Raw genomic sequence first — 67,547 nt, forward strand, 5'->3', positions numbered from 1 at the left:
GGCAACGTCCAGAAGGAATGGATTCGCAAATACAACCTTGCAGCTGTTATACCTAAGGAATGGATTCCTAGGTTTAAAGTTTCATGAACGCATCCTCAGGCCAGCTGTGGCCTGCTGGACAGCAGCTTGCTGCTTCTACACACCCGATAACCTTGACTGGCTGGGGGGACCGTGTGCACCCCACAGACCTGGGCAGGCCCTGCCAGGGCCCACATCTGTAGGGGGCGTGGCTCTACGGGAACCAGGTCGTTGGGCGGAAAGGGGTGGCTGGGTGGGGCGGGGAGGGACCCGCGCGGGCGGGGAGGCAATGAGTGGGTGCAGACCCAGACGCGGGTTCCGTGTTCTGTTTACTGAGCACGTCTTGGGCACCAGGCCCCAAGAGGGCCGGCTCGTACCCATGCGACCGATGGCAGGCCTCACGACAACCCCGCGAGGCAGCCGTTCTGCACCTGCCTCCGCGCCGAGGGCCGAGGTGAAGGCGGCGGGGGCGGGGGGACGGGGTGCAGCGCGCACAGGCTACTCCGCACTGTGGACGCGCTGGTGCTGGATGAGTTTCGTGCTCTGGTGGAAGCGGCGGCCGCAGTCCTGGCAGGCGAAGGGCTTCTCGCGCCGGTGGGTGCGCAGGTGCTGCGTGAGCGTGGGCCGCTGGCGGAAGGCCTTGCCGCACTCGGGGCAGGAGTAGGGCCGCTCGCCCGTGTGGATGCGCCGGTGCTGCGTGAGGTTGGCGTGCTGCCGGAAGCTCTGGCCGCACTCGGGGCAGGTGAAGGGCCGCTCGCCCGTGTGGATGCGCTGGTGCTCCGTGAGCCGCGAGACCTGCGTGAAGCCCAGGCCGCACTCCCCGCAGTGGTAAGGCTTCTCGCCCGTGTGCGTCCGCTGGTGGCGAGTGAGCTTCAGCCGCTGGCTGAAGCGCTGGCCGCACTCGGGGCAGGCGAAGGGCTTCTCGCCCGTGTGCACGCGCAGGTGCTGCGTGAGCGTGGGCCGCTGGCGGAAGGCCTTGCCGCACTCGGCGCAGGAGAAGGGCCGCTCGCCCGTGTGGATGCGCCGGTGCTGCGTCAGGTTGGAGCGTTGCCGGAAGCTCTGGCCGCACTCGGCGCAGGCAAAGGGCCGCTCGCCGCTGTGCACCCGGCGGTGCTGCAGAAGCACCGAGCGCCGGCCGAAGCGCTCGCCGCACTCCACGCAGCCGAAGGACTTGTCGCCGGTGTGCACCGCCTGGTGCTCCAGCAGCACGGCACGCCGTGCGAAGCTCTCGCGGCACTCGCTGCACGGGAAGGGGCCTGGGGGCTCGGGCGCGCCGGGGGGCGCGGGGGGCGCGGCGCCTGGGCCCGGGGGGTCGCCGTGGATGCGCTGGTGCTGCAGCAGGTTGGAGCGCTGCCGGAAGCGTTGGCCGCACTCGGAGCAGTGGAAGGGCTGCTCGCCCGTGTGCACGCGCCGGTGCTCCTCCAGGCGCGCGCTGCGCGCGAAGCCCTGGCCACAGTCACCGCACACGAACGGGCGCTCCTCGGTGTGCGTGAGCTGGTGGCGCAGCAGGTGCGAACTGCGGCTGAAGCTGCGGCCGCACTCCCCGCACACAAACGGTCGCTCCCCAGTGTGTATTTTCTGGTGCCTCAGCAGGTTGCTGCGTTGGCTGAATACCTTCCCGCACACATCGCAGCGGCCGCCTCGTACGGCTCCGGTGCCCGTGCTGGGGCGACCTCGGCCCCGGCCCCTGGGGGCGCACCAGCGAGCAGCGGCCAGCCCCCGGCCTGCACCCTGGCAGGGATCGTCTCTGGGGTCCTGCTCACCTCCTGGGTCGCTGCGGAGCACCACCGCCTGTGAAAGGCCACCTTCGCAGGAGGGCGACTCCAGTTGGCCGGTGAGGCTGGCCATGCCGAGGTCCCAGGGGATGTGGAGGTGGGGGCTCACTGTGCCTTGGCCAACAGAGACACTGCCCATCCGAAGCGTAAACCCTGCATTGCACAAGGGATCCGCTAATTCACGACAGAGAAGCCACTTGTGCCTGGAGCCACTCTCGTCCTAGGGTGTGAACTAGAGCGGCCTGAAACGGACCCAGGGGGCAGGCAAAAGTGACATGGGCGTGGCAAGGGTTCTATCTAGGTAGGCTTCCCTCAGGAGGTGACAGCAGGACACAATTAGCCAGGAGGGGGGAGACCCAAAAGCTAGGGACAAGCTTTCCAGGTTTGACTTAAGTTTGTAAAAAAGTTGCCTTTCTAGAGTTCCCACTGTAGCTCAATGGTAAGGAACCTGACTAGTATCCATGAGGATGCAGGTTCGATCCCTGGCCTCACTCAGTGGGTTAAGGAGCTTGCGTTGCTGCCAGCTGTGGTGTAGGTTGAAGACACGGCTCGGATCCCGTGTTGCTGTAGCTGTGGTGTAGGCCTGCAGCCACAGCTCCAGATTGACTGCTAGCTTGGGAACCTCCATATGCTGTGGGTGTGGCCTTAAAAAGTTGAAAAAAAGAAAAAAGCTGCCTTTCTGGGAGAGCTGTAGGGCAAAGCTGGGGCAGGTAGCCCTTGCACTAGCCGGATGGGTCATGGGGGCTTCCACAAATGCAGAGAAGTGGGTGGGCCTGGGGAAGTGAAGCCAGCAGGCAGGGAACGCAGGCGCCAGGACTTCTGTCTGCTGTGTCCGGCTTGCGATGCTCCCAGGACCCCAGAGGGACTGGGACTAAATGCAGGCTGTGGGGCACAGGAGTCGGGCCCAGTCTGCAGGGAAGTGTGAACATGGGTGCTGAGCATATACTCGGCACATGGAGCCCTGGGCTTGCTTGTCATCAGACAGGGCTGGGTGTCTAAGGAGAAAAGGAGCATGTCCCAGCCATGCTGTGAGCGCGCCATCCTTAGATGCTGGCTGAGCAGAGGCCGTGGAGAAGGAGGAAGCCTGGAGGAAGTTAAATCATGCAGACTGAGGGTAGCAAGGGCTTCATGGTGACAGAAAACCTATATAAGCTGTCGAAGAAACTCCGATAAATTATTCTGCATCAGAGGAAGAAATCTGCACGGCAAAAACCTCAGAGTCAAAAAACGAATGACACTCTCCAGAGGCAAAGGGCTAATTGAGCAAAGGGCACCAACCTATCAACCAGACCAACGACCTGACACCCACACGCAAAGGAAAGGGAAAGGAAAGGAGATCTAACTGATGCCTAAATCCCGTCAAAAGGCTTGGTCCCCTCTTACTAAGAAGACTGCCATGACAGCTGTACCCATCTACCAGTTCCAAACCCTTGCTCCAGGAACCCAGGCCCTGGTGTGCATTGCTAGGGAGCAGAGGCAGAAGCCAGTTCGGCAAAACATAGCAACGTAACAAATTTCCGACCCTTTGATCCAACAGTTCTTCGTCAGTTGTGTGTCCCCCTCTGTGTGAGGTGACCTGTGTAGATTTTTCAGTTCTCAGCGAAAAATGACCCAAAGGGATGTCAGGAGGAGCCGGAACGGATAAAGAGTGTGTCCGCAGTGAGCCCCATGGGGCTCGCAGCTGTCCAAGGGGAGGAGGCTTGCTGTTGCGTGTTGAAGTGAGAAGAGGCACAGAACACGTCGGGGTGGAATGGGGGTGAAGGTTAAGTATCCACGTGTGTTTTAAAGACAGGCACTGAGCATGCATCTGAATTTGTTTGCTCTCCTGTGCACAGAATCCTTCTGGAAGGACACGCAGAGAGCTAGTCGTACTGGCTCTGGGGGGCAGGATGGTGACATTCCACTGTATACCCCCTGTGCTTTTCGAATTTTCTAACACAAGAAGGTAGTAGCTGTTCAGTATGTTCTCATGATTAGAACATGGGTGCACAGACATGGTTCAGCTGAGGGCAAGGGGAGCAGCCAGGAGCCCTGCGGGGGGAGACCAAGCTGGGTGGGAGCTGTGCTTGTCTGGGAGGGCAGCCTGGGGAAAGGATGGGGCTGCAGAGGAAGAACCTACCCAGGAGCCCGAGATGGAACTGCCTGGAGAGTGGTCGGCCACACAGCAGGAGCCAAGCCTGCCAGCCGGCTGAAGACTGATACGGCAGGAGGGGCCCGTCCCAGCTCCTCCTCCTTCAGCTTCAACATGGGGGAATGACAGAAAACAAGAAAAGGACTTTAGAAATACCTTGGGCAGCTGCAAAGAAAGAAAGGGATTAGGTTCTGGAATCCAGAGGCTGGGCCCCTGTGCTCCAACCCTCTTTGGCTGTGGAGACTGGGGGCTAAAGCCAGGCTCCGTCCCGCAGGGGACGGTGGAGAACACGAGCTGGGGGCACCCACCCCACCTGCAGACGGTTTAGTCTTGGCGCGGCTGCAGAGGTCTCTCCATTGAGTGGCTGGGGGCCCAGCGAATCCTTCCACTCCAGAGCTGTGGGGGACCCTGAAGCAGCCCCCTCGCCCAGGAGGACGCTCAGGGCAGCGACAGACAAGAAGTTCCCAGAGCCGTGAAGGGCAGGCTGTCAAGAGTGCAGCTGTGGGAGCACGCACACCCAGGGAAACCAAGCTAACGAACAAATCTGGAAAGAACATATACAATTTCCACATTCTCAAAGGATGGAGCAGCATCCACAAAATGAGGACATTATGACAAAAGGATGAGTTCAGACCCTTAGAGAGAAAGAACAGCAAATCGGTGCTTCTGGGTAACAGTCCATCGGTTTAAATTTGCTTCCTCTTGGAACAGCATTAAAGACAGCAGTGAGGTTTGTTTTGTTTTGTTTTGTTTGTTTTTCTCAAGGCATAACATCTACAAAGATGAAGAGAAGAGGGAAGGAAACAGAGTCCTGGTGTTTCCCACTGTGGGAAGCAGTACAGACGGCCTGTGGGGACAGGGCAGGAGCCCAGAGAAGGTGGACAGCAAGTCAGCCATGGGGAAAGATGAAAAAAGTTAACCTGTTTCACCCCAAAGCCTTGAAAAGTCCAGAGCTGGAGGTACTAGGTGCCTCTGGCTGGGCAGGGGCACCGAGCAGGCTGGGGAAGCTGTTACAGACGCTGAAGCCAGAACAGCCCTGGGCTCTGCTGCAGAGAAGTCTAAGGAAACGTGGGCACTGCTGCAGCTCTGCCTTCTGGATCTCTTCTGCCATCCGGGCACAGGGCTGGGCTGAAAGTGGGACACGATGCCGAGGGCGTAACTGAAGTCCCAGTGGGCTGAGCTGCCAGCCTCTCTCCTGGGATGCGGGCAAGAGGCCAGAAGTGCCTTCGCAGAGCACTCAGAAGAAAGAACGGAAGACACAGCAAAGGTGGCTCCAGGCAGCCCAGCCAGACCGCCCTAGGGAGCCTTCAGGGGCAGCACTCAGGCGCCATCCACCCACACATGTCCCTCCAGAAGCGGGGCTCCTTGGGAAGTGACCCCTCACACACACACCCCGGCCCTGGTTTGTGGTCCTGGCCCATGAGGCCCTCACACACCTGCTCGGAGCCGCCAGGTTTGTGGTCCCCTGTCTTTACACATAAGCAGACAACTTGGAGGGATCCGAGACCACATGGAGAGGAAAACTTAAAAAACAAGCTGTTATCCTCAGAGAAAAAGGGAAGGATGTTACAACGGAGAACGGAAAGTGGTTTAGACACTGAATGCTCAGGGAATGAAAACACGCTTGGAAATGAGACCTGTGCTGGCAGATACCAAAATCTCAAAGAAGGGTCTGGAGAATGTAATTGGAGAAAATTTCTGGAAAATAGAGAAGAAAAGGACGGGAAATCACAGTGAAGAGAACCTTGGAGGATCTGTCCTATAGGCCAGGAAGCAAGTAACAGGCATTCCAGAAAGAAGAGAACAGAGCATGGAGGGGACGGCCACTCGGTGTGGCCGGCTGCGCAATCCAGGTTCCCGCAGTGGAGACATGAGAACTGCAGACGAAAGGGCTCACCGAGCAGGAGGTGACAAAGGTCCAAGACTGAGTTCACGGCAAGAATTCCTCAGCCAGCAGAACCCCGTGAAATGTGGCGCATTAGACAAGTGTGTTTCAGGTGGGTGACGCATCTCAGAACGTCACCTCGCTCGCCGGGGTCACAGCAAGGTCCCCCAGAACGAAGGAGTGAGCCAGGGCAGCCAAGGGTCCAGGGGACAGGGAGCCTGGGGCTGGTCACCTGGCCTGAGCTGCTTGGACAACTGGGCAGGATGTGGCTTTGTCTTGTCCAGTCCCCACCCCTGCCAAGGTCCCTTCTGCCCCCCAACCCTGACTACTAACCTGCTGTCCTCGCCAGACCCTCCCTCCCTGCCCTGCCACCCAATCAGTGGGGTGCAAGCCTAAAACCTGGGGACCACCCAGGACGCGAGGGCTGGGAAGGGCTCGGGTGCGGGGAACAGAAGTCCAGCTTTCAGTGGGGAGCAGCAGCTGGAGGGGCCGTGAAGTTTGTGGAAAGTCTGGCTTTTTTTTTTTTTTTTTTTTTTTTTTTTGGTCTCTTTAGGGCTGCACTCGGGGCATGTGGAGGCTCCCAGGGCAGGAGTCCAATCAGACCTGTAGCTGCCGACCTACACCAGAGCCACAGCAACGCCAGATCTGAGCCTCGTCTGTGAGCTACACCACAGCTCATGGCAACACCGGATCCTTAACCCACTGAGCGAGGCCAGGGATCAAACCTGCGTCCTCATGGATGCTAGTTGGCTTTGTTAACCACTGAGCCACGACGGGAACTCCGAGAGGGTGGGAGATGCTAAAGCAGGCTGAAGAGGACAGGGGACGCCCAGGGATGGAGAAGTGTAGGGGGGACTTGAGCAGGGCCAGGAGTGGGATGGGCAGATGTGGTGCTGCCCGTGCACAGGGCCTGGTATGACTCACCTGGGGAGAAGATGCGTCCGGCTTCCTCCTGCCACAGGGCCCTGGGGTGCTCCCTCCATGAGGGCCCCTCAGGCCCAGTCTCACTTTGGGGAGAAGCCTGGTCCGGTGCCATGTCACAGCCCTGAAACCACAGTGGTCCCTGCTCTTCCGTGTCTGGCCAGGCCCGGGGAGGGACTTACCCAGCCCCCACCCACTGAGGCTCCTGGAGCAGGGGCTCACCTGGGCCTCCTTGGGTAGGAACGTGGAGGTGGCCTCCTGGGGTTTGGGTAGAGTCCCAGAATCCAGAAGCTCTGGAGAGGAAGGGTGAGGTCAGACAGCCCCAGGGCACCCTGGCTGGCTGCCTTCCTCAGTAGTGTGCCGGGTGCTGGGATCCACGTAGGGCGGTGAGACCTTGGCTGAGACTTGGGGCCAGGTGTGGCAGGGTGGCCCTCTAAGGAGCCACGCAGGCATGGCAGTGTGGGGTCAGGTCTGGCACCAGCCTGGGAGGTGCACAGGAGGGGCCGTGCCCCCAGCACTTCGGGGTCCTCCCTCAGCTCTACCCACCCACACTCCAGCCTGCCGTCTGCTCCCCAGGACTAGCCTGTTGTCCCCCAACAGATCTCCTCGGGATTGAACCTTACACACCTCCCACACGTGAACCCCCATCAGCCACCTCTGTGCCGTAGAGCGAGGGAAAGGAACCACCGCTGTGATGAGCTTGGCGTGCAAGGGGTACGGATGGCCACGGGCTGGGCGGGATGTAGGGGCCACCAGTGCGTGGGAGGAGTGCCACTGCGCAGGTGACTGGCCCCTCGGGCCTCAGCCAGGCCCCTCAGGCCCTCCAACCAGACCTTGGGCCCTCCCCACTGTGCCTGCCCTTACCTGGGTCCTCTGTGACCTCAGGCTCCTCCTTCACCCGAAGGCCCAGCAGTGACTCCGGTGTGGCCCTAGGGGGCATCTCAAGCCCAGGGTCTGGAGTTGGAGGCGTGGTCTGAGGGAGGGGCTGGAAGTCGGAGGGCTCCACCTTCTCCGATAGCACCTCCTGGCCTTGCACCTGGACTGTGACCTGGGGAGGTGCCCCCACCATCAGGGCTCGGGGGGCGGGGGGAGTTGGGCCAAGCGTGAGCCTCGGGCTCGTGGGCATCCACCCTGTCTCGGGGCCTCAGCCGTCCTGGCTGCCTAGACTCCAAAGGACCCACGCCCACCAGGGGCTGAGCAAGCAGGGAAGGGTCCACCTGCCATTGCTGTCCTGCTGGCGACACCCAAGGCTGCCCGGTGCTCTCCCTCTGTCCCCATCCTGCATCCCTCCCACATCCATGACTGGGTGATGCAGGGATGGGCCTGTGAGGCTGGCCCTGAAAGACTGTCCACTCTCGGGCAGGGTCTGCGGCAGGTTAGCACTTTAAAGCCACGGGGGACCAGTGTCTGGCTGAGCCTGGCACCCGCAGGATGAGGAAGAGATGGATACTCTTCCAGTCCCGACCCCAGGGCCACTGACTCACCCATCTCCGGGGCCCTCCTGGCTCCCGGCGCAGCCCCTCCACCAGGGCAGCGGCCTCCTCAGGGCTGCCTGGCTGCTGTCTCTGCACGCGGGCCTGGATCTCAGGCGGCAGCACGCCCAGGAACTGCTCCAGCACCAGCAGCTCCAGCATCTGCTCCTTGGAGTGCACCTCGGGCCGTAGCCACTGGCGGCACAGCTCCCGCAGCCGGGCCAGGGCCTCGCAGGGCCCCACTGCCTCCTCGTAGCGGAAGTGCCGGAAGTGCCGTCGTGCAGCCTCTGGGCCGGGATCCCATGGAGCAGCCTCGCCCTCCTCCTCAGAGTCCTCCAGCTTCACCGTGACAGGTCCCTCATCCTCTGGGGGCGCGTGGCCTGGGGAGCCCAGGGCTGCGGGCCTCATCGCAGAGTCCAGGCTGGGGCTCTGAGGCCGGTGTCCACCCTGCAGGAGGAATGGGATGAGGCTGCTGTGACTGTAAGAGAGCAGCCGGGAGTGAGAAAGCTTAGCGATCCTGCTCAGCCACCGGCCAGCCCTGTCCTGAGCTAGTGAGTGACCGTCGGCTCCTCCCTCCCCCTTTCTCTGTATAAAAGGAGCCTGAGTTCTGAGGATGGAAGATGGCTTTTTGAGACACTAGTCTGCCACCTTCTCGGTCTGCTGGCTTTCCGATTAAAGCCTTCATTCCTTGCCTCAACAACTTGTTTCCGAATTTACTGGCCTCTTGTGCAGTCAGCAAAGCGAACTTGGGTTTGGTATCACGATGAGGACAAACAATGGTGGTGGATATGCTTATGGAGAGTCTCCCGCGCGCTGTGCTGTTCCCGTGGTGGCAGGCAGGTGAGGAAACTGAGGCACAGGGAGGCGGTCACGGGCCAAGGACCAGCGGGGCTGCGGAGCCCTCTGTGAGTCCCAGTGTGGCCTCTCTAGCTGGGCCTGGGCAGTCTCTAGCAGCTTCTTGCTCCAAACACAGGCTGCTGCTTAGGCCTAGACAGCACCTCCTCTCTCCCTAAATCCCACCCTTCCACATACACCAGCTAACCCCTGCCCTGCTGCCCTCTCGCTGGCAGGTGGATGACACCTCCAGCACCCACTGCCTGGTTACTACCCCTCCCAAAGTAGTGCCAAAGAGCAGCCTCCCTCCACCTGTCCCAGCCATATCTGTGCAAGGTCACCTGCATGGCCCAGCCCCCAGAAAGCATCCCCCCCATTCATCCCCATTCTCACAACTTACCACAACACTAAATGCCCCATTATCTCCTCAGTTTCCCGATTTAGGCGGGGCTGAGGTAATAGGGGTTTGGGCGTGGGTGGGGGTTGGCTACAAAGGCTTAGAGACCCCTGGACTCATAGCCTGCAAGCAAAGTCGGAGAGTCCTAACCTTGGCATGTCGCTGTCTCTCTGGGAACCTCAGTTTCCCCATCTGCAAAGGGGGACGGTCCCCCAACTTCCCCTCCACTCGCGCTGCTCCTTCTGCAGCAGGAGGTAAAGTGCAAGATTTGTGAAGAAATCTGAGTTTATTGATGGTGTGAATTCGGGTTCGAAGGCCGTCTGATCCTGGGAGTCTATCCTTCACTCCTCAAGATTCCAAGTCAACCGAAACCTCAGGAGAAAGCTGGGCCTTAGCGATCGAGCCGGCCCTTCGGAGCTCGATAAACTACATTTACCAGAAGTCTTGGCTGGCCATGTCTGCTTTAGGAAGCCGGGGCAGGTCCGGGTGCCGCCATGGCAACTGGGGGCGGGGTTTCCAGATTCCGTCGCCGTGGCAACGGCCAGGGATTGGCGAGCTTCGCACAACAGCACTGAGCCGGTCCACAGGGAGCGCCCAGGCCCCTGCTCCGCGCTCCTGGTCCCGCTGGGCCGCCGCCCGGGTCCCTGCCCGCACCTTCCCGATCGAGGGGCGCCCGCCCTCACCTCCGCACTCAGCGGGCCGCTCCGTGCTCCTGAGCATGCGCGCTCCCGACTTCCCCCGCCCCGACGGACTTTGTCTCCCAGAATGCTCCACGCACCAGCCCGGGCGCCGCCTCGCCCTTCCCGCAAGCTCGTCTCAGTTTCCGCCCTCCTCCCGCTGTCCCCCGGGGCAGCGTCGTTCGCCACGATCGGATCACACTCCGGGCCGCGCCTTCCTGCGCTCCCAGCCTCACATCCAAGCGTCAGGGGCCCGTCGACGCGCGCAAGCTTCCCAGGGGGCAACAGGAGGCAGCACCGCCTGCCCAACAGCGCATGCCCTCCACAACGTCTTCCTCCATTCTCTACGCGGCTCCTAGGGATTAGCAGGACCCTGAACCAATCACGGCCCTCGCTTGGATTCCGTCAGCCCCTTTCTCCATGGCAACCCCCTGCAGAGACTGGGCCACCCGTGCCGTCGCCCACAGGACCGCAAGCGAGCCTCTCGCGCTTTCGCCCGGGAGAGGGGCTTAGCCCAGCCGTTTCTGGGAGGCGTGGCGGCCGGCCCTCTGCGCGCGTGCGCGCAACGCGAAGATGCTCTTTTGTGCCAGCGGACCGTAGGCGGCCCGGGCGTCTCCATGGTAACCGCGCGGGTGGTGCCGGCGCTTTCCAGTGCAACCATGGGTACCCGCAGGCGTCTGCAGGAGGATGGGAGAGATGGGAGGAGGTGATGCCGAGCGAGAGAGACTGCGAGGACTGACAGACAGACACTGAGGAGCGGGGGCGGGGCAGGCTGTGACTAGAGACAGTGAAAGTAAGTGAACAGCCCCCGGGACAGAGACACGGGCAGGACAGAAAGAACGAAGATTTCTGCTCTCAGAGTCCTAAACTGTGCGATAAGAAGACAGGGAGGCAGGGCTGGGTAGACTTGTGTCAGGACCGTTAACAAGAGGGAGAGAGATCGGGGCGGGATGGAGAGGAAAGGAGAGACAGGAGAGGGAGAATTCGTTTACGGCGACAAGACGTGCAGATCGAGTTTCAAGGGATAGAGATCAGGAGTACAGAAGCAAGAGGCGAGAAAGGGACAGAAATTAGAGGTACAGTAAAATAGATCGAGAGTTTCAAAGACTCGGGGAAAGGTGACAGCAAGAAGAGAGACGGAGCGGGAGGGACGCTTGTGAAGAAAACTTACACAAAACTTGACAATAAGACAAGAAAGATGTCTGGAAGCCTTCGCACCATCTCTGCCAAGTCTCCTTCAGGTCATCTGATTTCCTAACCAGAGCAACGACTTCTCACTTCACTGCTTTTGATCAGAGTCCAGATACTGTGAAGTTAGATGCTAACTTGTAGAAGGTTGATAGACTGTAGTGCTTTCTGTTCAGTAGAAAAGGGTACCCCAAGTTTTTTGTTTTTATCACACTGTAGGACACTAAGCAGGATACTAAGTGCTGGGCCTCTCCACTGCCTTGTGAAGCGCTACTAATCCCACTTTGCTATTTTCTTTCTTTGCTTTTTAGAGCCGCACCCGCGGCAACATGGAGGTTCCCAGGCTAGGGGTGGAATCAGAGCTTCAGCCGCTGGCCTACACCACAGCTCACGGCAACGCGGGATCTTTAACCCGCTGAGCAAGGCCAGGGATCGAACCCGCATCCTCATGGGTCCTAGTCGGGTTCGTTAACCGCTGAGCCACGAAGGGAGCTCCCACACTTTTATTTCATTATTCCTTCTTTCTTCTTTCACCCCCTCTGCTGTTCCTTCTCTCTCATATTCCCAGAACCACCTGTGTCACCTTGCTAGTTCCCACCGAGGTAGATAAGTCTTTGACGCGTATGTTTTTTGCTCTTTCGAAATTATGTTTTGACAGTCTGAAAGGGCACAGTTCCCCGGAATGAGGAAACAGTGAGACACCGCCGGGAAGGGAGGGAGATTAGGGAGGACGATGGAGAGAGAGAGAGACTGAAAGTAGAACTCGGGGAAAGACAGGAGAGGTCTTAATGGGCGAGAAAGCCAGCCTTGGGCAGAGGTGGCCTCTGGCGCCCCAGCCTGGACCCCGCGCTCGGCCACCTCGTCGCCGAACTACGTTCCCATATCCCGGCGGGCCCGGGGGACCGCGCAGCGCCGGAGCGCCGTCGGGCGGGCCCCAAGCGGCCCCCTCCAATCCCGGCCGTCGCCTGGCAACCTCCGCTTCCGCCGATAAGATGGAGGCTGGGATCGGCGGCCACCGGGAAGCGGTGCCTGGGGCAGGAGATGGGTTGGGGCCGCAGCCCCGCCGGCCTAGTTGAGGCAGCCGGCCCGCGTCGTGGTCCGGAGATGAGGGCGGTCGGCCGCGGGGGACCCGGGGGCTCCGGCCAAGGGGCTTAGGCGCAGGTACTCTCGGTTCCGGTGGGGGGAAGGGAACGGAGACCTCGGGCCGGCCAATCGGAGCCTTCGGCGGCCCCGCGGCCTTCTGGGAAATGTAGTCTCACGCCTCCCCTGGAGGCGGGCTTGGGGACTTTATATAGAGTAGGAGGGAGAGGATGAAGGATCGAGTGAATGTAACTGAAGTTTGTGGGGAGTTCCTGCTGTGGTGCAGCGGGTTGCCGCAGCCACGGCTTGGATTCGATTCCTGGCCCGGGAACTCCATATGCCACGGGTGCGTCCAAGAAAGAAAGAAAAGGAGTTCCCTTCGTGGCTCAGCGGTCAACCTACCCGACTACGATCCATGAGGCTGCGGGTTCGATCCCGGCCTCGCTCAGCGGCTTAAGGACCCGGCGTTGCCGTGACCTGTGGTGTGGGTCGCAGTCGCGGCTCAGATCTGGCGTGGCTGTGGCTGTGATGTAGGCCGGCAGTTGTAGCTCTGTTTTGACCCCTAGCCTGGGAATCTCCATATGCCACAGATGCTGCAGCCCTAAAAAGCAAGCAAGGGAAAAAAAAAAAAAAAAAAAAAGAAAATTGGAAAATTAGAAAATCATGGGTGAGCAAGCGAAGGCATGAATGTGGAGACGGCGGAATGGGAGCCTGAGCGGTTTGGAATTCAGGGCCCCCACTCGGGGCAGGAAGCCTTTTCTAGACCTGCTTAGACTTTAAGCAAGGCGCAGCCTGTTTCCCTGAAGGTACTCCCCGGTACCGTATCCATTCCCCAAATACAGATTTGTGAGGCATTTGTCCCTGTTTTTCACCCACATTCCTTCAAGAAATTTTCACTGTTTTTATCAAATACTACTTTCACATGATTTGCAGTGCAGAAGGGACAAAGTGAGAAGCCTGCTTCCCACCACTATTTTTTTTTTTTGTCTTTTTGCCTTCTTCTCGGGCCACACCCGTGGCATATGAAGGTTCCCAGGCTAGGGGTCTACTCGAGCTGTAGCCGCCGGCCTACGCCAGAGCTATAGCACACGGCAACGCCAGATCCTTAACCCTGAGCAAGGCCAGGGATCGAACCCGCAACCTCATGGTTCCTAGTTGGATTCATCAACAACTGAGCCACGACAGGAACTCCTCCACTATTTTTGATTTAGTGACTTAGTTGGCAAATGACTACTGGATGTCTCCAAAGTGCCAGGCTCTCTTCCTGGGCCTAGGGACCCAACAGAGTGCTCAGCAGGTACAAGTCCTGCCTTCAAGGTGTGACACAATGCACAATAAAATATAAGTGAAGAGGCTGTTTTGGTCAGGTTACCTCTTTTTTTTTTTTTTTTTTCCTTTTTAGGGCCGTACCTGCAGCATATGGAGGTTCCCAGGCTAGGGGTCAAATCAGAGCTACAGCCATTGGCCCACTCCACAGCAATGCAGGATCTGAGTCGCGTCTGCGAGCTACACCACAGCTCATGGCAATGCTGGATCCTTAACCCACTGAGCAAGGCCTGGGATCAAACCCTCAACCTCATAGTTCCTAGTTGGATTTGTTTCCCGCTGTGCCACGATGGGAACTTTTTTTTGGGGGGGGCTGTGTTTGCAGCATGTAGAAGATCTCAGGCCAGGGATCACACCTGTGTTACAGCAGCAACCCAAGCTGCTGCAGGGACAATGCTGGATCCTTAATCCACTGTGCCGCAAGGGAACTCCTGATTGGGTTACATTTGAGCAGAGACCTGCAAAAGAGGGAATAAGCCATGCAGGTTACGGGAAAATGCCCCCACTATGGGCCTGAGCAGCCAGAAAGCAAAGGTCCTGGGTTGGGAGAGCCTTTCGTCTGGCCAAGGATGTGTTCGGGGGTAAGCAGGTGAGGACGGTGGCTTTTACTCAGAGAGAGGTGGAGGCCTGAGAGGGTTCTAAGCAGAGGAGACTGGATCTGGTTTGGTTCTTCCTGAATCATTCTGGCTGCTGTGAAGAGAGCCACCTCCCCCCCACCCCCGCCCGGTACTCCACGGGACTGGCATGAAATAAGGAGGTTCCTTTCTGTGTGTGTTAGCTTCCTGTGACTGCTGTAATGTATCACTACAGACTTAGTGCGCTAAAACCACACAAACTTATCGTCTTAGAGTCTTGGAGGTCAGAAATCTGAAATGGGCCTTCCGAGCTTAAAATCAAGGTATTGGCAGGGCTGGTTCCTTCTGGAGGTTCTAGGCTTCATTTGTGACGTTGCCTTCTGAGTGAAATCTTTTCCTTCCTCTTACAGGGACCTCTCTGATTCCATTTAGGGCCTTCCCAGACGAGCTCTGCTTCTCATGAGCGTTACCACAGTCACGGCTGCAGTGTCCCTTTGCTGTGTAAGGTGATTGATTCATAAGCTCCTGGGATTAGGATGCGGATATGAGTGGGAGCCATTATTCAGTCTCTGACACTGATACTTGATGTCTCTGAGTGAGAAGCATGGTGATGCTTCTGTTCATCCGTGTCTGGGATGGGTCAGGATTTCTAGAGGCTCTTGGCGTCCCCTTGTGGTCGTGAGAGCTTTTCTGGGGGAGGAGCAGTCTCCCAGAAGACTTTCTTTTGATCGCATGAGCTAAAACTAAGCAAAAAGGTCCTCTAGATGCAAAAAATGCTCGGAAGTGTGCACGCAGAATTTCAGTCTAGGGGGAGAAGGGACTGGGCATGCCTCTGAGCAGTGGTCAGCAGGGCCGGGTGCTCGAGGTCAGAGCCTTGGTCCAGACTCCCATGTACTCGCACAGTAATGCCCATGTGTTCCCCTTTTCAGGCAGAGGCAGGCATGACAGGAGAGGCCAAGAGGCTGTCAGTGTGGGCACGGCGGTAGCTCCTGGGGCCGGTCAGCGGGGAGAGAGCTTCTTGAGGGGCATGGCTCGGCGCGGTGGCATGAAGACAACCCCCCACCGGGAGGCGTTGGGGAAGGCGCCCCTCGGGCTTGGCCTTCGCCCTGGTGCCAAGCGGGACCGGAAGTCTATCACCCTGCACCTGAAGCTGGAGGTGCTTCGGAGGTTTGAGGAGGGCGAGAAGCTGACCCAGATTGCCTGCGCCCTGGGGCTGGCGACCTCCACTGTCGCCTCGATCCGTGTCAACAAGGACAAGATCCGGGCCAGTTCCCAGGCAGCCACGCCGGTGAGCGCCACGCAGCTGACCCGCTGCCGGGGTGTGTTGATGGGCCACATGGAACGCCTGCTGAGCCTGTGGATAGAGGAGCAGAGGCGGCAGAACCTGCCGGTCAGCACGCTGCGCATCCAGGACAAGGCGCGCCGGCTCTTTGCGCAGCTGCAGCACGAGCAGGGCGGCGGCACCTGGGCTGCGAGTTTCGGGGCCAGCAACGGCTGGTTTGCCCGGTTCAAGGCGCGCCACAAGGTGTTGTTGACGGCAGAGCCCGCGGCAGCGGACGCCCGGGCCGCTGCCCGCTACCCGCCCCCCCGCCCCGTGCTGCGCGCCCTCCTGGAGGCTGGCCGCTACTCCGCTCGCCAGGTCTTCAACGTGGACGAGACGGGCCTGTTCTGGAAGCGGCTGCCGGAGCGCATGCTCCTGGCGCTGGAGGGCACAGCGGGGCCTGGGCCCAAGGCCTCCAAGGACCACCTGACGCTGCTGCTCGGAGGCAATGCCGCTGGGGACTTTAAGCTGAAGCCTCTGCTGGTCTACCCCTCGGAGAACCCACGCGCCCTCAGGGGCTGCTGCAAGGCCAGCCTGCCTGTGGTCTGGCGCTCCAACCGCAATGACTGGGTGACACCCAGCATCTTCCAGGAGTGGTTTACAGGCTGCTTCTGCCCAGCCGTGGAGAGCTACTGTGCCAGCCATGGCCTCCCGCACCGCGCCCTGCTGCTACTGGACAGCGCGCCCTGCCACCCCGCCCACTTGGTGGGCCTCTCAGCCCATGTGCGTGTGGAGTTCCTGCCGAAGAACACATCCGCCCTGATCCAGCCCATGAACCAGGGCATCATCGCCACCTTCAAGGCCCATTATCTGCGCCGCACGCTCGGGCAGCTGGTCCAGGAGACGGCTGGTGCAGACCCGCCCTCTGTGAGGGTGTTCTGGTGCCGCTACACAGTCGTGACTGCCGTGGACAACATCGCCGAGGCCTGAGCAGACCTGCAGCCTGCCACCATGAATAGCGCCTGGCGGAAGCTCTGGCCCGAGTGCGTGCCTGCTGGTGCCCCCGAGCCCGGCACCGCACCCAAGCTCTACCGCAGCATTGTGGTGCTAGCCAGTCATGCAGGCCTTGGGGACGTGGCCAAGGCCGATGTCCATCTGCTGCAGGCCCAGGTGGAGACCTCAGCCCAGAGTGCCCTCCAGGATGTGGAGGATGGGGACGTCCGTGGCTCGGGACTGTCCTGGGAGGCAGGGAAAGGCCTGGCCTCCAGGAGACCAGAGTCAGGTCTCACGGAGGCCGCGGTGGGTATGGAGACCAGAGGAGCCGCTGTGGGTGCACTGAGCCCTGAGCACCTGGCCCAGGCCCTGTCCCACTTTGCTGCCGGACTGAGGGTCCTCATGGAGAACGACCCCAACCGCGAACGCAGCCTGCAGGTGTCCCGGCGTGTCCACTGTGTCCTCGCCTGCCTCCGGGAGCTGCACTGGGAGAGGAGGCGACAGGCTCGGGCAGCTGCATCCTCAAGGGTCCCCACAATGGTGGCAACAAGGGAGTTAGCAGGGAGCCTGCTCTCGCCTCAGGTGGTCCCACAGAGGGTGGGCAAGTGGCTCAGGGCACAGACCCTGAAGGACAGACCTCTTTGGCTGTTCCGTGTGATTTGGGGCTTGGGCCCAACCTCTCATGAGCTTTGTCGGATGCCGTTTTGTTTCTGGAGGGTGGACACTGCCATTTCTCCCTGACGGCTCTCATACGTCTTGCACTGCCACCTTTGATCCAGTGACACATAGAGCACCGAGCTTGGGGAACAAAAAGGTGGTGATCTCTGATTGGCAGATAAGCTGTGGGCCCCAAAACTGCCCATCATGTCAGAGATGCACCCTGTAGCACCGTAGCTGCCAAACACATCCCACCAGGTGGTGAGGGGCCAGACTGAGGCACGTCTCTCCTATTTGCCAACCTGATGTTTCCCTGGGCCACTGGGACCCTTCCTAGCCAACTCTGGATGAGGGTTCCCTACTCTCCTTCCTCCCTTTCCGTGTCGTCCTCTGCCCTTCTGGCTTCCGTGGCCTCTGCTGTCCCAGGTCTCCGGTACCCTCCCCGGGCGTGTGTGGGTTTTGATACCAGGGCCCATCCCTTGCTTTGGAGATGTTTCCTTCGCTGGGTTTCTGGGCCATGGTTGTCTTGGCTTCCCTCCAGCCTCCGAGGCTGAGGCTTTTGTCACTTTGATGCCCTCCCAGGTCTAGTGCTCTTGGGAAAATCTCAGCAACTCTTGAGGGCTCAGTGGCCACCTCAGGGTCACTTCCCAGCACACTGGCTGCAGCCCAGCCTTCGCCTGGGTAACCTATAGCTCTGATTCTGATGGACTGACCTGGACCGTCTTAGCATCTTCCCTCGTTCCAGCTTGTTCTGTTTCCCAGACTGTAGCAAGCACCCTGAGGTGTGTGCTGGAGTCTGCAGACACACCGTATGGGCCACCAAACCACAGGGAGTCAGCAAGGGAAGGTGGTGGTGGTGGTTTTTTTGGCTGCATCAGTGGCAAGCAAAAGTTCTTGGTCCAGGGACTGAACCAGGGAACTCCTAGGATGTTCCTGTGTCCCATCTAGACCCCCCTTCTGCCTGGTATGCCAGGAATAAAGTTGGGAGGAAGGATTTCTGCCATCTGTCCCACCTAACACTTGTAGTGATGTGCCTGCTGTCAACACATAATGGGTTGGAGGCTGGGGAGGGGCCGGAGGGTCCAGCCTTACAGGGAGACAGGTCAGATGACGCCCCTTGCTAGCTTTCCTGGTAAGACTGGCATAGGGGATGGCAAGGGGAAGGGAAGGAGCTTTTCTTAGGAGCCTGGTGACTGAATGGATTAATAAATTGCACAAATTATGAGAACTTGTAATGTGCTAGGTGTTGGGAGACCATGGTGGGAGAGACTGCCTTCTAGAATTGCCAGTCCAGGGAGTTCCCAGTGTGGTGCAGCAGAAACGAAATCTGAATAGGAACCATGAGGTTGCAGGTTCTATCTGTGGCCTTGCTCAGTGAGTTAAGGATCTGGTGTTGCCATGAGCTGTGGTAGAGGTCGCAGACTCGGCTCGGATCTGGCGTTGCTGTAGCTCTGGCATAGGGGCAGCAGCTGTAGCTCCGATTGGACCCCTAGCCTGGGAACCTCCATATGCCGCGGGTGTGGCCCTTAAAAAAAAAAAAAAAAAAAAAAGAATACCAGTTCAGGAGTTCCCGTTATGGCCCAGCGGTTAAGGAACCCGACTAACATCCATGAGGACGCAGGTTAGATCCCTGGCCTTGCTCAGTGGGTTAAAGGATCTGGTCTTGCGGTGGACTCTGGTGAAGGTCGCAGACTTGGCTGGGATCCAGCGTTGCTGTGGCTCTGGCATAGGCTGGTGGTTACAGCTCTGATTGGACCCCTAGCCTGGGAACCAACATGTGCTGCGGGTGCGGTCCTAAAAAGACAAAAAAACAAAAAACAAAAAACAAAAAAAAACCAGGAGTTCCCGTCGTGGCGCAGTGGTTAACGAATCCGACTAGGAACCATGAGGTTGCGGGTTCGGTCCCTGCCCTTGCTCAGTGGGTTAACGATCTGGCGTTGCAGTGAGCTGTGGTGTAGGTTGCAGACGCGGCTCGGATCCTGCGTTGCTGTGGCTCTGGCGTAGGCCGGTTGCTACAGCTCCAATTAGACCCCTAGCCTGGGAACCTCCATATGCCGCGGAAGCGGCCCAAAGAAATAGCAAAAAGACAAAAAAAAAAAAAAAAAGAATTGCCAGTCCAGAAGTTGTTACATTCTTTGTGACAATGGCTATATTGACGACTTCTGAGGGACCCAAACCTAGTGGGGGGGCGGGGTGTGTGTGTGTGTGTGTTGAGGGGGTGAGGATATGGAGGGCTTTCTGGGGAGGTGATGCCCTGGCTTTGGGGGACGTTGCCAACAAAAAAAGAAGCTGGCCATGCGGCCCAGCATGCTGTATTTAGTGAAGGCCTGAGGAGGGAAAGGCAGGAACAGTCCCGTTGGAGGCCAAGTGCGGTGCAGCAGCTCAAGAAGGCAGGTAACCAGGTGGGAGGAGTAGCGGCGGCTGAAAGGCAACTTGGCACAGTACAGCACGGGAAAGCCACAGGTCTGCGGTCTCGCGGCGCGCGCGGGCTCGTCTGGCTCCAGGGCTCGTTTCCTTGAAATCGGGGACACCGCTAACACCCCCTCACAGGCCCCTGAAAAACTCCATTTCCCGGCAGCTCCGCGCGCTGGTGCCCGCCGCCTCCTGGGAAAGGCACTGTCCACAGCTCGACGGTCTGGCCTCACAGTCCAGGGACTACATTTCCCAGAGAGCCTTGCGGACAGAGCCGGTCTTGCGCACTTTTCACTTCCGGACGCGGAAGGTTGTCGTGGAAACGCAGACGCTGCCGCGACCTCTTTCTTACCTTCTTGCGCGTGAGCATGCACTATGGTAAGGAGGGGGGGTGGGGGTGGCGACAAGGAACGGGAAGTAATCCTTGGGCAACCGGAGGCTCCCGGGTCAGGGTCCCAGGGGTAGTTGCTTTTGGTTCCTGCGTGGCGTTGTTCCGCGCTGGCCCGCGTGGCTCCCGGAGGCGGTGAGTCCGGGCGCAACGCGGCAGAGGCGTCGGAAATGCCGGGGGTAGGGTGTGCTGCTGGCCAGAGGACGGCAGGAGAGGTGGGGCGGAGCAGCAGCGCCTCTTTCGGCCGAGCCCGGACGAATTCGCGGGGAACGTGGCGCGGGTGCTGCTGGGCCTTGGAGTCCGCGGGACTCTGGCCATGCCTCCGGGGGTGTGGCCACGGACCCGCACTGGTCCCTTCCGCGGTGGGGTTTCTGCGCCTGTCTCTGGCGGTTCCCAGTTCTGTGCGGACTCGCCGTCTTTTCCACCCAGCTCCCCTAAACCATTCTCACTTGCCCTGGGAAGTCTTTGAGGATTTCCGCAGCTGAGGCCTCCTCTTTGCCCGCTCTGTACCTTCGCTCTCCTCTCCCGAAAGTGAGAGTATGGACGCACCCGGGGATAAAATCAGATCCTTAACCCTTCCAAAGGCTCTGCAAGATCGCCCTGGCCACACAGCCTTCGCATTTGCCGATTCCGCTGCCTAGACTGCCCTCCCCTCTAAGTATCATCTCAGAGCACCTGGGGGTGAGAAGCCCAGCGGTGGGGGCTGTTCGATGGGGCAACCTGGTTCTGGAGAGCCCTGACCAACCCTTTGAAGACATGCTTTGGCGTTGAAAACGCAATGATAGCAAATGAAAACGCCATTGGAGGAAAAAAATTCAGCAGTATGCAGACCTTACAAAAGAAAAAGGAGACGTCCTCCACCTCCAGTTCTTTTCCCCAGAATTGCCAGCCTAGGGGTTGGTGGTTTTCAAGATCCTCTTCTGAACATTTGTAGCAGTGGCCCTTTTTTGTCGTTTAAGTTTTTTTTTATTTTAGTATTTTTTTATTACTCAAATGAATTTATCACATCTGTAGTTGTATAATGATCATAACAATCCAGTTTCACAGGATTTCCATCCCACAGCCCAAGCACATCCCCCCACCCCCAAACTGTCTCCTCCAGAGACCATAAGTTTTTCAATGTCTGTGAGTCAGCAGCTGTTCTGCAAAGAAGTTCCGTCTGTCCTTTTTTCAGATTCCACATGTCAGTGAAAGCATTTGATGTTGGTGTCTCATTGTATGGCTGGCTTCGCTTAGCATAATTTCTAGGTCCATCCATGTTGCTAAAAATGCTGGTATTTCATTCCTTTTAATGGCGGAGTAATATTCCATTGTGTCTGTGTACCACATCTTCTTGATCCACTCCTCTGTCGATGGACATTTAGGTTGCTTCCATGTCTTGGCTATTGAAAATAGTGCTGCAGTGAACATCGGAGTACATGTGTCTTTGTGAGTTGTGGTTTTCTCTGGATAGATGCCCAGGAGTGGGATTGCTGGATCAATTGGTCGTTCTATGTTTAGCTTTCTGAGGACTCTCCATCCTGTTTTCCACAGTGGTTGCACCAATTTACAATCCCACCAACAGTGTACTAGGGTTCCTTTTTCTCCACACCCTCTCCAGCACTTATTGTTTGTAGACTTTTGGATGATGGCCATTCTGGCTGATGTAAGGTGGTACCTCATCGTGGTTTTGATTTGCATCTCTCTAATAATGAGTGATGTTGAACATCTTGTCATGTGTTTCTTGGCCATCTGTATGTCTTCTTTGGAGAACTGTCTGTTTAGATCTTCTGCCCATTTTTTGATGGGGTTGTTTCATTTAAAATTTTTTTTTTTTTTTTTTTTTTTTGCTATTTCTTGGGCCGCTCCAGCGGCATATGGAGGTTCCCAGGCTAGGGGTCAAATTGGAGCTGTAGCCACCGGCCTACGCCAGAGCCACAGCAGCTCAGGATCCGAGCCGCGTCTGCAACCTACACCACAGCTCACGGCAATGCCCGATCGTTAACCCACTGAGCAAGGGCAGGGACCGAACCCGCAACCTCATGGTTCCTAGTCAGATTCGTTAACCACTGCGCCACGACGGGAACTCCTCATTTAAAATTTTAATGTTAGTGGGATCATGTTTGGTGAGGTGGGCCACAGCTTACCTTCTTGTTTAGCGCTGTAGAGTGGCCGTTTCCCTCTGTCCGTGGTTGACCTTGACTAGCTGAGGGGAGCTGGGTGTCTCAGGCTCCACAGGAATCTTCCATGAGGGAAGACAGGCCTTGCATTGTTGGAGCAGTTCTTGCGATCCCCAAGCAGCTGCATTGCAGCTGTCCCCAGCTTCCATCTTGGCTTCCAGTCTGTCCCCCACGTCCCTCTTGCTAGGCCCCACGTACTGCATCCTTCATGTGCTCAGAGCCTCCCTGGACACCCACCTTCTGCTAGTTCCTGCCAGCACCTCTGCTTGGCTGCTGGTGAGGTCCTCTTGGTCACCGAGACCCTGGATGTGCCCATGCCCTGTCCCCAGGAGCAGTCCTCCTGCCTTGGCCGAGTCGACCTGAGTTCCTGAAAGCTTCCCTGCAGGAAGCTCTCCATCACTGTTCCCCTAACCAGATTCCCAGTGTGAGGCATCCTCATGAGGGCACAGGTGAGGAGGGTGTGGCTGGAGGTGTCCCCAGCCAGGTCGCCACCTGGCCAGGTTTGTGGACAGTTTCTCCCATGGCGAGTGGTCTTGCATGGCGTGAGTGGGTGGAGGGGTGTGGGTGGCCCATGGCCCTGATCGAGTTTGTATGTGTCTCAGGAAGAGGGTGCATGTGGCCCCAGTGAGGGCAGGGGAGGCCAGCTTCCCTAGGTCTTGCCATGGCAGCGGGCCCAGCACCCATTGACCAGGAGAAGCTCGTGATCACCAAGATGGGGGAGGATGAGGCCGCCTGCTGTGACCCCAAACCGTTCTCCAATCCTCGGCCCCGAACCCTGTCGCCTGGGCTTGGTAGGGACCCCTGGCAACGCCTCTGCAGCTTCCGCTTTGAGGAGGCAGTGGGTCCTAGGGAGGCCCTGAGCCGGCTTCGGGAGCTGTGCCGCCCGTGGCTGAGGCCCAAAGTGCACTCCAAGGAGCAGATGCCGGAGCTGCTGGTGCTGGAGCACTTCCTGGGCGTGCTGCCGCCTGACATCCGGGTCTGGGTGGCATCCCAGGGCCCTGCAAGTGGCAAGGAGGCTGTGGCGCTGTTGGAAGACCTGGCTGAGATGTCGCAGGAGGCTGGTGAGCCAAGGGAGCCAGGGCAGGACCGTGCAGGGGTCCAACCTGTGACCCGGGGTCCTGAGTGCCTGCCCCCACCGCCCCCAGTGTCCTCATAGCTGGGAGGAGGCCTCGGAAGCCGTGACGTGACTGGAGACTTTTCTGGCCTCTGAGGCTCCCAGAGGCGTGAGCCTGAGGTTGGTGTGGCTTTTCCCCTCAGGGTGCACCGGACCGTGTTTCCCTTCCTCCTTCGTCTCAGGTTCGCTGAGCCCGTGCGTGTGCTGGGCCCTGGCGGGAGGGCAAGGGGAGAGGCAAGTCCTCGGCCTCTTGGAGTCCGGTCTGGTTGGAGAGTTGAGCAGAGAGACGGCCGCTCACACGAAGGGGGCCCCCCTTGCTCTGGAGCAGGTGGAGGCAGGAGGAGGGGGCACAGGTCAGCCTGGCCGGGGTGGCTTTGTGGTTCCTGCTGTGTGACATTTTCACCCTGGGCTTCGAGGGGCAGGAGGGACGGTGGTTCCAGCCATCTGTTCACGTGGGCGTGTGTTTACGCCTTTCCTCACACACGGGTTTATGCCGTTCTTTCTGCCTGCTTGGCTGTTTGTATCAAGACAGAAACCTTAGCACTTAAACAAAAGATGGCTTTATCAAGCTATAACCTACATATCAAGACATTGTCAATTGGTGGCTTTTAGTCCATCTGCAAAGTTGTACAGCCGTCACGCGTGTCTAAGACGGTCCTGTGCCCGATAAGCCCCGTGCTCGTTAGCAGTCACTCCCCGTTCTTCCCTCCCCAGTCCCTTGGCAGCGCAGCCACTGATCCCACATTCTCATTCTGAGCATTTGATTACACGGAGTCATACGTATGTGGCTTCTTACACCCGGCTTCCTTCGCTGAGTGTGACGTCTTCAGCGGCCATCCGCGCTGTACGACGTCGGGATCTCACTCGTTTTGATGGTTAAATACTAATCCGTCCCGTGGGTCCCCCAACTTTCTGTTTATTTCCTTACCAGGTAATGGATATTTGGGTTGTTGGGTCCTCCTGGCTGTGGGTAGTGCTGGTGTGAATTCCGTGACTCTATCTGTGCAGGCAAATGCTTTCAGAGTCTCTTTGGTTACATGCTGAGGAGTGGAGTTGCTTTATCTCATGGTAAGTGATTGGCCTTAGAAACTCACAGGAGGGGCTAGGAGAAGGGGCTGCCGCGGGTGGTGCTGGGGTCCCCCGGGGCACATGAGGAGGCTGGTTCTGCACATGTTGGAAAAGTTGCAGACTGGATTCCGCTGCCCTGAGGAAAACCTTGATAACGCAGGTCTGGTTTTCACCTAGGCGTGAGCGTGAGGTGCACCCGGTCCTCCCTGGGTGCCTGGCTGTAGTGCCGGACTCTCTTCTGAGCCCGTCGCCAGTGTTTTGAGATTGGCTGTCTTCTGAACAGTGGCCAGCATTTGCCTCCTTAGAGGTATGTTCCCTGCTGCTGGACAGATGCTTAGCTGATGCACGCTGTTAAAAACAGACATTGCGTCATAGCAGCGTGGGTGTTGGAACAGCAGCCTGCTGGTCACTGAGTGGACTCAGGCCTGACGCTTCCACGGGTCCTGGGGGACACGTGTGGTTATGTCCACGCAGCCATGAAATCACATGGTTTCAAGTTCACCACAATTCACATTTACATGAAAACTTCCTTTACTGCGTGCCTTTACCTTCTCTCAGCCCTGTGGGTCCCTTCAAGGTCCCAGCCTGAGAGGCTAGAGGTGCAGCTGAACCCACCCTAAACCCAGGTTGGGACTCAGTCCCATGTGCCGGGACTCAAACCCAGTCTAAATCCGAGATTGTGTCTTGAACCCACAGTTTTAAATGAGGATCACTCACCGGGCATATGGACTCACTGAGGTTCAGATTCTTTATGCCTCCACGCAGAAGGAATTCAGTGAGAGACAAAGTGATGGGCAAGAAATCAATTTATTAGGATAGGACACTTGGGAGAGAGGCAGGAGGGCAGGCACGGAAGCTCTGCCCCAGGATCCAGTGGGTCACAGTTTTATCCTCCAAGGGTCATGGGGGTCGGAAAAGACCAAGCCTCTTCCTCTTTCTTCGAGTAGTAGCTCCTTGGTATCTGGTCCTGGTGCTTATTTAAATCAGCAGAAGGGCGGGCTTCAAACTCCTGCCCTTGGTCTGAAGCTGAATGCAGGCCTCATCCCCCGCCCCACCCAGCAACTTGAGGCAAGTCTCGTGCCTCCACTAGTCCAGCAAGCCTGCCTTGTTCTGATGGCTTTCTGGAGCAATTATTAATCTGCGGTGATCTCCCAAAGGTTGGTCTTCTCGAGCTCTCATGGTCTTGGAGGCGACTACCGTGGCTCTCGGGGAGTCCAGGGTGAGGTCCTGAGCTCTTCTGTGCATGTCACTGTTGCAGGGATTTGCAGGAAGGAGTCCCAGGTTTTAACAAGGCTGTTAGGCTCAAGGTTATAGTTTATTACTGTGAAAGGGTCCAGGTTAAAGTCCGCGTGGAGAAGGGGCCTCGTCTGGGAGGTACCAGCCTCGAGAGTCCAGGCGTCCTTTCCTGTGGGGGCCTCTGCGCTGCTTTGTTCCCGGCATTGACGAGCAGCGACAGGCGTGGGGTCTTCTCCAACAGGGAGGCCCCCCGAAGCGAGGTCCGTGACATAGGTAGGGACCGTGGCTTCCCTCAGTGACTCAGCCTCAACCTCCCCCCCAGGGGTCAGGCTGATCCTGTGTGGCTCGAGGTCTTCAGCATAAGTCACATTGTCAGCAGAAACTATCCGCTGTGACCCGAGGCCTTAGGTAAGCAAAGACTTAGGCGGAGTCTTCCAAGGGCCGGCCGTCCCCTCCCAGGAGCAGGTCAGGGGTGGGCTTTTGTTAGGAGTGTGCAGGGCGTGGGCCGCTGAGGCCTGCTGGGTCAGCCGTGCACTGCACACCCAGCTACAGCTGAAGGAAACTTCTTTTTTTGAGGGGGGGCTTTTTAGGACCACACCCTCGGGACATGAAGGTTCCCAGGCTAGGGGTCGAATCGGAGCCATAGCTGCTGGCTTACACCACAGCCACAGCAACACCAGATCTGAGCCAACTCACTGAGCGAGGCCAGGGATCGAACTGACATCGTCATGGATACCAGTTGAATTCGTTTCCACTGCGCCATGATGGGAACTCCTGAAAGGTGCTTCTAATGGCCGTTCCCGTGGCATTTCAGTGACTTGGGTTTCGGGCCTTGGGTGTGCTCTGGAGGATGTGTGTGGGGTCAGAGTGGCTGTAGGTCAAGCCACGGCAGGGTGATCTGTGTGAACCAGAGGGCAGGCCCATGTCAGCTCAGGGTCCCAGGCCAGTGTCCAGCCCGAGCAATGCTGGGGGACCTGGGCCTCGTGTTAACCTCCAGATTGATTCATTGGCCTGGGTGCCTGACCCTTTTGTCCCCAGGGTGGGGCTTCAGACACTAACACTCCCCCCGCCGGTGCTGACCCAGGCCCCTCCTGAGGAGCAGCCGCCTGGAGACCTGGCAGAGCTGGCCATGCCCTCCCCAGATGGAGTCAGGTGAGCTGTAAGTCCCCCAAAGCCAGCGATGCCACATCCTGCTGAAGCCCCACCGCTTTGTTCACTACAGGCCTTGGAGCATCACGTTCAGCAGCTGTGCCCCGCCCCCCCGCCCCTGCCCTGCCCCACCTTGGCCTTGGCCTTGGCCTTGGCCAGGAGCCTGCCTTGCACCCTCACTCAGCCCCTGGGGCTGAGGGGCTGGCCCTCCCCAGGCTCCCATTCCGTGAGTGTGGAAGAGGTGGTGTCCCCAGGGCACAAACTCAGGGGCATAGGAGCAAGGCTGGCCCCGGGAGGGTGCCTGGTCTTGGCTGCTTCTGGCTGGGGACAGACAGTGCAGCTGGGAAAGGCAGAATCCAGATTTTTATTATTTATTTATTTATTTACTTTTACTTTTTAGGGCCGCGCCTGTGGCCTATGGAAATTCCCAGGCTAGGGGTCTAATAGAAGCTGTAGATGCCAGTCTATGCCACAGCCACAGCAATGCCAGATCCTTAACCCACTGAGCAAGACCAGGGATTGAACCTGCGTCCTCATGGATACTAGTCAGATTCGTTTCTGCTGAGCCACGATGGGAACTCCAAGAAAAAAATTTTCAGTGTAATATATATGCCTTGTGAAGTAATTCAGACCTTAACAAAAGTATATAAAAGTCCAGCCCTGGAGTTCCCGTCATGGCTCAGTGGTTAACGAATCCGACTAGGAACCATGAGGTTGCGGGTTCAAATCCTGCCCTTGCTCAGTGGGTTAGGGATCTGGCGTTGCTGTGAGCTGTGGTGTAGGTTGCAGACGCGCCTCAGGTCCCAAGTTGCTGTGGCTGTGGTGTAGGTCGGCGGCTACAGCTCCGATTCGACCCCTAGCCTGGGAACCTCCATATGCTGCAGAAGCGGCCCAAGAAAAGGCAAAAAAGACCAAAAAAAAAAAAAAAGTCCAGCCCCCACATGGTCTGCCTTTCTGGAGATTAACCGCTGTCCTTCCTCACCTCACAGGTACACATACACACGTGTGTGTGTGTGTGTTTGCACCTCCTCTCGTGTTGGGGTCCCTCCCTCTCTCCTCAGCCACTCTGTTGGGGTCGTTTGCACAGCACAGCTGGGGCGCGTGGGCCACTGTCCGCTTCTCTTCCCGGAACACACACCTTTGCTGGCTGCTGCCCCCTTTGCTCTTTGTCCTCTGGATCAGGGACCAAAGCTCAGCCCCGGGTCCCAGGGCACTTGAACGTGTGTGGTCCTGGCGAGGGACACGGGGCCTCCTGCCTGGCTCGGGAGGGAGGACCCCACCTTGGCCTCCCCCTCCCCGGGTCTTCGGAGATGCTGTCAGACCTGGAGCTGCGCGAGCTGGCTCAGCAGGGGAACCTCCAGGGCTGCTTTCCTGTAAGACGCCGTCACACATCCCTAGAACAGCACTGGGCTCCGCAAAATGCTGCCCCACGGGGGGAGGCCCTGGGGCCGGGGCCCGAGGCGCGAGGCTGACAGGCTCCTGGCCTGCTTCTCCAGGAGCCCGTCGGCACAAGCGTTTCCTCCTTGCGCAGAAAAATAGAACAGAAGCCACGGGTCCTGACACCCTTGACCACATTGCCCCAAGTCTCTGCAAGCTTGGGACGGGGTGGGTGTGGGTTGTGACTGGACAGCTTGGTCCTCTCCTCTCCCTGCTGCCAGGAAGCTCAGAGCTGAGGTTTATGCACCATCGCGGCCCTTCCTGCGCCCGGCCCAGCCACGATGTGCCGCTCATTTCTGGTTTCAGTATTTAGTCTGACGCCCGTTTGCGGTGTATCGGGCCGCCCTGGGTCCTCCAGGAGGCCGGTCCGTAGGTGACTGGGGATGGTACTGCCAGCGGGGCATCCTCATAAAGTGGTGGGGGTTTCCGAGGCTTGCTGCCATCCCGAGGGTGAAGTTTATTTAGTCCCTGGGACCAGAATTCGTCCAGTGGGAAGTGAGCTTTGTGGCCACAGGTGACCGGGAATCTGCTACCTAAAGAGGGAGCCTAGTCAGTGATCTCTGATGGGTTTACCCGGTCCCACCGGTAAACCGTTTCCTTCCCATTTCACAGCAGGTCGGGGCTGGGGCGGCCCTGAAATCAGAACACACAGGGCAGGAACAGAAACATTCTTTTGCGGCGTCTGGAGAGAGTGATGTGGGCCCAAAGCCGTCCCTGAAGAGGCCGCGGAGTGCCTGCCAGCGCCCAGGTGCCAAGCAGGACGTAAGGCCATCAACCTGCAGGTGGAGCTGGAGGTGCTACAGTGCTTTGAAGCTGGAGAGATGCTCAGCAGAATCGGGAAGGCGCTGGGGCTCTCCACCTCCACCGTGGCCACCATTTGTGACAAGGACAAGATCTGAGCGAGTTTCCAGGCGGCCACCCCGCAGGCGGCCACCAAGCTGACGCACAGCCGCCGCCTGGCGATGGAGAACACGGAGCGGCTGCTGAGCGTGTGGATCGAGGACCAGAACCAGCGCAACACGCGGGGCAACATGGTGCTTGTCCAGGAGAAGACCGCAGCCTGTTCGAGGAGCTCAGGCGGCAGCAGGGCGAGGGCGCCGAGTCGGAGACCTTCAGGCCTGCCAGGGCCGGTTCAAGGTACGCTTCCGGCTGCGCACCCTGGGGTGGGCCGACGAGGCGGTGCGTGCAGCCCCTGGGGCGCGTGCAGGTACTGTGGGCCGCGCAGGGTGATCCAGGAGGGGGACTTCACGGCCCGCCAGGTGTTCAGCGTGGAGGAGACCCGGCTCTTCTGGAGGCGGCTGCTGGATGGGACGGTGCCTTCCGCCCGGAGGAGCGCCCTGGGTTCACAGCCCCCCAAGATCTACTGACTCTGCTGCTGGGCAGCAACGTGGCCGGTAGCTTGAAGCTGAAGCCGCTGCTGGTGTACCCGGTGGAGAACCTGCGCGCCCTCAGGGGCTTCTCCAAGCCCAGCCTGCCCCTGCTTGGCTCGCCCACAAGAAGGCGTGGGTCACGGTGAGCCTCTTCCCGGAGTGGTTCGTGCACTTCTTCCGCCCTGCGGTGGAGAGGTACTATGCCTGGCACGGGCTCCCGCGTAAAGCGCAGCTTGTCCCGGACAGCGCTCCTGGCCGCCCTGGAAACCTGGACGACCTCTCCGACCACGTGGGCGTGGAGTCCCTGCCCAAGGATACCACAGCCCTCATCCAGCCCATGACCCAGGACGTGGTCGCCACCTTTAAGGCCTGCCACCTGCGGAGGGTCTTCCGCCTCTTGGCCGCGAGGGCCGGGGGCACAGGCGAGCCGGGAGCGGCCCTGGACGTCTGGCGGGACTACTGCATCCTTGACACCGCCCCGTACCTCTCCGTGTCCTGGGAGGGGTCCCGCCCTCGTCGCTGAACAGTGGTTGGAGGAGGCCGTGGCCCGAGCGCCTCCAGCACAGAGTCAGCGGCCCCCAGGTGGAAACCCTCCCACAGATCTGGTGGGACATCCAGGCGCTGGCGCACCAGGTGGGTTTCAGGGAGGTGGCGGAGGCAGAGGTGGCCGAGCTGCTGCAGAGCCGTGGCTCGGACTGGTCCAAGAGGAGCTGGAGGAGCCGGAGCCGACTGCCGAGGAGGAGGGCAAGGCCAGCCCCGCCACCGCCGCCAGCTCACGGCTGAGCACTTGGCCAGGGCCCTGGCACATTTCGATGCCCGCCTGCACATCATCAGGGACGACGCCTCCAAGCTGGAGTGCAGCCTCCAGGTCTGCCGGGGTGTGAACAACTTGATGGGCTGCTGTGGGCGCATTTCAAGGAGAAGCAAGGCCCCAAGTAGTGGGGTGGGAGGGGTGGGGAAGGAGGGGGCGTCCTCCCTCGCCAGCTCTCACTTGGAAGTGACACTGGTCTTCGTGTTTCCATCTCATTAACTCCTCAAATGTCTTTTGTCAGCAAATAATTTATTATCTCCAGTGATCTCAAATACATGGTTTTAGAAGCCTCGACGAATGCTCAGTGGTTCTGTGGTGTCCCGAGCCCTTTGGAGGCATGCATCTATTTCCTTGTGGACACCTGTGAGGAAGCCAGGCTGGCTGGGCAGCGCCCCTGGCATGCTGCTCCTGGCACCTTGCTCACTGCACTGAGCCCTCCCTTTATTCCGAGGCGGGGCTCCCAGAGCTGGGTGGACATCCAGTCCAGAGAGGAGTTGTGCTTGTTTTCTGGTCCTCTCACTCTTCTGCTGGGCTTCAGGACCCACAGAGGACAAAGGCTGACCCAGGTGAGTGCCCAGAGAGACTCGGGGGTCCCGCGAGTGGGCCTGGGTAGGAGTGTCTGGCCACCCCCCTCCCAGCTCTGTTCCTACAGAGCCCCAGTGCCTCGTGTCACCCTGTTCTGTTCTCCAAAATGATGCTGAGCCCTTGTGGTCGGGCCAGGGGAGGGAGGAGAGACGCCGGCTGTTGCGGGTGAGCTGGTGAGGCAGCGCGCCCCCCAGCTCCTCGCCCCCAGCGTGGGGCATCTGCACAGCTGCAGGCACCTGGGGCCAGTTCTCCCCCTCCTCTCTCCGGCCCGCCCTCCTGCTCTCCAGTTTCCGTCTAACCCCGCCAGGACCCATTGACACTTCTTTCAGTGGACATGGGCTCCTGCAGGTCGTGGTGCCACTGGAGACAGGGCCCCGGGTCCCACTGGGAAGACTGGGGGTCACTCGATGCCCCACAGAAGGAGGCCTTTGGGGACCTGCCCATCTGGGTAAGGATGTGGGTTCCAGGCAGGCTTGGCCTGACGGCCGGATGCCACGGGGCTCTGTTAGAGGAAGCCTTATCTGAGCCTGCCTTCCTTCTGCAGGAGTTGGGGCGGGGGCGGGGGGGGGTAGCCCAGGAGATTGGTCTGGGGCTAAACTGGGCCTGAAGCTTTTGCTGGGGAATGCAGATGCCCTCACGTCGCCCATCTGCCATCGCACACACCTGTGCACACCTGGCTGAGGTCTGCCCAGACCCAACCTCAGGTCACACACACAGCTCTGGTCCTGCTGGCTGGACCTCTTGCATCTGAGCAGGTAACTTCTCCCCCAACTCTTGGGCCATCTTGGGGACCTGCAGCTCTGGGTTCTTCTGGGAGTGGGAGCACCTGACAGGGCTTCTGGGCATCTCCTCACATTTGCCTTCTGCCCCTGTCAGCGCAGAACCACAGTCAGAGGAGAGGCTGACTGTGAACGCCACCTGGGTGCATCTTGCTCAGGGAAGGGAAGGGTCAGTGGACCGTACATGGGGGCCGCATGGCCCATCTCCACCCAGGGGTCCACTGAGGGTCCAGCTGCCCTGCGAGGGAGACCTGGCTGAACGTTTTCACAAGCTGATACCCCTGCGCCTGGGTTGCAGCTTCCTGCTCTTGTCACCGCTCCCAGCCATGGCCAGGAGGACCTCAGGTAGGGTGACACTTCTGTCCCTGATGGAACCTTTTACTGTGTAAAGAGAGAGGGGACAGTTCCATGTATTTCACAAGAGACACGTACAGCGAGGTAGTCAAACAAGCGAGAAACACCCGACTGGACGGGAGGAAGTCCTCCCTCTGGCTCTGTGTGTTGAAGCGAATTGATGCTTTTTGCAGCAGGAACGAGGAGGTGCTGATGGTCCCCAGTCAAAGACAACTTCGGATTTTGCTGCTGCGTCAGAAGAGGGGGGTGTCCGACATGCTGACGATGCCCGAGGCAGCAGCGGGCTGGGGGAAGCCCATGACTTCGGCAGAGCCGAGGGCAAAGCACGAGAACGTGACTCAGGAACCTCTGCAGAGGAAGGTGTGGTGAATCCCGTGGTGTTTTCAGGGACCAGGGGCCCCTGGTGCCAGGGTGGCCTGGTTTACTGCTGATGGGGCAGTTCAGATTCGTCCTGGGCCGCCAGGCTTACAGCACCAGGTCTGTCCAGTGGAGGCCTCTGACCTGCAGAGGCGCCGTGCTTGCGGCCCAGCGTCCTTTCCATTGTCCACACTGGGGCAGCAGAGGTACTGGTGAGGTGAGGGGGGCACTGAAAGCATGTGGGGTGGCCAAGTGATCGAGATCGGGAAGCAGCGTCTGAGCCAGCACCCTGGCGGTGTGGATTGGGCCCCAAGGTGTGCCCGACACGCTTGCACCCTGGGCTCACCAAGGGAGCCAGTGAGGGCCCAGGGGCTGCACCTTGGCGATGAACCGCAGCCTGTCCCCGAGGGCACCTGGGGCTTGCACGGCCAAGCGGTGTTTGGCTTCAGAGCGGGCCTGTCGGGGTCCTCACTGCCCAGCGGGGCGGTCAGCCAGCTGGGGACGAAGAGGACCCGGAGCAGGAGGGTGGACGTGCCAGCGAGCGCGAGCAGCGGCCCCGCCACGTGGCCGGCGGGAGCCCCGCTCCACCGCCTGCTCCTGTCTGAGAGCAGAGCCTCGGCCTCCGCTCTGGACCCTGCCGGCCGCTCCCGGGAAGGCCTGGTGTCCGCGATGAGGTCGGGTTTCCAGAGGGGTGTGGATGGGGGGAGGCAAGCTCCGAGCTGCCGCAGGCTGGGAGCAACTGGCCTCTTCTCCCTGAGTCAGTTCACACCGAGGCGGAGGGACGCAGGGCCCCACACAGAGGGTCACGAAAGGTCATCGGTACCAAGCCAGGGGCGCATTTCCTCGACGTCCAGTGGCCTGAAACAGCGGCCCCCAGCTCTCCGTTTCTCTGGGTTGGGCACCGAGGAGAGCTTGCCGAGGTGGTCCTGGCCGGGGTCTCTCACGGAGCTGCGGTGACGGCGGCAGCTGGGGCTGCGTCGGCGGAGGGAGTTCCTGGGGCTGGGGGGGTGGGGGGGAAGCATGGTGAGAAAGCGTCTCCTGTGGCCGCAAGACTCAGTGAGGTGCTGAAGGTAGTCGGCGAGCCTGACCCAGCCTCGGGCTCAGCCGGTGCCCGGGGTCCTGGCTTCTAGCCCCAAACCCGGGACAGGGAGTCAGGCTGCTTGCCGAGCTCGTGGGCTGATGCCCAGACTTCCACGTCTCCCCGCCTGGGCCCTGGTCCAAGTTCCTTGTCCGCCTCTCTGGCCGGAGCCCCAGGGAACCCCCGGTTGCAGTCTCAGTCCTCCTCGCCCCCTGCCCTCCCCTGCAGCTTCCTCCTTCCCTGTCGGGCTCTAACTGGAACTAAGGGGAACCGAGTGGTGCATAAACGCTGCTCTCAGATCAGTCCTTCAGTATTGGTGGTTTTCTCCACTGTGGGGCCTGCCAGGCGCCAATTAAGTGTGAGATGCACAAAGGGGCTGTTCGAGGGCCGGGAGCAGTGCTGGCAGCAGCTCCTTCAGCGGGCCTTCAAAGAGGCTGCTCTGAGCACGCCCACATCCAGGATTTTGTGGTCAAACATGTTTACAGTGAATTTTGAGATGAAACGAGGTGACTGTATGTGTTATCTGTCAAGGATTCGGGAAATAGTTGGCAGTGGGGATCCGCAAGTGAACTTACCCTGACCTCTGACGTCCAGTGTGTCTACCTGCCAGCCTGCGATTTCTTGCCTCCCTGCCGTTGGGTGGATCGCCCATACCTTCCGTCTGGATCATGCTACAGCTTTTTCATGACGTCATTTCTTTTCTTTTCCGTCTGTCTGTCTTTTTAGGGCTGCACCCACGGCATATGGAGGTTCCCAGGCTAGGGGCTGAACTGGAGCTACAGCTGCCGGCCTACACCCCAGACACAGCAACACCAGATCTGAGCCGCATCTGCAACCTACACCACAGCTCCTGGCAATGCCAGATCCTTAACCCACTGAGTGAGGCCAGGGACGGAGCCTGAATCTTCATGAATACTAGTCGAGTCCGTTACCATGGAGCCATAGTGGGAACCCTATGAAATCATTTCTTTCTTTCTTTTTTTTTTTTTTTTTTTTGTCTTTTTAGGGCCGCACCCATGGCACATGGAGGTTCCCAGGCTAGGGGTCCAATCAGAGCTACGGCTGCTGGCCTATGCCACAGCCATAGCGACACCGGATCCTTCACCCACCCAGGGAGGCTAGGGATCAAACCTGTGTCCTCATGGATGCTAGTCAGATTTGTTTCCACTGAGCCACTACAGGAACTCCGAAATCTTTCTTGAAATGTGTCATTTCCAAAAATGTTGAGTTTCTATGAGGTACAGTTTTCAGAAAATCCAGGCATTAGGGGGCCTCCTCATGCATTGCTGACTGAGGGTGTTGGCACACATGCCTGCTTCTTGGTCCCACCTGTCTCATCACTGTGCCAGGTCCCACAGGAGCTCGGAGGGGCCTGGGGACAGTGGAGGGCCGGCTGACCTGGGACTTCCCCTCTCCTGGGCGCTCGTGGCCAGTGCCATTTCTCTGTCCTGGGAGCACCCGAAGCCGGGGTTTCTGCTGTGGATCTTCAGACTCAGGTCACCCCACCTCCACCTGCTGGATGAAGTCCTGTAGCTTCCAACACTCTGGAAGAAATCGTCCCTCTATGATCCTAACGCTCCTCCTTCTCCTACATCCTGCAATCCTCCGGCTTGTCTATAAACACAGGCTGGTGTCCTCCTCACCTGCCACCTGGCTTTGGGTGTGAAACCATACGGGACCAAAAGCACTGTCAGATTCCATCACCGTTCTAGTTATTGGGAAGCAAGGTAAATACATTCTGACTACCGCACGCAGTGAGTATGAGATCAACTAAAACAAACTGACATAAAATTTGAGTTTTAGGGAGTTCCCGTCGTGGCGCAGTGGTTAACGAATCCGACTAGGAACCATGGGGGGGCGGGTTCGGTCCCTGCCCTTGCTCAGTGGGTTAGGGATCTGGCGTTGCCATGAGCTGTGGTGTAGGTCGCAGATGTGGCTCGGATCCCGCATTGCTGTGGCTGTGGTGTAGGCCGGCGGCTACAGCTCTGATTCGACCCCTAGCCTGGGAACCTCCATATGCCTTGGGAGCAGCCCTAGAAAAGACAAAAAGATGAAAAAAAATTTTTGAGTTTTAAATAAAATCAGTACGGAGTTCCCGTCGTGGCGCAGTGGTTAACGAATCTGACTAGGAACCATGAGGTTGCGGGTTCGATCCCTGACCTTGCTCAGTGGGTTGACGATCCGGCATTGCCGGGAGCTGTGGTGTAGGTTGCAGACGCGGCTCGGATCCCGCGTTGCTGTGGCTCTGGCGTAGGCCGGTGGCTACACCTTCGATTAGACCCCTAGCCTGGGAACCTCCATATGCCGTGGGAGCGGCCCAAGAAATAGCAAAAAGACAAAAACAAACAAAAAGAAATAAATAAAATCAGTAGTTTACTTATTTAAAATAAATTTTATTGGCATATAGATGACTTACCATGTTGTGTTAGTTTCAGGTATACAGCCGAGGGATTTAGTTATACCTACGCTATGTTTACTCCTCTTCAGATCCTTTTCCCATGTAGGTTATCACCGAATGTTGAGTCGATTTCCTTGTGCTGAACAGTAGGTCCTCCCTAGTTGTGGATTTTATGTGAAGTTGTGCGTAGGTATCCATCCCGCCCTCCCGACCTCTCCCTCTCCACCAGGGGTGCCCTTTGGTAACCGTAAGTTTGAGATTCTTTTTTTTTTTTTTTTTTTAGAGATTCCATTGCTTTTACATAACAAAGATATTTGCACAAGTACTTAATGCCAAAATTGATACTCCTTTTAAAATACATAATGTAGTTCACAGGTTATTCTTACCAAATGTCATCATATCCGCCAAGCTGTGAAACCTTAGCAAAGCTTCCTGCTAACTTTGTTCGCACCAGTCAACCTCTGTTGCTCCCGCCAGGAGGTCATTGTCCAGCGCCCAGGGTCATCTTCCACTGCCGGACCCTTGGGAGGGTTTTGCCGCCTCCACACATGTTTATACAGAGTGCGTTCATTCATTCTCCTCTTCGTAGCCATTTCCAGGTCTTTCCTTTTGGGTTCCGCCAAGGGTAAACTTGACCACACCTTCTGGAACATGTTTAGGACTCTTCAGTGTGTGCCTAGAAATGCAATTTATGAGATATTACTCAGTTTGATCATTTTTAGAGCAAATACTGGACTAGAAGGAAACCTCTAGTCGTCCCCTAACAGCACACGACCTCCCTGATACCTTCCCCATGGCCTCCTAACCAACCGGCTGGTTTCCATAGGAATAAGTTACTTTGTTTTTAGGCTTTATTATCCCCACTTTATTTAATTTTTCTTTTAAACAATTTTTATTTTTTCCGTTATAGTTGGTTTACCGTATCTGTCCATGCTCTACTGTACAGCAGTGACCCGGGCACACACACATGCACACGTCCTTTTTCTCATGTTATCCGCCATCGCGCTGCAGCGCAAGTGTCTAGTGCATGAATCTCGGTTAGGACTCTTGAAGTGGCAGGTCTTTTCCAAGGTCAGGCTCTCAGCTGCTTCAGCCCCGTCCAGTCCCTACAGATCTGCAGGCACAAGCGCTGCTCCCACACTGCCCATGACCTCCACTCTCGCTTTATCAAATCCCAGTCCTGGCCTTGCCTCCAGTTCTTATGGATCTAAATGGCCGCTCTTGGAACCTCCTAGGGGTAGGTTCACACTTAGCAGCCAGGCTCCCCTGTTTCCGCAGGACCCCCCATCCCACACGGCGCACAGCACGTAAGGAAAGGCCCCTCTGCTCACACACGGTACCGTTTGCTCAGATCGACAGCATCGTCTGGTTTCTGTGCAGACGTGGCACAAGCAGAACAGGACTCGTGTTATCAGCTGGGAATCCTAGGACAGTCACACTCTAAGCGACACAACTCATTTCCGGTATCACGCGGTTATTGACTGGGACGTCTTGAAATCTCTGCTGCCTGGATGGGGGATGCTGCGTAATAGTTATGAACTTGTTGTCTTATTCTGCACACCCAGGTTTAAATCTTGGGTCTTGAATTTGCTTTCTGGGTGAGTTAGGGATAAATGTATAAGCATGTGGTCCTTTATGTGAAAATTGTGACAGTTTACCTCTAGAAGAATTGAATAAGCTAATGCTGTTATAGGGCTGGAAATAGTGCATGGCAGATAGTAAGGACTGAAAAGCTACCTTTAGTACTTATGCCATTTTGGGGTCATGGGTATCAGAGACTGACCTTGGCCCACATTATGTTTTGTGAAGTCTGTGATTCTGTTTCTGTTTTGTAAATAAGTTCATTTGAGGAGTTCCCGTCTCCTGGCTCAGTGGTTAACGAATCCGACTAGGAACCATGAAGTTGAGAGTTCGATCCCTGGCCTTGCTCCGTGGATTAAGGATCCGGCGTTGCCATGAGCTGTGGTGTAGGTTGCAGATGTGGCTCAGATCCATCGTTGCTGTGGCTCTGGCGTAGGCCAGCAGCTGTAGCTCTGATTCGACCCCAAGCCTAGGAACCTCCATATGCTGTGAGTGCAGCTCTAAAAAGACAAAACACACACACACACAAGTTCATTTGTATCTTTCCTTTCTTTTCTTTTCTTTTGGCAGAACCAGCAGCCTGCAGAAGATCTGGAGCCAGGGATTGAGCCTGCACCACAGCTGCAACCCAAGCCACAGCAGTGAAAACACTGCATCTTTAACCCTCTGCACCACCAGAGAACTCCATGTATCATTCTTTATTAGATTCTACATATAAGAGATACCATATATTTACCTTTCTCTGCCTGACTTACATCAGATCATCATTATTAACATGATAATCTCCAGGTCCATGCATGTTGCTGCAAATGGCATTATTTCATTCTTTTTTGTGGCTGAGTACTATTCCATTGTGTACATATGCACTACATCTTCTTAATCCAGTCCTCTGTCCATAAACATTTAGGTTGTTTCCATGTCTTGGCTGTTGTGAATAGTGCTGCAGTGGACATAGGGGTGCATGTGTCTTTTCGACTTATGGTTTTCTCTGAATAAATGCCCAAGAGTGGGATTGCTGGATCATTTGGCAGTTCTATTTTTAGCTTTCACAGGAACCTGTGTACTGGTCTCCATAGTGGTTGTACCAACTTACATTCCCACCAACAGTGTAGGAGGGTTCCCTTTTCTCTGTACCCTCTCCAGCATTTATCGTTTGTAGACTTTTTGATGATGGTCATTTCGACTCGTGTGAGGCGATACCTTATTGTTTTGAATTGCATTTCTCTAATAATTAGTGATGTTGAGCATCTTTTTATGTGCTTTTTGGCCATCTGTCTGTCTTCTTTGGAGAAATGTCTATTTAGATCTTCTGGCTTTTTTGATTGGGTTGTTTGGTGTTTTTGATATCGAGCTGTATGAGATGTTTCTATATTTTGGAGACTAATCTCTTGTTGGTCACTTCATTTGCAAAGATTTTCTCCATTTTTTTTTGGTCACACTTGAAGCATGCCGATGTTCCCTGGCCAGGGATCAAACCCACACCACAGAGCTGTAGCAGTGACAATGCTGCTTAACCCACTGAACCACAAGGGAACTCTGATTTTTTTCCCATTTTGTGGTTTCCTTTGCTGTCCAAATGCTTTTAAATTTAATTAGATCCTGGAGTTCCCATCATGGCTCAGTGGTAACAAATCTGACTAGCATCCGTGAAGATGGGGGTTTGATCCCTGGCCTCACTCAGTGGGTTAAGGATCCAGTGTTGCTGTGAGCTGTGGTGTAGGTCACAGACTCATCTCGTATCTGGCATTGCTATTGGCTGTGGCATAGGCCAGCAGCTACAGCTCTGATTCAGCCCCTAGCCTGGGAACTTCCATATGCTGCAGATGTGGCCCTAAAAAGACAAAAAAAAAGTTTAATTAAGTCCCATTTATTTATTGTTTTTATTTTCATTACTCGAAAGTGGATCTGAAAAGCTTTGCTGTGGTTTATGTCAGAGAGCATATTGCCTGTGTTTTCCTCTAGAAGTTTTATAGTTATCTGGTCTTACATTTAGGTCTTTAATCCATTTTGAGTTCATTATTATTATTATTATTATTATTATTTTTTGGTCTTTTCTAGGGTCGCTCTTGTGGCATGTGGAGTTTCCCAGGCTAGGGGTCTAACTGGAGCTGTAGCCACCGGCCTACTCCAGAGCCACAGCAACACAGGATCCTGCAACCTACACCACAGCTCACAGCAACACCGGATCCTTAACCCACTGAGCAAGGCCAGGGATTGAACCCACAACCTCATGGTTCCTAGTCGAATTTGTTAACCACTGCACCACGACAGGAACTCCTTGAGTTTATTTTTGTGTGTGGTGTTAGAAAATGTTCTAATTTTATTCTTTTGTGTGTGTGACTCTGTCCAGTTTCCCTAGCACCACTTATTGAAGAGACTGTCTTTTCTCCACTGTATATTCTTGCCTGCTTTGTCGTAGATCAATGAACCAGAGGTGCATGGGTTTATCTCTGGGCTTTCTATGCTATTGCACTGATCTATGTTTCTGTTTTTGTGTTAGTACCATACTATTTTGATGATTGTAGCTTTATAGTATAGCCTGAAGTCAGGTAGCCTGATTCCTCCAGCTCTGTTTTTCTTTCACAGGATTAGTTTGGCTATTGGGGTCTTTTGTGTTTACATAGAAATTAAATTTTTTTTTTGTTCTAGTTCTGTGAATAGTTCCATTGGTATTTTCATAGCAATCGCTCTAAATTTGTAGATTGCCTTGGGAAGTATAGTCATTTTGGCATTGTTGATTCTTCCAGTCCAAGAAAATTTGAGTTTTAAGTGCCAAGAAACTTATTTACATTTTTCAGTGTGATTGTTCAAAAAAGGGGCTTGAGGAGTTCCCATTGTGCCTTAGTGGTTAATGAATCCGACTAGGAACCATGAGGTTACAGGTTCGATCCCTGGCCTTCCTCAATGGGTTAAGGATATGGCATTGCCATGAACTGTGGTGTAGGTTGCAGACACGGCTCAGATCTGGTGTTGCTGTGGCTCTGGCATAGGCCCGTGGCTACAGCTGTGATTAGACCCCTAGCCTGGGAACCTCCATATGCCACGGGAATGGCCCAAGAAATGGCAAAAAGACAAAAAAAAAAAAAAAAAAAAAAGGGTGTGTGTGTGAAGGATTCTTATATTACAGCTATTTTTAGGCAATAGGCCAAGTCTCTAAGTATCGACCTTGTATTTCTGGTAGACTCCATATTGAAGCCACACGTGGTCATTTTATTTCCCCAGTGTGCAAATGTTTACATGTCCTGATTCCTTGCTCATGTGCTTTTTATGCTCATCTCAGTGGATTTCCTCCTGCTGGTCTCCTTTTCATTCTCAGATAGATGACTCTGGACCACTCCTATATACTCCTCGGTGTTATATACACCCTCTAGAAGTTTGCACATGTCTTAGTCTGAGAATTTTAATTTTACTGTAATTATGTGTTAATGGGTTTGTCCCTCTAAAATCAGAAAGGGGAGTTCCTTTTGTGGTGCAGTGGCTAAGGATCTGCTATTGCTGCAGCTGTGGCATAGGTCACCTCTGTGGTTTGGATTCAGCCCCCAGCCAGGGGACTTCCATGTGCTGCTAGTGCGGCCATGAAAATCAATAAATAAAAATAAAATGAAATCCAAAATGAAGTCTGATCTGCAATCACTGAGTTGAGAATAAGCGGGCGTTCAATACAGTGAGTGAATGAGGAGAAAGCTTGAGGCTTGGTGAGCAGAAGCCACCCACATGCCCTGCTCCGGGTGGGCAGGTGTGGAGGTGTTAACCACCGTGGTCCCAGGTGGGCTGGTTGGTTTCTCGGGTGTGGCGATGCTCTCCCAGGCCTTCGGATTCCCTTCCTGGTCAGTGCAGATGGTGAAGTTCAAGGGCCCGTTAATTCCTGGGCTCACTGGGGCAGCTGCAGCCCAAGCACAGCCGTGCTGATTTTCACATTTTCCAGAAGACCGTCTGGATGCCGCGGCCACAGGCTTCCGCGGACACGGCACTAACAACAGCGAGTGTACTGGGCTGAAGGCTGGGCCCCTGTTCTGGGTGGGAGCTGGTGTTACGGGAAAGCGCCCTCCTCTGCATCTGCAGCTCCTCATTTCTCATCGGGTGCAGGCTGAAGCCCCCAGACTTGGTTCTGTCCAACGTGGCCGCGGCTGCCCCTTTTGTTCTTCTCTCCAAGGGGACCCCCGAGTGGTGGAAGCTGTGGGACTTCCAGGTGCCCTGGAGGATGTAGCACCACCTGTTGCTGGCACAGGTTCCTCTCTCCGTACCACCTGCTTGCCGAGCTGTCTCCAGGCTGTCCCTCAGCCCCAGGAGCAGGTGCGGGCAGCCCTCCGAGACGAGGTCAGAGGATATAGGCTCCGGCTGCTTCCCCTGCTGGCTCAGTCAGACAGTCAGTGCCTTCTTTCCCCTGCAAATAAGTGTCTCCTGGACTGTGGCAGTGTTTCCAGAAGACTGTCCTCTTTTGCCAGTGCAGGTTCTCCCTGTGTGGAATAGCTGCCATCCCACTGTCCTTGGTGGGAGCCGTGTGAACAGCCTTTGTGGTCTTAGCATCTGTGCAGTCACCGCCGGGGCGCGGGGCGTGTCCACCACCCCAGCCTCACCCCCAGGACGCCTCCTGAGATGAGGGCCACTCACCCATCCTGCTGTGGGCAGCCTCATCCCCTCTTCTTTTCTCAATCCCATCTCTGTACTTGAGTCTTTTTGCTCCTGCCTGTGGCTGCAGCTCACCCTCTGGGCTCTTGCCTCACGGCTTCCCTCCCTCAGCCCCAGAGCGCTGTTGCTTCAGAAGAACGCCAGGGCCCTGGGATTTTGCTTTTAGGCCTCTCCTCTCTCTTGCCTGCACGTCTTCCTAACTTTCCTTCCTCCCAGACTTTCTGTGTATGTTTGCGTGTGTGTGTGTGTGTGTGTGTGTGTGTGTGTGTGTGTGTCTTTTCAGGCCGCACATGTGGCATATGGAGGTTCCCAGGCTATGGGTTGAATCAGAGCTGTAGCCAGCAGCCTATGCCAGAGCCACAGCCACAGCCATGCAGGATCCAAGATGTGTCTGTGACCTACACCACAGCTTACGGCAGCTCTGGATCCTTAACCCACTGAGTGAGGCCAGGGATCGAACCTGCGTCCTTGTGGATACTAGTCAGATTCGTTTCCACTGAGTCACAATGGGAACGCTTCTCCTCCATGTTTTAATGATGTTTTTCCTTCTCTTCTATGTAATGGGGGCAAAGGTGGAGGTGGTTGGGCAGAATACTATTGGGATCTTAATAAATGTCATTTTTTTTTTTTTTTTTTGCCATTTCTTGGGCCGCTCCTGTGGCATATGGAGGTTCCCAGGCTAGGGGTCTAATCAGAGCTGTAGCCACCAGCCTATGCCAGAGCCACAGCAATGCGGGATCTGAGCCGTGTCTGCAACCCACACCACATCTCACGGCAACGCCGGATCGTTAACCCACGGAGCAAGGCCTGGGATCGAACCTGCAACCTCATGGCTCCTAGTCGGATTCGTTCACCACTGCGCCACAATGGGAACTCCAATAAATGTCATTGTTGTAACAGGAAATTGAGTGACATAAAGTAAGAGCATAGCATTGGCATTTATCAGGTGTATTTTTTGGATCATAACACTTTAAGGCTGTGTGATTTTATTTTATTTTATTATTAATTTTTGGGGGGCCATGCCCTCAGCATGTGGAAGATCCCAGGCCAGAGACTGAACCCACACCACAGCAGGAACACTGCCAGATCCTTAACCCACTGAACCACAGAGGAATTCCAAGGCTGTATGATTTTTAAACATACCACTTAACCATTCCGAGTTTCAGTATATTTAACGTTGTAGAACTATAGTAAAGATAAATGTGACACTGTATTAAAATCTATGCCTTGGCATCAGTATCTACTGCTTTATGTCTTATTTACTCTAATGAGCAACATATTTTAACAAACTACGTGAGCCGTGTTTCATTGATCGCATATTCGGAGATTCTATGTGCAGTATTATCATTAGCATGACTCTTTAGTGTGTATAATACCTTTATTGTTATTTTCCATGTGGATTATGCCAGTCCGGTATCATCCCCTGATTAGCCCCAGGTCATAAAGCAAAGGAGGACAGAACTCCAGAGCCCTGGGGTTTTGAGTAGGTTATTGGCCAGCACTTGGATTCTTTCCATAACTCAGTGTTGCACAAACCTATCAGCAAAGAGCATTAGCTGGGAACTCCAAGAAAACAGGCAAGAGTCCATCGCCTCACTCAGTGTGGAGTAATACGCCACTCAGAGAGGCATAAGATGTGATGTTTGGGAATTCCTGTCACTCCGCCCAGCGTATCTTCAATGCACAGAGATTTTCCCATTCCCCCCTCAAGGAGGGGGAGCCCGCAGAAAGGCCTTCCTGCCCACACCGGGGGGAATCAGATGCTCGTCAGTGTGTGTAGAGGCATAAAGCTCAGATAAGCTCACGTTGAAGGTTACAATGTAGAGATGGGGGGTGACCCCATTCACAGGCACGGTCTCTCTCACTGCACTGGGGCCTCAAGCAACTCCAGACTGATGCCCGCTCAGTGTCCATTCTTTTGGGAGAGGTCTCTCCTTCTCTTGTGTTTTATGAAAAGTCATGGCTTTATTTATTTACTTACTTATTTTTTTTTTGCTCTTTAGGGCAGCACCCTACGGCATATGGAGGTTCCCAGGCTGGAGGCTGAATTGGAGCTACAGCTGCCGGGCTACGCCACAGCCGCAGCAACGCTGGATCCCCAAGCCACTGAGCGAGGCCAGGAATGGAAACCCTCGCATCCTCATGGACACTAGTTGGATTCGCTTCCTCTGTATCACAAGGGAAGTTCCAAGGCACGGCTTTAAGTGCCTTTGGCCCAGCTTGGGTCACGTTCTCATCCTTGAAGCCATCAGAGCAAGCAGAGGATGAAAAATGGGGTTGGCCAGATGTGGATCATACGCCCGTCTTTAAGGTGGAGGGAACGTTGGGTCAGCCCTCTGGAAATGTTTGGGCTGGAAGCAGGTGAGATGTGGTTCCTAAAGGAAAGCTGAGGACAGATGCTGGATGAGGGGAAGCTTCCACATCACCGACAGCTCGCTGCTCAGCCCAGACTCTGAAGCCCGGGATGGAGGGCGCTCGCTCCATTAGGATCAGGGACTGCAGTCACCCATCCAGGGCCCTTGCCGGCCTCCCATGACAACAGCGGTTTTGTCGGTGATGGTAGACTCAAGGCCTGGGCATCAGGTCCTTGCATCTCAGAGATGAGCCCTGAGTTGCCCGTGTGCCCATGGAAGACACACAATCCTCATTCCTGTCCCTGGAAGGTGGGAGCCCGGGAGACACACGTGTCCCTTGGCCACATGAACCACCCATCCATGGAGAACAGATTCCTTCATTTTTAGGTCTCTCTTCTTTACAAAGAGAAGAGACCAAATGCTAAGAAGTCAGAGAAGATGCAGGGGACTAAAGCCTTTTTCTACAAACAAGAAACAGAGGACATGGAGGGGCCTTTGTCCTCAGGAGGGCCCCATAGGGTCCTGCTCAGTTTAAACCCCCCCTTTTCTTTGGTACTCCTCAGTCCTGATGTGAACAGGGGGTGGGACAAGAAAGAAAATTTTGGATAGAAAGGTTAGTCATAACCTCATCAGGGGAAATCCACTTTAGACCCTAACTCTAGAATAACCTGTAAACTGTCTACTCACCAGATCCCTACCCTAAAACAACTCTTGATTCCTTAGGAAAAATATTTTCCAACTCCCATCAGAACCAAGCACAATTATTGTCAGGCAACTTTCAACAACTTCATTTTTTTGGTTTTATTTTTTGGCTGCACTTGTGACATGTGGAAGTTCCGGGATCAGGGATCAAACCTGTGCCACAGCAGCGACCTGAGCTGCAGCAGTGACAATGCCAGTCCCTAACCCACTGCACCGCCAGGGAACTCCTATTTTTTTTTCTTTTGTAAATAGGCTTTTGGTGTTGTGTGTTAAAAATCATCATCAGAGCCAAGGCCATGAAATTTTTTTCTGTTTTCTTCTGGAATTTTGATAGTTTTGCAGATTAAATTGGTCTACAGACAGTTGTGCGTGATTTTTTGGTATCGGTTGTAAAGTTTGTGCCCGCGTTCATTTCGAATAGTTTGCAATTAATTGCGCCTTAGCTATTTTTTGAGACAACACCCCAGTGGGATCGTCAGCTCTACTTCGTTTTGATTTTCCACCATGCAGTGCAGGCAGCAGACCTGCTCCCGGGAGGGGCGGCCGGAGGGGGTGTGCCCTTGCCCCGCCGCCGCAGGGGGCGCTCGGACACCCGCCGCTCCCCAGGCGCCCTGTGAGTTGCGCCCCCTTCAGTCTGCGCACCGCCGAGCGGAGTCCGGCTGCTCGGGAGCCGTCTGGAGAGGCTGACAGGAGATGTGCGGGCGACGCCTTCTGCGCCCCTGAGCGGAGTTGCGCCTCCGCCTCCGGGGCTTCGGGGGCCGCGCGGCGGCGTCCCTGCCGCCCGCGCTCAGTCTCCTGCGGCCCCGCAGGGGTTCCGACTTCCGGACGACTCGGGGCTGCGTCCACGCGGACAGGAGCCCGGCTCCCTGCCCAACAGACGACGCGGGAGCAGACGGTGAGGAGACCAGAGGAGGTGAGGAGACGTGAGAGGAAGGTGAGGAGACCTGAGAGGAAGGTGGGGAGACGTGGGGCGAAGCATCCTGCTTGCTGCTGAGGTGGGAAGGGGCGGTCTTCGGGGGCGCAGGAAAGGCTCGATGTGGAAAAGTGGGGTTTTGGTCAGTTTTGTGTGCGGTGTAGACAGTGTCAAGGGTTTTTGGCGTGTGGCAGCGCCGTTTCTTGTGGGGACTGTCCTTCCGGGTGGTGCGTCCTTGGCCCCATCGGCCCAAGTTAACTGAGCCCATCGTGTGAGTTCAGCTCCGGGCTGTCTGTCTGGTCCCTCTGGTCCCGGCGCCTGCTTTTGAGTTAATCCCACACTGTTTTGGTGTTGGAATCTTTGCGATATGGTGTGAAGTCAGGGTGGAGACGCCTCCAAGCCTGTGTGTGTGTGTGTGTGTGTGTTTAAGGTTTAACATTTATTTTTATTTTTATTAAAGTATAGTTGATTTACAGTGTTGTGCCAGTTTCTGCTGTACAGCATGTGACCCAGTCATATATCTATGTATCCACACACACATATATATATTCTTTTTCTCATGTTATCTTCCATCCTGGTCTATCCCAAGAGACTGGATATAGTTCCCTGTGCTGTACAGTAGGATCTCTTTGCTAATCCATTATTTTTTTAATGAAAAATTTTTTTCATTTTATGATGTTTATTTTTTCCATTATAGCTGGTTTACAGTGATCTGTCAATTTTCTACTGCACAGCAAGGTGACCCAGTCACACATACATATATACATTCTTTTTTCTCGCATTATCATGCTCCATCATAAGTGACTAGATAGAGTTCCCAGCGCTATGCAGCAGGATCTGATTGCTTAGACATTCCAAAGGCAATAGTCTGCATCTATTAACCCCAAATTCCCAGTCCATCCCACTCCCTCCCCCTTCCCCTTGGCAACCACACATCTATCCTCCGATCTCTATGATTTTCTTTTCTGTGGAAATGTTCATTTGTGCCATATATTTGATTCCAGATATAAGTGGTATCCTATGATACTTGTTTTTCTGACTTACTTCACTTAGCATGAGAGTCTCTAGTTCCATCCATGTTGCTGCAAATGGCATTATTTTGTTCTTTTTTATGGCTACATAGTGTTCCATTGAGTCTATATACCACATCTTCTTAATCCAATCATCTGTCATAGACATTTGGGTTGCTTCCATGTCTTGGCTATTGTGAATAGTGTTGCAGTGAACATACATGTGCATGTGTCTTTTTCAAGGAAAGTTTTGTCCAGATATATGCCCAAGAGTGGGATTGCTGGGTCATATGGTAATTTTATGTATAGTTTTCTAAGGTACCTCCATATTGTCCTCCTGGCCTTTTCTTTCTAAGGGTCACTTTGTCTAGTTGGGGTCCTTTGTGGTCCCTCACAAATATTAGCAGGATTTTCTCTGTTTCTGTGAAAAATACCATTAGAATTTTGGGAGGGATGGTATTTACCATGTTCGGTGCTTTGGACAGAATGGACAATTTATTAAAAAAAAATTTTAGGAGTTCCTGTCGTGGCTTAGCGGAATCAAATCTGAGTAGCATCCTTGAGGACACAGGTTGGATCCCTGGCCTTGCTCAGTGGGTTAAGGATCTGGCGTTGCTGTGGCTCTGGCGTACGCCGGCGGCAACAGCTCCATTCCGATTGGACCCCTAGCCTGGGAACCTCCATTTGCTGAGGGTGCAGCCCTAAAAAGACGAAAAAGGAAAAGTAAAAATTTTATTGGAGGGACTTCCCGCTGTGGCGCCGTGGGTTAAGGATCTGGAATTGCCTTAGTTTCCTGGAATGTTACAGCTGTGACCTGGATTCAGTCCATGGCCTGGGAACTTCCATATGCCGTGGGAGTGGCCAAAAGAAAAAAGAAATTATTGGTGTATAGGTTTTTTGTTTTTTGTTTTTGTTTTTGTCTTTCTAGGGCTGCACCTGTGGCATATGGAGGTTCCCAGGCCAGGGGTCAAATAGGAGCTGTAGCCACTGGCCTGCACGACAGCCACAGCAACAGCAATGCCAGATCTGAGCCGAGTCTTCGACCTACATCACAGCTCACCGCAATGTCGGATCCTTAACCCACTTAGCGAGGCCAGGGTTTGAACCTGCATCCTCATGGATGCTAGTCAGATTCATTTCCCCTGGGCCACAAAAGGAACTCCTATTGGTGTACAGTTGATTTACAAGGTTGTGTTAGTTTCAGGTGGACAGCAAAGTGATTCAGTTATACATACATATATATCCCTTCCTTTTCAGATTCTTTTCCCATATAGTTATTACAGAATATTGAGTACAGAACAGACATTTTTTTTTGTCTTTTTTTGTCTTTTTGTTGTTGTTGTTGTTGTTGTTGTTGTTGCTATTTCTTGGGCCGCTCCCACGGCATATGGAGGTTCCCAGGCTAGGGGTTGAATCGGAGCTGTAGCCACCGGCCTACGCCAGAGCCACAGCAACTCGGGATCCGAGCCGCGTCTGCAACCTACACCACAGCTCACGGCAACGCCGGATCGTTAACCCACTGAGCAAGGGCAGGGACCGAACCCGCAACCTCATGGTTCCTAGTCGGATTCGTTAACCACTGCGCCACGACAGGAACTCCAGAACAGACATTTTAACAATACTAATTCTTCCATTCCATGAGCCCAGGGTATCTTTCCTTTGATTTGTGTCTGTAATTTCTTCATCAATGTCTTAAAGTTTTTAGTGTGCAGGTCTTTCAAGTCCTTGGTTAAATTTATTCCGAGGTATTTTGTTCTTATGTAATTGTAAATGGGATTGTTTTCTTTCTCTTTCTCTTTCTGTTTTTGCTTTTGCTTTTTTTTTTTTTTGCCAAACCCATGGCCTATGGATGTTCCTGGGCCAGGGATCGAACCTGTGCTGCTGCAGTGACAATGCTGGATTCTTAACCCACTGTGCCACCAGGGAACTCCTCTGATGGTTCGTTATTACTATTTAGAAATGCAATTGGTTTTCATGTATTGATTTTGTAACTTTACTGAATTCGTTAGTTATAATAGTCTTTTGGTAGAATGATGTGGAAAATTGGAATTAGGAGTTCCCATCATGGTGCAGTGGAAATAAATCCGACCAGAATTCATGATGTTGTGGGTTTGATCTCTGGCTTTGCTCAGTGGGTTAAGCATCTAGTGATGCCGCAAGCTGTGGTATAGGTTGCAGATGTGGCTTGGATCTGATGTTGCTGTGGCTGCAGTATAGGCTGGCAGCTGCAGTTCCAATTGCACCCCTAGCCTGGGAACCTCCATATGCCACAGATGCAATCCCAAAAAGCAAAAACAAAACAAAACAAAACAAAAAAACCCAAGAAAATTGGAATTAAAAAATCCCACTGTTTGAAGTTTGGGAGATTGCTAAACTTGGTTGTAAAGGAAACTTCTTTAAGCTGAAGGCAGAGCTTGGGAGCTGAACTCCAGGATCCTTTTTTTTTTTTTTTTTTTCTTTTTAGGGCCACAGTCACGGCATATGGAGGTTTCAAGGCTAGGGGTCAAATTGAAGTTACAGCTACCAGCCTACGCCACAGCCGCAGCAATGCAGGATCTGAGCCACATCTCTGATCTACACCACAGCTCATGGCAACACCGGATCCTTAACCCATTGATCAAGGCCAGGGATAGAACCCGTGTCCTCAGGGATCATAGTTGGGTTTGTTAACCCCTGAGCCATGACAGGAACTCCCTCCAGGAATCTTTTAAAGAGGCTTCCCTGAAGCAGCACAGGCTGTGGTTTGAGAAAAGTGATGAAATGAAGCTTTCCTTTCTGTTGCTGAAGGGGAGGGTTTTGTAAGGCACTTCAGTTTTTAGGGCAGAGGTTTGTTGAACAAAGTGCTCCCCCCAGATGGGCTGAGGCTCAGGATGTCTCTGTCCCCTTCCTGGGAGAGTCCAGGGCAGGGGGGTGTCGGGTCCCAGGCTCTGTCCCCCTTGTTTCTCCTCCCCACTTCCGGGTGGAGGACTCCAACCAGGAGGGGGTGGGGGGCCCACGTGAGCACCATTCCCTGCATCCTAGGACGCAGGCTGGCCAAGGCCCTCACCACCTCTTCCCCTCAGTATCAGGAGACGCTGTGCCCCAGCAGCAGAAGCGGGCAGGCGGGGAGGGGCAGGGCACCATGAGCAGGTAAAGGATCACCGGTTGTGGTGGGCCCTGGGCGGCTCTGCTGCAGCAGGGTCACCAGGACGCTAGTGCACGTCTCTGGGCCCTGTGAAGTGTGACGACATGTGGGCACGAGCTCTCTGACCCGGAAGTACCTGCCTTGAATCTTGGACATAGAGTTTTCTAGAATCAGGCTGGCATGGTGTTTGGCTTCTGGGCATGAATGCAGTGTGTCAATGTGGTGGTCTTTTGGGGGGGGGGTCCTGTGCTCATCCTTGTGCCCTTTCTCTTGAGAATTCTCTCCAAAGACCCTTCTTCTTCCACCTGGGCTGCTTCCTTCTGTCCTTGACCCCTCCTGGGGGGACCTGATCTAAAGCCAAATCACATGAATTAAGGGGGCTGATTAATTTAAAGCCAGTCTTACGACATAGAGTGTTTGACTCAAAATAGCGGGGTCAGTAAGGAGGAGTGCGTGCCATGGGAAACACTGAGGAAAAATACCCCCTTTATATGGCATTGCACTGTGTTTAGTAGGAGGAACGAAGTAAGGCTGGCAGGTACCCAGGGTCCCTCATTTCAGCCCCTTGGGGGAGGCAGGAGGAAGGGCTGAGAGTTGTTGTTAGAGCGGATGGCCACTAGAGGGTGTCGCAGCACCAGTAGGGCCCACCTGCTGCTTTCTGGAGGCCCCTCCAGGCTCAGAACTGTGGATGTCAGGGGATGGGCAGAATCCCAAGGGTGTGCCCCAAGAAAAGGGTTTGGTACCCTCTGGCCCAAACTGTCTCACCTCAGAGAGGGGCCATAGTTCTGCCTTCAGATATGTGGGTGACTTCCAGCCTGATCTGGTGGCCCTTTGGCCAGACAGTTGGACAGGCCGTCTGGGGTCTGACTGCTATCTGGTTGTCCACAGGCAGAACTCTGGACTCATACATACCTGGCTTGAATCCTGGGTGTGCTGTTTTCTAGAATCAGGCTTGCAAGGGGTTTGGCATCAGGAAAGCTGGGCTGGTGGTCGTGAATGGAGGGCGTGAAAGGGGTGCTATTTTGGTGGGGGGGCTATGCTTCTCCCTGTGCCCTTTCTCTTGAAATTGATCCCCAGCTTCCTTTCTCCCTTCCATCTGAAATCCTCCTCCTCTGCCCAACTCCTGTTAGGGCGGAAATACCTAAAACCTGGTGACGTGAGGAAAGCGTGTGGGGATATTGATTTAAAGCTGGGTCCCAGAGCTGAAGGGCCCACATGGATTTAAAGTCTGCTCATGTGAATTAAAAAGCAGGGCAGCTGCGTGGTGTCAGGCTGTGGGGTGAGTGCCCTGGCGGACCGAGAAAGCCAGGCCCCCGTCTGCAGGGCCTTTCATTGTGCTTATGTTAGAGCACCATCGACTGAACCTCTACAATACTTCCATTCCAGCTCAGCCTCTTCCTCCGTTGCCAGACTTGTTGCAAGGAAGCTTCCTAAAACCAAGTAATGGGAAGAGAGGCTGGGTGGTCCTTGGTTACATGCCGGGTCCCATGGCTGAATGATGCCGATCGAATCTGGGTCTGCTCACATGACTTACAAAGTGGGGTCCTTGATTTGAGGATGCGGGGGAGATGTCGTGTGGAGTGAGGGTCCTGGCCGACTGTGAGAGAGTCATGCCCCGACCCGCAGTGTATCTCAGTGCGCCCGAGAGGGGGAGGAGCAAGGACATCAGCCTGGCAAGTGGCCCACGCCAGTGCAGACCAGGCTTCTGCTGTGGGAGACAGAGGCAGGGCTGAGAGGTGCTGTTAGAGCACATTTCTGCCAGAGGGCGCCAGCGCACAGCAGGGCCCTTGCAGCTCCCTGTTAGCATCTCCAGGCTCAGAAGGGGAGGGGAGATGGACCCAGCGAAGCTCAAGGAGGTGCAGGAGCCTGGTGTGTTTGTGTTCTTGGTGCCTCTGACCCTGTGGCCCAATTCGCCTCACCTCAGTGAGGGGCAGAGTCTGCTGTCACATGGCTAATTCAATTCCTCCCCCAAATGAGGGAGATGGGCAGGCTGTCTGTGGTCTGAGTGTCCTTTTCTTGTTTGCAGGCAGAACTCTGGACCCAGAAACACCTGGCGTGAATGTTGGATGTTCAGTTTTCTAGAATCAGCCTGGTGCGGAGTTTGGCTTCTGGAACGCTGGACAGGCTAGGGCCTCAGTGCCAGGCCATTTCCTTACCAGTAAAAGGCCGATCTGTAGTTAGCAATAGTGTAGAAGTGTCGGTAGTCACGGTGCGGGCCGTGGTTCACCACAGCGCGCAGAGCCCTATCTATGGAGCATGTAGGGCCTCAGTGAGGGACCATCGAGCAATATTTGGGGACAGTTCAAGGCCTTAGTTAGCTTCAGCACAGGGACACAGTTAGGCACTCGTAGTGTGCTTTAGGGACAGTGCAGGGCTTCGGTTAGCAGTTGTGTAGACCCTTAGATAGGCACAGTGCAGGGCCTTGGGGACAGTTTAGATCTTTACTTGTTATAGTGCAGAACCTTAATAATAGAGATTGCGAGGCCTTAGTTTGGGAGCGTGCAGGGCCTTAGGGAAGGTGTGGAACCATAGTTAGGACTTTGCGGGGCCCTTGTTAGGGACAGTGCAGGGCCTTTGTTAAAAACAGTTGAGGGCCTTAGTTAGAGATAGCGCAGGGCTTTAGTTAGTCCCAGTGAAGGGCCTTAGGAATAGTGCCTCATCTGAGTTAGGGAGAGTGCAGGGCCTTAGTTAGGATCAGCCCGTGCCAGAGTTAGGGAGAGTGCAGATCTTTGGTTAGAAATAGTGCACAACCTCAGATAGTGACCGTTGAAGGCCTTAGTTAGGGCCAGTGCAGTGTCTTTGTTCGCTTCAGTGCAGGGATATAGTTAGGCAGAGTGCAGGGCTACTTAGGGACAGTGTAGGGACTTAGGGACATTGCAGGGCCCTGAATAAGAACATTTCAGGGGTTAAGTTAGGGGCAGTTCAGGGCCTTAGTTCATGAGAGTGAGGTACTTAGGGACAGTGCAGAACCATAGTTAGGAATTTCCTGGGCCCTATTTAGGGACAATGCAGCATTTAGTTAGGCCTTAGTGAAGGACAGTGCAGGCCCTTTGTTAAAAACAGTTCAGGGCCTTAGGGATAGTGCAGGGCCTGAATTAGGGAGAGTCTACGACCTTAATTAGGGGCAATGCAGAGCTTTAGGGACAGTGCATGGCCATACTTAGGCTCAGTGCAGGGCCTTAGGTATATTGCAGGGCCTGAGTTAGCGACAGTTCACATCTTAGTTTGCAGTAATGCATAACCACACATAGTGACAGTATAGGGTCTTAGGGCCAGTGCGAGGCCTTAATTAGGGACAGTTCAGGGTCTTAGCTTCAATACAGGATCATGGTTAGGCTCAGTGCAGGGACTTAGGGACAGTGCAGGGACTTAGGGACAGTGCATAACTATAGTTAGGACTGTGCAGGGCCCTAGTTAGGGACAGTTTTGGGTTTTATTTACTGACAGTGAAAGGCCATAATTAAGGACTGTATGGAGGCTCTTTTAGGGACAGTTTAGGGCTTTACCTAGGGCCATAGCTGGGCAATGCAGACATAGGTATAGTGTAAGGTTACTCAGGACAGTGAAGGGCCTTAGTTAGAAATAGTACAGGGCTGGGAGTTCCCACTGTGGTGCAGTGGAAACGAATCCAACTAGTATCCATGAGGATGTGGGTTCAATTCCTGGCTTGCTCAGTGGGTCATCGATCCGGCATTGCCATGAGCTGTGGCGTAGGTCGCAGATGTGGCTTGGATCCTGCGTGGCTGTGGCTGTGGTGTAGGCTGGCAGCTGTAGCTCTGATTTGATCCCTAGCCTGGGAACTTCCATGTGCCATGAATGTGGTCCTAAAATGGAAAAAAAAAAGGGGGGGGACTAGTACAGGGCTTTAGGTGTAGGGCCTTAGTTGGGCACAGTGCAGTGCTTGTTATAGCGCGAGGCCTTATTAATGACAGAGTAGATCTTCAGTTGGCGATAAGGCAGAATCATAGGTAGTCACAGTGCAGGGCCTTGGCTTCAGTACAGGGAAAGCGGCACCACGTGAGGTTACTTAGGGGCTGGGGAGGCTGTGAAACATGGGAGCGTGAAACCACTCTGATGATGAAAGACACAGACACACTTGGGTTTGAAAGAAATGCTTTGGATGAGAAATGAAACCATGCCAAGGTTTTTACTTGACTTGAGGCTCCAGACGATTAAACATTTAAAAAGAACACACACACAGGCACCTACACAATCTTCAGTATATTGTTTGGCCATAGAGGTTTGTGAATTTCAGCCATGTGGATAATGATGAAGACACAGAATTTATTCAGAAGCAAGCCGTTGCTGGACGGATTACCCGAGTGATGTGAGGTTCTGCGTGTGTGTGTGTGGGGCGGGGGCAGTAAACAGCTAAGCAGAGAGACATGGAGAGAGAATTCTGCCGCCTTCCCTCCGCATCACCGTTGTTAAAATGAACTCTGCTGATGATAATCTGGGTCCCTCTCTTCATCCTTCCAGGGCTAGAACCCCTTAACGTTTCGGGGAGTGTGACTGTCCTGGTGCACACGCTGCCTGCGAGCCCGTGGGGAGCTTGAGGGCACTCCCAAAGAAGGCCTGAAAGGGGCTCGGGGCTCCCGCTCCTCCTCCTAAGCCGATGCCCTGGTGAGCTGGGGAGCAAGTTGGGCAGCTTTATTCCTCGCCGGGGGCTGCTTCAAGGTCTCCCGGGGAAGCTCTTCCTGTACATCCGCATCCTGCAGAGGCCCTGCCTCTGGCAGAATGACCGCAGCTGCCATGATTTCCTCTAGGAGGCTTGATGAGCCCCGGAAAGCCGAGGGCTGGTGCCGCTGCTGGACCAGGGGAGCGGACGGCTCTTTGCTTGAGGGTGTCTGCTGCTGGGGAGAGACGGGCAGGTCGGCCTGTGCAGGCTGCAGCATCGCCCCTTGCCCGGGATGCCAGCTGGCACCCAGCGTGGGAGGTGCAGCGCTGAACTGGGTTCTGTGGCAGCAAAGGCTGCGCAGGACTGGCGAAGTCAGACTAAGGGACAAGCGGGAGGCAGTCTGCTGCCTGGGCGGTGTGCAGGTTTGTCTGCTGCCTTGATCCTGCGAGGGAAAGGGTTGGGGCTAGAGGATAGGGTTGGGGGTTTGGGTTCGGGCTAGCGTTACGGTTAGGGTTAGGGAGTTAGGGTTTCGTTAGGGTTGGTTTTAATTTTTTTTTTTGTCTTTTTGTCTTTTTTGTTGCTGTTGTTGCTATTTCTTGGGCCGCTTCCGCGGCATATGGAGGTTCCCAGGCTAGGGGTCCAATCGGAGCTGTAGCCACCGGCCTACGCCAGAGCCACAGCAATGCAGGATCCGAGCCGCGTCTGCAACCCACACCACAGCTCACGGCAACGCCGGATCGTTAACCCACTGAGCAAGGGCAGGGACCGAACCCGCAACCTCATGGTTCCTAGTCGGATTCGCCAACCACTGCGCCACGACGGGAACTCCCAGGGTTGGTTTTTTGGTTGTGGATTGTATCAGTTGTTGAGATGGAAATTTTGAGCCCAGCCTGTCCCGGCTTTGGGGTCTGGATCAAGTGCCTGTGGGCTGTGCACGGGAGGGGGTGCACGGTGCGATTTTGGTGAGCAGCTGCGCGCATCCCTGTGCTCTTGCTCTCAAGAGGTCTCCTGAAATGCCGTCCTTTTCTTTCCACGTGAGCCTCTGTGGGTCTCTGCATACACGTGGTGTGAAGACCTGCTCAAACGCCAGGTCCGGGGAATGAATACCGGTAGATGGATCTCAAGGAAGCTCTCACGGAGATCCCTCCTGGCTCTCTGGGTACAAGATCTGGCTTTGTCGCTGTGGTGGCTTTGGTGAGCTCTGTGGCTTGAAAACCGTCAATGGGCATACAGCGATGCATGCTTCAGGTGGGGCCAATCAAGTAAGGAAGAAAGGGGGAAAGAGAGAGTGGAAGAAAGAAAAGAAGCAAGGTTTTATTGCCCAAATGGAGGAAGAAGAGTTGGAAAATTAAGAGAAAAAAATCCATCATTATGTGCACTCACACCTTTCTTCACACACGCCTGTGTGCGGACTAGCGACAAAAGGAGGAAGGCTGTCAGGACTGGACGGGTCGGGAGCTGAGTAGGGTTCCAGATGGACGGGGTTTCCCATCGTGTGTGTGTCTCTCTCACAGACATATTTTGTTTCATATGAGAGCTTTTCTTTCCACCCCTGTGGCTGCCAATGCCACATTTTTTGCATATTTTTATGGCTGAGTCCACTTCGGTTGTGTCTACAGTCATCCCAAATCTGCTTCCGAATCCAATCATCTGTCCCTGGACATAGACTGTGTTTCCGTGTCTTGCCCCTATGAAGAGGGCTGCCTGGACAGAGTGGGGCATTAACCTTTCGGAAGAGAACATGTTCGGGATAAATGGCCAAGAGGGGGAGGGCTGGGCCCGACGGTCATCCTGGGTTTCATTTTCGGATGCCCTGGACCCTGTGGTGCCTAGTGACTGAACCAATGGACGCACACACCCACCCTGTGGGAGGGCATCCTCTTGCCCACACCTCGTGTCCAGGGTTTGTCATTCAAAGGGGTCCTAAGGAGGGCCATGGGGACAGGGCTGGGTTAGGGTTAGGGTTAGGGTTGTGTTAGTTGGTTTAGGTTTAGGTTAGGTTAGGGGTTAGGGTTAGGAGTTTAGTGTTTAGGTTTAGGGTTAGGGTTAGGGATTAGGGGTTAGGGTTATTGTTAGGGTAGGGTTCGGATTAGGGTTGGTTGTTAGGCTTAGGGTACGGGTTAGGTTACGTGTTAGGCTTAGGATACGAGTTAGGGTTAGGGTTAGGGGTTAGGGTTAGGGTACGTGTTAGTGTTAGGGTACGGTTTAAGGTTAGGGTACGTGTTAGGGTAGAGGTTAGGTTTAGGGGTTAGTGTTAAGGTTGGGCTCTGGGTTAGGGGTTAGGGTTAATGGTTAGGGTTAGGGTACGGGTTAAGGTTAGGGTATGGGTTAAGCTTAGGTTACGGGTTAATTTTAGGGTACGGCTTAGGGTACGGGTACGGATTAGGGTTAGTGTACTGGTTAGTGTTAGGGTACGGGTTTAGGGTTAGTGTTAGGGGTTAGTGTTAAATTTAGGGTTAGGGTTAGGGGTTATGGTTAGGGGTTGGGGGTTGGGGTTAGGGGTTGGGGGTTGGGGTTAGGGGTTAGTGTTAGTGTTAGGGTTCGGGTTAGAGTTTAGGTTTAGTGTTTAGGGTTAGGTTTAGTGGTTAGGGGTTATGGTTATGGTTAGGTTATGTTAGGGTTAGGGTTTAGGGTTTCGTGTTTAGTGTTTAGGGTTAGGGTTAGGGTTAGGGATTAGGGGTTAGGGGTTAATGTTAGTGTTAGGGTTAGGGTTAGTGTTAGATTTAGTGTTAGTGTTTAGCGTTAAGGTTTAGGGTTAGGTTTAGGGTTAGGCTTAGGGTTAGTGGGTTAGGGTTAGGATTAGTGTTAGGGTTAGAGGGTTAGGGTTAGAGGGTTAGGGTTAGGGTTAGGGGTTAGGGGTTAGGGTAGAGGGTTAGGGTTAGGGTTTGGTTAGGGGTTAGGTTTATGGGTTATGTTTAGGGTTAGCGGATAGGGTTAGTGTAGGGTATAGGGTTAGGGGTTAGGGTTAGGGTACTGGTTAAGGTTAGGGTATGGGTTAGGGTAGGGGTTATGGTTAGGGTACGGGTTAGGTTTAGGGCACGGGTTAGGTTTAGGTACGGGTTAGGTTTAGGGTTAGGGTTCGTGTTATGGTATGGGTTAGGGTTAGTGTATGGGTTAGGGTTAGGGTTAGGGTTAGGGTTAGGGTTAGGGTTAGGGTATGGGTTAGTGTATGGTTTAAGGTACGAGTTTAAGGTCAGGGTTAGTGTTAGGGGTTAGTGTTAAGGTTAGGGTTAGGGTTAGGGGTTAGGGTTAGGGTTAGGGTTAGAGGGTTAGGGTTCGGTTTAGGTTAGGGTTAGTTTAGGGTTATGGTTCGGTTTAGGGCTTAGGGTTAGGGGTTAGGGTTTAGGGGTTAGGGTTAGGTTTAGGGTTAGGTTTATGGTATGCGTTAGTGTATGGGTTAGGGTTAGGTGTTAGGGTTAGGGTAGAGGTTAGGGTACGGGTTAGCGTTAGGTGTTTTGGTTTAGGGTACGGCTTAGGGTTAGGGTAGGGGTTAGGGTTATGGGTTAGGGTACGTGTTATGTTTAGGGTACGGGTTAAAGTTAGGGTACAGGTTAGGGTATGTTTACGGGTTAGGGTACGGGTACGGGTTAGGGTATGGGTTAGTGTTAGGGTACTGTTTAGGTTTAGGGTACGTGTTAGGGTTATGTACAGGTTAGGGTTAGGGTACGGGTTACTGTACGGGTTAGGGTACGGTTTAGGGTATGGGTTAGGGTTAGAGTATGGGTTAGGGTTAGGGTTAGGGTTAGGGTTAGGGTTAGGGTTAGGGTACGGATTAGGGTTAGGGTACGGGTTAAGGTTAAGGTAGAGGTTTATGGATAGGGTTATGATTAGGGGTTAGTGTTAAGGTTAGACTTAGGGTTAGGGGTTAGTGTTAGGGTTAGAGTTAGAAGGTTAGTTTAGGTTAGGGTTAGGTTAGGGTTAGGGTTAGGTTTTAATGTTTAGGGGTTAGGGTTAGGGGTTAGTGGTTAGGGTTTGTTTTAGGGTTAGGGGTAGGGGTTAGGGTTAAATTTAGGGTTAGGGTAGGGGTTATGGTTAGGGTTTGGGGGTTGGGTTACGGGTTAGTGTTAGTGTTAGGGTTCGGGTTAGAGTTTAGGCTTAGTGTTTATTTTAGGGTTAGGTTTAGTGGTTAGTGGTTATGGTTAGGGTTAGGGTTATGTTAGGGTTAGGGCTTAGGGTTTAGGGTTTAGTGTTTAGGGTTAGGGTTAGGGATTAGGGGTTAGGGGTTAGGGTTAGTGTTAGGGTTAGGGTTAGTGTTAGGTTTAGTGTTAGTGTTTAGGGTTAAGGTTTAGGGTTAGGTTTAGGGTTAGGCTTAGGGTTAGTGTTTGTTTAGAGGGTTAGGTTTAGGATTAGTGTTAGGGTTAGAGTGTTAGTTTAGGCTTAGGGTTTAGCGTTTAGGGGTTAGGGTTAGAGGGTTAGGTTTACAGGGCTAGTGGCAGAGGGCTGGGTTAGAGGGTTAGGGTTAGGCTTAGGGGTTAGGGGTTAGGGGTGCAGGGTTAGGGTTAGGTTCCAGGTTCGGGTTCGGGTTCGCTTTAGAGGGTTAGAGTTATGGGATAGTGTTAAATTTAGGGTTAGGGTTAGGGGTTAGGGTATGTTTCGGGGTTAGGGTTAAAGGGTTGGGAGTTGGGATTGGGGGTTAGGGTTAGGATTAGAGGTTAGGGTTTAGGGTTAGGGGAATGGGGTTAGGGGTTAGGGTTCGAGTTCATGTTCGGGTTAGGTTTAGAGTATTAGGGTTATTGTTAGGTTTAGGGTAAGGTTAGGGTTAGGTTAGGGTCAGGTTTTAGGGTTTAGGGGTTAGGGATACGGTTAAGAGATAGGGTTAGGGTAGGGGATAGTGTTAGATGTTAGGGTTAGGGTACAGGTTAGGGTTAGTGTATGGGTTAGGGTTAGGGTACGGGTTAGGGTTAGGCTTAGGGGTAGGGTTAGGGTACGGTTTAGAGTTAGGTGTTAGAGGTTAGGGTTGGGGTTAGGGTTAGTGGTTTGGGTTTAGGGGTTAGGGTTAGGGTTAAGTTTAGACTGTTAGTTTTAGGGTGTGGGTTAGCTTACGGGTTAGGGTATGAGTTACGGTTAAGTGTTAGGGATTTGCGTTAGCGTTAGGGGTTGGGGTTAGTGTTAGGGTATGGGTTAGGGTTAGTGTACGGGTTAGGGATAGGGTACGGTTTAGTGTTAGGCTACTGGTTAGGGTTAGGGTATGTCTTAGTGTACGGGTTAGGGTTAGTTTTAGGGCTTAGGGTTAGGGTTTAAGGTTAGGGTTAGAGGGTTAGGGTTAGGGTTAGGGTTAGGGTTCGGGTTTAGGCTTTAGGGGTTACGGTTAGGGGTTAGGGTTAGGTTTAGAGTTAGGGTGCACGTTAGGGTACGGGTTATTGTTAGGGTACAGGTTAGGGGTTAGTTTTAGGGTAGAGGTTAGGGTACGGTTTAGCGTTAGGGGTTACGGTTAGGGTTAGGGTTTGGGTTAGGGTTAGGGATAGGGATAGTGTTAGTGTTAGGATTAGGGTACGTGTTAGGGTTAGGTTACAGGTTAAGGATAGGGTACGGGTTAGGTTACGGGTACGTGTTAGGGTACGGGTACGGGTTAGGGTACGGTTTAGGGTTAGGGTACTGTTTATGTTTAGGGTACGGGTTAGGGCTAGGTACGGGTTAGTTTTAGGGTATTGTTTATGTTTAAGTTATGGGTTAGGGCATGGTTTAGGGTACGGGTTAGTGTCCGGGTTAGGGTTAGGATACGAGTTAGGGTTTGGGTTAGGGTACAGGTACGGGTACGGGTACGGGTTAGGGTTAGGTTTAGTGTTAGTGTAAGTGTTACGGTACTTGTTAGGGTTAGGTTACGAGTTAAGGATATGGTAGGGTTAGGTTACGGGTACGTGTTAGGGTACGGGTTAGGGTATGGGTTAGTGTTAGGGTACTGTTTAGGTTTAGGGTACGGGTTAGGGTTAGGTACGGGTTAGGGTTAGGGTATTGTTTAGGTTTAGGGTATGGGTTAGGGCACGGGTTAGGGTACGGCTTAGGGTCCGGGTTAGGGTTAGGATACGAGTTAGTGTACGGGTTAGGGTATAGTTTAGGGTTTGGGTTAGGGTACGGGTTAGGGTTAGGGTACGGGTTAGGGTTAGGGTATGGGTTAGTGTACGGGTTAGGGATAGGGTACGGGTTAGGGTTAGGGTACTGGTTAGGGTTAGGGTATGGGTTAGGGTTAGGGTACGGGTTAGGGTTAGGCTTAGGGTTAAGGTTAGGGTACGGGTTAGAGTTATGGGTTAGGGGTTAGGCTTGGGGTTAGGGGTTGTGGTTTGGGGTTAGGGTTAGGGTAGGGTTTAGGGTTAGGTTTAGAGGGTTAGGGTTATGTTAGGGTTAGTTTAGGATTAGGGTTCAGCTTAGGGTTTAGGGGTTAGGGTTATGGGTTTTGGGTTAGGGTTAGGTTTAGGGTTAGGGGTTAGGTGTAGTTTTAGGGTTAGTGTTAGGGTACGCGTTAGGGTATGGTTTAGGGTTAGGGTACTGGTCAGGGGTTAGGGTTAGGGTAGAGGTTAGGGTACGGGTTAGCCTTAGGTGTTAGGGTTAGGGTACGGGTTAGGGTTAGGGTAGGGGTTAGGGTTAGTGGTTAGGGTACGTGTTAGGTTTAGGGTACAGGTTAAGGTTAGGGTACGGGTACGGGTTAGGGTACGGGTTAGGGTTATGGTACTGATTAGGTTTAGGGTACGGGTTAGGGTTAGGTACAGTTTAGGGTTAGGGTACGGGTTATTGTATGGGTTAGGGTTAGGGTACAGTTTTATGGTTAGGGTTAGGGTTAGGGGTTAGTGTTAAGGTTAGTCTTAGGGTTAGGGGTTAGGTTTAGGGTTAGGGTTAGGGTTAGAGGGTTAGGGTTAGGTTTTGGTTAGGGTTAGGTTAGGGTTAGAGTTAGGGTTAGGTTTAGGGTTAGAGGGTTAGGGTTAGGTTTTTGTTAGGGTTAGGTTAGGTTTAGAGTTAGGGTTAGGGTTTAGTGTTTAGGGGTCAGGGTTAGGGGTTAGGAGTTATGGTTTGTTTTAGGGTTAGGGTTAGTTTTAGGGATAGGTTAGCATTAGTGTTTAGGGTTTAGGGGTTAGGGTTAGGTTATGGTTAGGGTTGGGGATGGGGTTAGGGTAGGGTATAGGGTTAGGCGTTAGTGTTAGGGTACAGGTTAAGGTTAGGGTATGGGTTAGGGTAGGGATTAGGGTTAGTGTACGGGTTAGGTTTAGGGCATGGGTTAGGTTTAGTTATGTGTTAGGGTTAGGGTTAGGGTTCGTGTTATGGTCGGGTTAGGGTTAGTGTACGGGTTAGTGTACGGGGTAGGGTTAGTGTACGTGTTTAGGGTTAGGGTTAGTGTTAGGGGTTAGTGTTAAGGTTAGGGTTAGGGTTAGTCGTTAGGGGTTAGGGGTTACGGGTTGTGGTTTGGGGTTACGGATTAGGGTTAGGGTTAGATTTAGAGGTTTATGGGTAGGGTGTGGGTTAGTTTATGGCTTAGGGTACGGGTTAGGGTTGTTAGGGCTTAGGTGTTAGGGGTTCGTGTTAGTGTAGGGGTTAGTGTTAGTGTTAGGGTACGGGTTAGGGTTAGTGTACGGGTTAGGGATAGGGTACGGGTTAGGGTTAGGGTACTGGTTAGGGTTAGGGTATGGGTTAGGGTTAGGGTACGGGTTAGGGTTAGGCTTAGGGTTAAGGTTAGGGTACGGGTTAGAGTTAGGGGTTAGGGGTTAGGCTTGGGGTTAGGGGTTGTTGTTTGGGGTTAGGGTTAGGGTAGGGTTTAGGGTTAGGTTTAGATGGTTAGGGTTATGTTAGGGTTAGTTTAGGATTAGGGTTCAGCTTAGGGTTTAGGGGTTAGGGTTATGGGTTAGGGGTTAGGGTTAGGTTTAGGGTTAGGGGTTAGGTGTAGGTTTAGGGTTAGTGTTAGGGTACGTGTTAGGGTATGGGTTAGGGTTAGGGTACTGGTTAGGGGTTAGGGTTAGGGTAGAGGTTAGGGTACGGTTTAGCGTTTGGTGCTTGGTTTAGGGTTAGGGTAGGTGTTAGGGTTAGGGGTTAAGGTTCGTGTTAGAGTTATGGTACGGGTTTAGGTTAGGGTACGTGTTAGGGTATGTGTACGGATTAGGGTACGGGTACGGGTTAGGGTACGGGTTAGGGTTAGGGTACTGTTTAGGTTTAGGGTACGGGTTAGGGTTAGGTACAGGTTAGGGTTAGGGTACGGGTTACGTACGGGTTAGGGTACGGTTTAGGGTACGGGTTAGGGTTAGGGTAGGGTTAGTGCACGGGTTAAGGTACGGTTTAGGGTATGGGTTAGGGTTAGGATATGAGTTAGTGTACGGGTTAGGGTACGGGTTAGGGTTAGAGTACGGATTAGGGTTAGGGTACGGGTTATTGTACGCGTTAGGGTTAGGCTAGAGATTTATGGTTAGGGTTAGTGTTATGTGTTAGTGTTAAGGTTAGACTTAGGGTTAGGGGTTAGGGTTAGGGTTTGTGTTAGAGGGTTACGGTTAGGTTTAGGTTAGGTTTAGGTTAGGGTTAGGGTTAGGGTTTAGTGTTTAGGGGTTAGGGTTAGGGGTTAGGGGTTGGAGTTTAGTGTTTAGGGTTAGGGTTAGGGATTAGGGGTTAGGGTTATTGTTAGGGTAGGGTTCGGATTAGGGTTGGTTGTTAGGCTTAGGGTACGGGTTAGGTTACGTGTTAGGCTTAGGATACGAGTTAGGGTTAGGGTTAGGGGTTAGGGTTAGGGTACGTGTTAGTGTTAGGGTACGGTTTAAGGTTAGGGTACGTGTTAGGGTAGAGGTTAGGTTTAGGGGTTAGTGTTAAGGTTGGGCTCTGGGTTAGGGGTTAGGGTTAATGGTTAGGGTTAGGGTACGGGTTAAGGTTAGGGTATGGGTTAAGCTTAGGTTACGGGTTAATTTTAGGGTACGGCTTAGGGTACGGGTACGGATTAGGGTTAGTGTACTGGTTAGTGTTAGGGTACGGGTTTAGAGTTAGTGTTAGGGGTTAGTGTTAAATTTAGGGTTAGGGTTAGGGGTTATGGTTAGGGGTTGGGGTTGGGGTTAGGGGTTGGGGGTTGGGGTTAGGGGTTAGTGTTAGTGTTAGGGTTCGGGTTAGAGTTTAGGTTTAGTGTTTAGGGTTAGGTTTAGTGGTTAGGGGTTATGGTTATGGTTAGGGTTATGTTAGGGTTAGGGTTTAGGGTTTCGTGTTTAGTGTTTAGGGTTAGGGTTAGGGTTAGGGATTAGGGGTTAGGGGTTAGTGTTAGTGTTAGGGTTAGGGTTAGTGTTAGATTTAGTGTTAGTGTTTAGCGTTAAGGTTTAGGGTTAGGTTTAGGGTTAGGCTTAGGGTTAGTGGGTTAGGGTTAGGATTAGTGTTAGGGTTAGAGGGTTAGGGTTAGAGGGTTAGGGTTAGGGTTAGGGGTTAGGGGTTAGGGTAGAGGGTTAGAGTTATGGTTTGGTTAAGGGTTAGGTTTATGGGTTATGGTTAGGGTTAGCGTATAGGGTTAGTGTAGGGTATAGGGTTAGGGGTTAGGGTTAGGGTACTGGTTAAGGTTAGGGTATGGGTTAGGGTAGGGGTTATGGTTAGGGTACGGGTTAGGTTTAGGGCACGGGTTAGGTTTAGGTACGGGTTAGGTTTAGGGTTAGGGTTCGTGTTATGGTATGGGTTAGGGTTAGTGTATGGGTTAGGGTTAGGGTTAGGGTTAGGGTTAGGGTATGGGTTAGTGTATGGTTTAAGGTACGAGTTTAAGGTCAGGGTTAGTGTTAGGGGTTAGTGTTAAGGTTAGGGTTAGGGTTAGGGGTTAGGGTTAGGGTTAGGGTTAGAGGGTTAGGGTTCGGTTTAGGTTAGGGTTAGTTTAGGGTTATGGTTCGGGTTTAGGGTTTAGGGCTTAGGGTTAGGGGTTAGGGTTTAGGGGTTAGGGTTAGGTTTAGGGTTAGGTTTATGGTATGCGTTAGTGTATGGGTTAGGGTTAGGTGTTAGGGTTAGGGTAGAGGTTAGGGTACGGGTTAGCGTTAGGTGTTTTGGTTTAGGGTACGGCTTAGGGTTAGGGTAGGGGTTAGGGTTATGGGTTAGGGTACGTGTTATGTTTAGGGTACGGGTTAAAGTTAGGGTACAGGTTAGGGTATGTTTACGGGTTAAGGTACGGGTACGGGTTAGGGTATGGGTTAGTGTTAGGGTACTGTTTAGGTTTAGGGTACGTGTTAGGGTTATGTACAGGTTAGGGTTAGGGTACGGGTTACTGTACGGGTTAGGGTACGGTTTAGGGTATGGGTTAGGGTTAGAGTATGGGTTAGGGTTAGGGTTAGGGTTAGGGTTAGGGTTAGGGTTAGGGTACGGATTAGGGTTAGGGTACGGGTTAAGGTTAAGGTAGAGGTTTATGGATAGGGTTATGATTAGGCGTTAGTGTTAAGGTTAGACTTAGGGTTAGGGGTTAGTGTTAGGGTTAGAGTTAGAAGGTTAGTTTAGGTTAGGGTTAGGTTAGTGTTAGGGTTAGGTTTTAATGTTTAGGGGTTAGGGTTAGGGGTTAGTGGTTAGGGTTTGTTTTAGGGTTAGGGGTAGGGGTTTGGGTTAAATTTAGGGTTAGGGTAGGGGTTATGGTTAGGGTTTGGGGGTTGGGTTACGGGTTAGTGTTAGTGTTAGGGTTCGGGTTAGAGTTTAGGCTTAGTGTTTATTTTAGGTAGGTTTAGTGGTTAGGGGTTATGGTTAGGGTTAGGGTTATGTTAGGGTTAGGGCTTAGGGTTTAGGGTTTAGTGTTTAGGGTTAGGGTTAGGGATTAGGGGTTAGGGGTTAGGGTTAGTGTTAGGGTTAGGGTTAGTGTTAGGTTTAGTGTTAGTGTTTAGGGTTAAGGTTTAGGGTTAGGTTTAGGGTTAGGCTTAGGGTTAGTGTTTGTTTAGAGGGTTAGGTTTAGGATTAGTGTTAGGGTTAGAGTGTTAGTTTAGGCTTAGGGTTTAGCGTTTAGGGGTTAGGGTTAGAGGGTTAGGTTTACAGGGCTAGTGGCAGAGGGCTGGGTTAGAGGGTTAGGGTTAGGCTTAGGGGTTAGGGGTTAGGGGTGCAGGGTTAGGGTTAGGTTCCAGGTTCGGGTTCGGGTTCGCTTTAGAGGGTTAGAGTTATGGGATAGTGTTAAATTTAGGGTTAGGGTTAGGGGTTAGGGTATGTTTCGGGGTTAGGGTTAAAGGGTTGGGAGTTGGGATTGGGGGTTAGGGTTAGGATTAGAGGTTAGGGTTTAGGGTTAGGGGAATGGGGTTAGGGGTTAGGGTTCGAGTTCATGTTCGGGTTAGGTTTAGAGTATTAGGGTTATTGTTAGGTTTAGGGTAAGGTTAGGGTTAGGTTAGGGTCAGGTTTTAGGGTTTAGGGGTTAGGGATACGGTTAAGAGATAGGGTTAGGGTAGGGGATAGTGTTAGATGTTAGGGTTAGGGTACAGGTTAGGGTTAGTGTATGGGTTAGGGTTAGGGTACGGGTTAGGGTTAGGCTTAGGGGTAGGGTTAGGGTACGGTTTAGAGTTAGGTGTTAGAGGTTAGGGTTGGGGTTAGGGTTAGTGGTTTGGGTTTAGGGGTTAGGGTTAGGGTTAAGTTTAGACTGTTAGTTTTAGGGTGTGGGTTAGCTTACGGGTTAGGGTATGAGTTACGGTTAAGTGTTAGGGATTTGCGTTAGCGTTAGGGGTTGGGGTTAGTGTTAGGGTATGGGTTAGGGTTAGTGTACGGGTTAGGGATAGGGTACGGTTTAGTGTTAGGCTACTGGTTAGGGTTAGGGTATGTCTTAGTGTACGGGTTAGGGTTAGTTTTAGGGCTTAGGGTTAGGGTTTAAGGTTAGGGTTAGAGGGTTAGGGTTAGGGTTAGGGTTAGGGTTCGTGTTTAGGGTTTAGGGGTTACGGTTAGGGGTTAGGGGTTAGGGGTTAGGGTTAGGTTTAGAGTTAGGGTGCACGTTAGGGTACGGGTTATTGTTAGGGTACGGGTTAGGGGTTAGTTTTAGGGTAGAGGTTAGGGTACGGATTAGCGTTAGGGTTTACGGTTAGGGTTAGGGTTTGGGTTAGGGTTAGGGATAGGGATAGTGTTAGTGTTAGGATTAGGGTACGTGTTAGGGTTAGGTTACGGGTTAAGGATAGGGTACGGGTTAGGTTACGGGTACGTGTTAGGGTACGGGTACGGGTTAGGGTACGGTTTAGGGTTAGGGTACTGTTTATGTTTAGGGTACGGGTTAGGGCTAGGTACGGGTTAGTTTTAGGGTATTGTTTATGTTTAAGTTATGGGTTAGGGCATGGTTTAGGGTACGGGTTAGTGTCCGGGTTAGGGTTAGGATACGAGTTAGGGTTTGGGTTAGGGTACAGGTACGGGTACGGGTACGGGTTAGGGTTAGGTTTAGTGTTAGTGTAAGTGTTACGGTACTTGTTAGGGTTAGGTTACGAGTTAAGGATATGGTAGGGTTAGGTTACGGGTACGTGTTAGGGTACGGGTTAGGGTATGGGTTAGTGTTAGGGTACTGTTTAGGTTTAGGGTACGGGTTAGGGTTAGGTACGGGTTAGGGTTAGGGTATTGTTTAGGTTTAGGGTATGGGTTAGGGCACGGGTTAGGGTACGGCTTAGGGTCCGGGTTAGGGTTAGGATACGAGTTAGTGTACGGGTTAGGGTATAGTTTAGGGTTTGGGTTAGGGTACGGGTTAGGGTTAGGGTACGGGTTAGGGTTAGGGTATGGGTTAGTGTACGGGTTAGGGTTAGCGTTCTGTTTAGATTTAGGGTACGGGTTAGGGTTAGGTACGGGTTAGGGTTAGGGTACGGGTTAGGGTA

The 67,547-nt window shown here is 54.0% G+C and overlaps 4 protein-coding genes across 31 annotated transcripts; 3 read left to right on the forward strand and 1 right to left on the reverse strand.

Moving 5' to 3' along the window:
* Positions 330 to 11,359, reverse strand: MZF1 (myeloid zinc finger 1). Of its 12 annotated transcripts, none has more exons than XM_021097358.1 (6): positions 11,282 to 11,359; positions 8,215 to 8,649; positions 7,595 to 7,778; positions 6,953 to 7,023; positions 6,734 to 6,872; positions 330 to 1,946 (listed from the first exon to the last, which is right to left on the reverse strand). In XM_021097358.1, exons 2-6 carry the CDS (start codon positions 8,608 to 8,610, stop codon positions 517 to 519), a joined length of 2,220 nt encoding a protein of 739 aa, XP_020953017.1. In that variant the 5' UTR covers positions 8,611 to 8,649; positions 11,282 to 11,359; the 3' UTR covers positions 330 to 516. The 12 variants fall into 12 exon arrangements, with proteins under 12 accessions (XP_020953017.1, XP_020953015.1, XP_020953013.1 ...); XM_021097356.1 differs by lacking the exon at positions 11,282 to 11,359 and adding an exon at positions 10,212 to 10,301; XM_021097354.1 differs by lacking the exon at positions 11,282 to 11,359 and adding an exon at positions 10,117 to 10,229.
* LOC110261337 (tigger transposable element-derived protein 1-like) lies at positions 10,190 to 38,343 on the forward strand. Of its 17 annotated transcripts, none has more exons than XM_021097400.1 (3): positions 10,190 to 10,903; positions 14,690 to 14,785; positions 15,209 to 18,418. In XM_021097400.1, the coding sequence occupies exon 3, from the start codon at positions 15,307 to 15,309 to the stop codon at positions 16,528 to 16,530; it is 1,224 nt and encodes a 407-aa protein (XP_020953059.1). In that variant the 5' UTR covers positions 10,190 to 10,903; positions 14,690 to 14,785; positions 15,209 to 15,306; the 3' UTR covers positions 16,531 to 18,418. The 17 variants fall into 17 exon arrangements, 16 of the variants coding, with proteins under 16 accessions (XP_020953059.1, XP_020953058.1, XP_020953062.1 ...); XM_021097399.1 differs by having other exon boundaries at positions 10,218 to 11,351; XM_021097403.1 differs by having other exon boundaries at positions 10,224 to 10,903; positions 14,690 to 14,780.
* LOC110261339 (zinc finger protein 444-like) lies at positions 22,002 to 30,628 on the forward strand. Its single transcript, XM_021097421.1, has 3 exons — positions 22,002 to 23,210; positions 23,295 to 24,638; positions 28,766 to 30,628. Exons 1-2 carry the CDS (start codon positions 22,811 to 22,813, stop codon positions 23,303 to 23,305), a joined length of 411 nt encoding a protein of 136 aa, XP_020953080.1. The 5' UTR covers positions 22,002 to 22,810; the 3' UTR covers positions 23,306 to 24,638; positions 28,766 to 30,628.
* LOC110261338 (tigger transposable element-derived protein 1-like) lies at positions 29,080 to 30,628 on the forward strand. Its single transcript, XM_021097420.1, has 2 exons — positions 29,080 to 29,290; positions 29,413 to 30,628. The coding sequence occupies exons 1-2, from the start codon at positions 29,116 to 29,118 to the stop codon at positions 29,667 to 29,669; spliced, it is 432 nt and encodes a 143-aa protein (XP_020953079.1). The 5' UTR covers positions 29,080 to 29,115; the 3' UTR covers positions 29,670 to 30,628.

Source organism: Sus scrofa, chromosome 6 (assembly GCF_000003025.6).
Source record: "Sus scrofa isolate TJ Tabasco breed Duroc chromosome 6, Sscrofa11.1, whole genome shotgun sequence".
Lineage (NCBI taxonomy): Eukaryota > Metazoa > Chordata > Mammalia > Artiodactyla > Suidae > Sus > Sus scrofa.

Coding starts and splice junctions, on each gene's coding strand:
- LOC110261337 (XM_021097396.1), top strand. CDS start 11,309: ATGTCTGGAAGCCTTCGCACCATCTCTGCCAAGTCTCCTTCAG. Junction 11,352..14,711: donor CTCTGCCAAGTCTCCTTCAG/GTCATCTGATTT, acceptor GATTCCATTTAG/GGCCTTCCCAGACGAGCTCT. Junction 14,781..15,208: donor CTGCAGTGTCCCTTTGCTGT/GTAAGGTGATTG, acceptor TCCCCTTTTCAG/GCAGAGGCAGGCATGACAGG.
- LOC110261339 (XM_021097421.1), top strand. CDS start 22,811: ATGGCAGCGGGCCCAGCACCCATTGACCAGGAGAAGCTCGTGATCACC.
- MZF1 (XM_021097347.1), bottom strand. CDS start 9,456: ATGGGGCATTTAGTGTTGTG. Junction 7,024..7,594: donor TGAGGTCACAGAGGACCCAG/GTAAGGGCAGGC, acceptor CTTCCTCTCCAG/AGCTTCTGGATTCTGGGACT. Junction 6,873..6,952: donor TCCTACCCAAGGAGGCCCAG/GTGAGCCCCTGC, acceptor ACGGAAGAGCAG/GGACCACTGTGGTTTCAGGG.
- LOC110261338 (XM_021097420.1), top strand. CDS start 29,116: ATGGAGAACACGGAGCGGCTGCTGAGCGTGTGGATCGAGGACCAGAAC. Junction 29,291..29,412: donor CCTGCCAGGGCCGGTTCAAG/GTACGCTTCCGG, acceptor ACGGCCCGCCAG/GTGTTCAGCGTGGAGGAGAC.